At 44.8% G+C, this 70,198-nt stretch overlaps 8 protein-coding genes across 8 annotated transcripts in view; 4 read left to right on the plus strand and 4 right to left on the minus strand.

Moving 5' to 3' along the window:
• Window positions 1–330: 330 nt before the first annotated feature.
• slc25a4 (solute carrier family 25 member 4) lies at window positions 331–2,265 on the plus strand (the record flags this gene model as incomplete). Its single annotated transcript, XM_079759079.1, has 4 exons — window positions 331–462; window positions 1,224–1,710; window positions 1,850–1,990; window positions 2,108–2,265. The coding sequence occupies exons 1-4, from the start codon at window positions 352–354 to the stop codon at window positions 2,263–2,265; spliced, it is 897 nt and encodes a 298-aa protein (XP_079615205.1). The 5' UTR covers window positions 331–351.
• Window positions 2,266–2,930: 665 nt separating this feature from the next.
• cfap97 (cilia and flagella associated protein 97) lies at window positions 2,931–9,260 on the minus strand. Its single transcript, XM_079729973.1, has 5 exons — window positions 9,129–9,260; window positions 8,031–8,986; window positions 7,226–7,515; window positions 3,545–3,734; window positions 2,931–3,097 (listed from the first exon to the last, which is right to left on the minus strand). Exons 2-5 carry the CDS (start codon window positions 8,947–8,949, stop codon window positions 2,952–2,954), a joined length of 1,545 nt encoding a protein of 514 aa, XP_079586099.1. The 5' UTR covers window positions 8,950–8,986; window positions 9,129–9,260; the 3' UTR covers window positions 2,931–2,951.
• Window positions 9,261–9,819: 559 nt separating this feature from the next.
• Window positions 9,820–15,100, minus strand: ufsp2 (ufm1-specific peptidase 2). Its single transcript, XM_079730458.1, has 12 exons — window positions 15,014–15,100; window positions 14,582–14,672; window positions 14,038–14,215; window positions 13,891–13,954; window positions 13,496–13,650; window positions 12,975–13,167; window positions 12,658–12,804; window positions 12,084–12,248; window positions 11,532–11,656; window positions 11,308–11,384; window positions 10,737–10,861; window positions 9,820–10,247 (listed from the first exon to the last, which is right to left on the minus strand). The coding sequence occupies exons 1-12, from the start codon at window positions 15,014–15,016 to the stop codon at window positions 10,161–10,163; spliced, it is 1,410 nt and encodes a 469-aa protein (XP_079586584.1). The 5' UTR covers window positions 15,017–15,100; the 3' UTR covers window positions 9,820–10,160.
• Window positions 15,101–15,427: 327 nt separating this feature from the next.
• Window positions 15,428–20,118, minus strand: map9 (microtubule-associated protein 9). The gene is made up of 13 exons (XM_079730757.1): window positions 20,016–20,118; window positions 19,628–19,718; window positions 18,608–19,135; window positions 18,102–18,319; window positions 17,816–17,924; window positions 17,634–17,701; window positions 17,429–17,496; window positions 17,003–17,165; window positions 16,769–16,858; window positions 16,498–16,659; window positions 16,268–16,413; window positions 15,888–16,023; window positions 15,428–15,701 (listed from the first exon to the last, which is right to left on the minus strand). Exons 1-13 carry the CDS (start codon window positions 20,085–20,087, stop codon window positions 15,582–15,584), a joined length of 1,971 nt encoding a protein of 656 aa, XP_079586883.1. The 5' UTR covers window positions 20,088–20,118; the 3' UTR covers window positions 15,428–15,581.
• Window positions 20,119–24,140: 4,022 nt separating this feature from the next.
• Window positions 24,141–30,240, plus strand: gucy1a1 (guanylate cyclase 1 soluble subunit alpha 1; the record flags this gene model as incomplete). The annotated part of the gene is made up of 8 exons (XM_079730308.1): window positions 24,141–24,380; window positions 24,676–24,743; window positions 24,965–25,041; window positions 25,158–25,924; window positions 26,960–27,445; window positions 28,569–28,712; window positions 29,422–29,576; window positions 30,042–30,240. The coding sequence occupies 8 exons, from the start codon at window positions 24,141–24,143 to the stop codon at window positions 30,238–30,240; spliced, it is 2,136 nt and encodes a 711-aa protein (XP_079586434.1).
• Window positions 30,241–31,833: 1,593 nt separating this feature from the next.
• On the plus strand, window positions 31,834–49,795 carry gucy1b1 (guanylate cyclase 1 soluble subunit beta 1). The gene is made up of 13 exons (XM_079758700.1): window positions 31,834–31,958; window positions 32,287–32,360; window positions 33,060–33,160; window positions 33,509–33,627; window positions 33,828–34,025; window positions 35,799–36,029; window positions 37,474–37,590; window positions 37,952–38,085; window positions 42,497–42,694; window positions 44,691–44,928; window positions 46,444–46,584; window positions 48,576–48,730; window positions 49,205–49,795. Exons 1-13 carry the CDS (start codon window positions 31,956–31,958, stop codon window positions 49,341–49,343), a joined length of 1,848 nt encoding a protein of 615 aa, XP_079614826.1. The 5' UTR covers window positions 31,834–31,955; the 3' UTR covers window positions 49,344–49,795.
• A 3,741-nt stretch (window positions 49,796–53,536) lies between these two features.
• fabp2 (fatty acid binding protein 2, intestinal) lies at window positions 53,537–55,324 on the plus strand (the record flags this gene model as incomplete). The annotated part of the gene is made up of 4 exons (XM_079731014.1): window positions 53,537–53,603; window positions 54,296–54,468; window positions 54,708–54,815; window positions 55,274–55,324. The coding sequence occupies 4 exons, from the start codon at window positions 53,537–53,539 to the stop codon at window positions 55,322–55,324; spliced, it is 399 nt and encodes a 132-aa protein (XP_079587140.1).
• Window positions 55,325–59,234: 3,910 nt separating this feature from the next.
• Window positions 59,235–70,198, minus strand: part of usp53b (ubiquitin specific peptidase 53b) — a gene marked incomplete at its 3' end in the record, with an annotated part of 19,934 nt that continues 8,970 nt past the window's right edge. The window contains exons 10-16 of the mRNA XM_079759089.1: window positions 68,335–68,439; window positions 66,703–67,138; window positions 65,917–66,414; window positions 65,150–65,202; window positions 62,424–62,502; window positions 60,052–60,950; window positions 59,235–59,311 (exon numbers count right to left, since the gene is read on the minus strand). Coding sequence (XP_079615215.1) covers window positions 59,235–59,311; window positions 60,052–60,950; window positions 62,424–62,502; window positions 65,150–65,202; window positions 65,917–66,414; window positions 66,703–67,138; window positions 68,335–68,439 — 2,147 coding nt within the window. The remainder of the gene's footprint in view (window positions 59,312–60,051; window positions 60,951–62,423; window positions 62,503–65,149; window positions 65,203–65,916; window positions 66,415–66,702; window positions 67,139–68,334; window positions 68,440–70,198) is intronic.

Consider the following 70,198-nt stretch of genomic DNA (forward strand, 5'->3'; position numbering starts at 1 on the left):
CGCATTTCGACTTGGATTTATGCTCATGTGTTTATACTATGATGAATGAAATGCAATCGAGTGTGCCCTTTAAACGTCCTCGGACATTGATAACTCACATGTTAAATTAACATAACATGACGCGGGTCTCGAACTCTGACCTCGGATATTTATTCAGCCTCGTTCATCTGTTCGACGAACTGCCAATCCATCATGTTACATTCTCGCGATAGATGACCCCGATATATTAAGCGGCCTGAGGGGTGCCTCTTCCATTTGGGGGTGCGTCAGATTTCCTTGAGGGCCTTGGGAGGTACGCACCATTAACGGTTTCAACGGTTGCTTATCTCTGTACAACGAAGGAAAGGCACCATGTCGGACGCAGTGATTAGTTTCATGAAGGATTTCCTGGCTGGCGGGGTTGCAGCCGCGATCTCCAAGACGGCTGTGGCTCCCATTGAGCGAGTGAAGCTCCTGCTCCAGGTAAAATGACTAATAGAAATCAGACCATAAGGGCACCATGTTCTTGCGTCTTGCTCTTGCGTAAAGTAGGCCTTTGTGCATGGTCCAGTTTGGGTAGAGCGCGTGACAAGCCAGAGGCTTCACATGTGCAAATATAAATGCAATGTGTAAGAATGTCCGCGACAAAGCCATTAAGAATACAGACGTAAGCTCTTTAATATGAGCTTTTATGGACGTTATGCCCTTTTTTTTCTGGTTAATTCCATGCATATTGGAAGCCAAAGGCTGATTGACTTGAAACATGACTACTTTTAACCTACTATTATATAGTGTGCTACTACACCGCCCTATTGTCTGCTAATTTTTTGTAGGGATATGTTTGTATATATAATAACCTACCGTTCTGCCAAAACCAAACGTGACCGAATGAATATTCAGTGAAACCAAATTGCTAAATTTAACCCACGGCAAGACACCTAATAGGCCTACACTGTGCCATTCTCAAATGACTTGAGGAGTGGAAGGAGTGGAACATAAGCCTTTAACTATCTCACAAAATGGCTGGCTGGACTTCTGGAAGCAGTAGCCACACATCGAACACATGTGTTCAAACTTTTCAGAGAAAAAATTAATTACGTTTAATCTTTATTGTACTTCTCATTGTACATTGCCATTTAAATACCATTCTTTGCAGCCATCCTCTGCTCCGTCCCATCCCTTCACCTCATTCCCCTCCAGCTCCCTCATCTCATCATGCCTGTCTGTGTGTCCTCTGTCCGCAGGTCCAGCATGCCAGCAAGCAGATCACGGTGGACATGCAGTACAAGGGCATCATGGACTGCGTGCGGCGCATCCCCAAGGAGCAGGGCTTCGTCTCCTTCTGGAGGGGCAACCTGGCCAACGTCATCCGCTACTTCCCCACCCAGGCCCTCAACTTCGCCTTCAAGGACAAGTACAAGAAGGTCTTCCTGGGCGGCGTGGACCAGAAGACGCAGTTCTGGCGCTACTTCGCCGGCAACCTGGCGTCGGGCGGCGCGGCCGGCGCCACGTCCCTGTGCTTCGTGTACCCGCTGGACTTCGCCAGGACCCGGCTCGCCGCTGACATCGGCAAGAGCGGCGCCGAGCGCGAGTTCACGGGTCTGGGGAACTGCCTCACCAAGGTGTTCAAGACAGACGGCATCAAGGGGCTGTACCTGGGCTTCAACGTGTCCGTGCAGGGCATCATCATCTACAGAGCGGCCTACTTCGGCTGCTTTGACACAGCTAAAGGTGCGGCGTTTCGTCCCTCCGTGTTTTTTAATTCATTTGTTTAATCTATTCATTGATTGCCCGTTATCGTTAACCTGTTGCAACAGTAAGAGGTGGGTCATTTGTGTTTTGGTTTATTCCCCCCTTTCTCCCCAAACAGGTATGTTGCCTGACCCCAAGAACACACACATCTTCATCACCTGGATGATTGCCCAGACGGTCACCGCGGCCGCCGGTATCATCTCATACCCCTTTGACACTGTGCGACGTCGCATGATGATGCAGTCCGGTCGCAAAGGAGGTGAGTCACCCCGTTTCTCCCGTCACTAGAACCCACTAGCCCTCGGTCAGCCTGGTATGAACCTCGCCCTGTACCGTAGTCCGTCGCTAACCCGACTCTGTGTCCCCCCCCCCGCAGCTGACATCATGTACACGGGAACAATGGACTGCTGGAGGAAGATCATCAAGGACGAGGGCGGCAAGGCCTTCTTCAAGGGGGCGTGGTCCAACGTGATCAGGGGCATGGGCGGGGCCTTCGTGTTGGTGCTGTACGACGAGATCAAGAAGTACACTTAAAGACATTCGACCCCTGCTTAACCTCCCTCCCCCCACACCTCAAGGAATCCCCCCCAACCCACACCAAGTTGAAAATGTCTTAATCCACGTGGTGGTTTGAGAACATCCGATCACCCTCGTTCAGGTTCTCCTACCTGCTGAGTGGAGAGGGGTGTATCAGAATTCAGGTAAAAATCTTCGGAAACGTGGACACATCCGTCCAACGGTGTGCCGAAGGGAACACGCTTTCAGCCTTACAATGAGATCGAGACAGGCTGCAGTCGCACACTGAGGAGAGTTTGACATATATCTTGGTACAAAACAATTAGTCCTCATATTTTCACTGTGAAGTTAACATTGTTGCATATCATATCAGCCCTCGCAACATCTTTATCTTTTAATAAAAAATGTATTACTACTTTTGAGTTGATTTTTACTCATGTGTTAGCTTGTTTAGGAAAGCTTTGGTTATATTGGGTGGGGGGATAGGAATAGAGTATTTATTCAACCTTATTAGTTGGTTTAGTTTTATGACATTAAGGCCTATTTAAAGTAGTGCAATCAGCTGTTTATATGTATTAGGTATCACAATCTGGACACATGATGATACACAAGATGATAAATAGAAGCTTTCTTTATTGAACGAAGACGAATCGCATCAGCACTAAAAACGTTTTACTCTGAGAAATCAAACAATGGCAGTTGGTTTAGCACCAGTCTGGGCGAGGCGTGCCTTTCTTGGACCTGGGTGCGTGGGTGGAGGTGGGCGTGGTGCTGTTGGTGCTGGTGTGGTGATCTCTCTCTGGTGTTCTGGTACGTCTGTGACCGGCACTGGTGGTGAAGAGACCCTTCGCTGGAGGGAAACATCCATGAATCAGATGGTTGCATCACATTGTACGGTTCATGAATGCCTGAGTAGGACACATTACAACAAGCTTAGGAATCGTGTAGAAGCTAAGATTTCGTGGGGCAGAAGATAAAAGAAAAGAATACAATGAGATTTCACGTATCATTTTCAACTCTTTTTTTTCTCTCTTGCTCAACCTTAAGAAAGACATTACTTTTATGCATATTTTCTAAACGAATGCCTATAATATGATATATTGATCTTCTGAATTTATTTCGGTGTGAGAATAATTTTATAGCACGTACGGAACGATCCGCCATATAGGCCTGCTACTCCTGGGGAGTATTTGATACAGTCGTTGGGAGTCAGAGCACAAGTTCCCCACCGAGCCAAGCCTATGAAGACATCCCGTCCACGACCTGAAGAGATGCATCGCGGTTCGTGGGGACCCACCTGTCACCACCCTGCCGGGGGGCCGGGCGGTGCGGAAGGAGGGGCCGAGGAGCGGGGTGGAGGAGAGCGGGGTGGAGTGAGGGCAGCGGGAGGGTCCCAGGTAGGAGGCCTGTCTCTGGTGGTCTGCCAGCTGGTCTGTGCGCCGGAGTCCCGGCGTGGCCTTCACCCCCTCCAGGCGCTTCAGGAAGGCCTGTGAGGGAGGACCGGGTCAACGGACTACAAAAATAAAAGCGCTTGGGCATTCTTTGTTTTGTTGCAAATTAGAAGGCTTTTTCCACTTTTGGATCAAGCTAATATTTGATATCGAGAGTCACTATGCTGCCTAGTTTGTGCCAGGGATTCTGAAGGAAAAGCAGTACCCCCACAAACACACACACACACCCACAAACACACACATAACCCAACATAACATGCCAAAGTTGTGCAATCGTAAATACAGACTAAAGCCAAAAAGGATTTTTGTACCATATCCTGTTTACATTTATTGCCTCGCCATTACATATCTTATGAACACGCTGACTTTTACTTTGAAACGTTTTACTCCAAATATGTCATGCCTGAGGTCAACATAGTTCCATTAAGAGATCCAACACAGTCTTTCGGCTTAGAAGATAAATCCACAGCCAACCAGCCAACTGATGTGTGTACAGACGACGTATCCGCCTGGCTCGACTTAACGAAGGCTCGCTGTATTCTGTTACCTCACTCTAAGAATAGAGAGAGCGACAGAGAGAGAGACAGTAAGAGAGAAAAGAGAGACAGAGAGCGGGAAAGAGAGAGGGAGAGTGACAGAGAGAGAGACCCAAAGCGAGCGAGCGAGAGAGACAGAGAGACAGAGAGAGGGAGAGAGTGACAGAGAGAGCCAGAGAGAAGAGAGAGCCAGAGAGGGAGAGCCAGAGCGAGTGATAGAGAGAGCCAGAGCGCAAGCGTGAGAGACAGAGACAGAGACAGATAGGGAGAGTGAGAGCCAAAGAGGGAGAGAGAGACAGAGAGAGAGAGAGAGAGAGAGAGAGAGAGAGAGAGAGAGAAGAACAGGATGTTCTGGAGACCAAACCTGCCCACTTAACCAACAAAATAGACCATAAAGCAGTCATCTTCATCAAAAAACATAATGCATTTACTTGGAAGGTTGCAGGACGTTGTCCTATTTTAACTGAATTAAATTAATAATTAGGAAATAAACTGCCAACTGTGCCGACTGTTCCTCACCTCTGAACCACACTAAATCGTCAAGCACACCTCTTTAGTGTAGCTGTCTCCTAATTGAACACCTCAATCGATCTGAGATTGGTCGTGTCTCTGGACCCCATGCCTTCCACATGGGGGCGTTCAGTGTCTCCCTCTCTGAGGGGAGGTAGAGCTGGGGGTGAGGGGGGGTCCTGGGCCATGTTGAACTCTGTTCTAATGTCACTCTTTGGGCTGGAGGGCCACCTGCTGATTTCCGTCCCCCAGCCCCCACCCAGGCTCTGCTTTCACTCTCCCTCCCTCTACAGGGAGGGAGAGCCCATGTGCTTGCCCAGGGGGGAACACCGGTCTCTCGATACACTACCCGAGTGTACATTGGGAACACAAACACAACAAAACATGAATGTTCTCATCATAGCATAGATTTTCCCAGGGCTCCTAAGACACAGGGACACAATTATATTGAGATCACTGTACCATCATGGCTCCTTCTAATGGCTGCTACAGGTGAATAAGGCCCCATCATGTCTCCTTCTACAAGTAAATAAGGCCACATCATGGCTCCCTCTACAGGTGAATAAGCCCCCATCATGGCTCCTTCTACAGGTGAATAAGCCCCCATCATGGCTCCTTCTACAGGTGAATAAGGCACCATCATGGCTCCTTCTACAGGTGAATAAGGCCCCATCATGGCTCCTTCTACAGGTGAATAAGGCCCCTTCATGGCTCTGTCTACAGGTGAATAAGGCCCCTTCATGGCTCTGTCTACAGGTGTATAAGGCCCCATCATGGCTCCTTCTAGAGGTGAATAAGGCCCCATCATGGCTCCTTCTACAGGTGAATAAGGCCCCATCATGGCTCCTTCTACAGGTGAATAAGGCCCCTTCATGGCTCTGTCTACAGGTGAATAAGGCCCCTTCATGGCTCTGTCTACAGGTGAATAAGGCCCCATCATGGCTCCTTCTAGAGGTGAATAAGCCCCCATCATGGCTCCTTCTACAGGTGAATAAGGCACCATCATGGCTCCTTCTACAGGTGAATAAGGCCCCATCATGGCTCCTTCTACAGGTGAATAAGGCCCCTTCATGGCTCTGTCTACAGGTGAATAAGGCCCCTTCATGGCTCTGTCTACAGGTGAATAAGGCCCCATCATGGCTCCTTCTAGAGGTGAATAAGGCCCCATCATGGCTCCTTCTACAGGTGAATAAGGCCCCATCATGGCTCATTCTACAGGTGAATAAGGCCCCATCATGGCTCCTTCTACAGGTGAATGAGGCCCCATCATGGCTCCTTCTACAGGTGAATAAGGCCCCTTCATGGCTCCTTCTACAGGTGAATAAGCCCCCTTCATGGCTCCTTCTACAGGTGAATAAGGCCCCTTCATGGCTCCTTCTACAGGTGAATAAGGCCCCTTCATGGCTCCTTCTACAGAGGAATAAGGCCCCTTCATGGCTCTGTCTAAAGGTGAATAAGGCCCCATCATGTCTTCTTCTACAGGTGAATAAGGCCCCTTCATGACTCCTTCTACAGGTGAATAAGGCCCCATCATGGCTCCTTCTACAGGTGAATAAGGCCCCTTCATGACTCCTTCTACAGGTGAATAAGGCCCCTTCATGGCTCCTTCTACAGGTGAATAAGGCCCCTTCATGGCTCTGTCTACAGGTGAATAAGGCCCCATCATGGCTCCTTCTACAGGTGAATAATGCCCCATCATGGTTCCTTCTACAGGTGAATGAGGCCCCATCATGGCTCCTTCTACAGGTGAATAAGGCCCCTTCATGGCTCCTTCTACAGGTGAATAAGCCCCCTTCATGGCTCCTTCTACAGGTGAATAAGGCCCCTTCATGGCTCCTTCTACAGGTGAATAAGGCCCCTTCATGGCTCCTTCTACAGAGGAATAAGGCCCCTTCATGGCTCTGTCTACAGGTGAATAAGGCCCCATCATGTCTTCTTCTACAGGTGAATAAGGCCCCTTCATGACTCCTTCTACAGGTGAATAAGGCCCCATCATGGCTCCTTCTACAGGTGAATAAGGCCCCTTCATGGCTCCTTCTACAGGTGAATAAGGCCCCTTCATGGCTCTGTCTACAGGTGAATAAGGCCCCATCATGGCTCCTTCTACAGGGGAATAAGGCCCCTTCATGGCTCCTTCTACAGGTGAATAAGGCCCCTTCATGGCTCTGTCTACAGGTGAATAAGGCCCCTTCATGGCTCTGTCTACAGGTGAATAAGGCCCCATCGTGGCTCCTTCTACAGGTGAATAAGGCCCCATCATGGCTCCTTCTACAGGTGAATGAGGCCCCATCATGGCTCCTTCTACAGGTGAATAAGGCCCCATCATGGCTCTGTCTACAGGTGAATAAGGCCCCTTCATGGCTCTGTCTACAGGTGAATAAGGCCCCTTCATGGCTCTGTCTACAGGTGAATAAGGCCCCTTCATGGCTCTGTCTACAGGTGAATAAGGCCCCATCATGGCGCTGATTCAGGCTCACTCACCAGGTTCTCCCTCTCGATGCGCAGCTGCTGCCGCTGGCGGTTCAGGGCGGTGTGGTAGATGCGGGCGGGATGTACGGGGTCGCTGGTGTGGGTCCTCCCCGACGTGGTGCTGCTGGTTGGCCGGGGCGACGGGCGGGACAGCTCATGCAGCAAGCGCCGGTTCTCCCGGTCGATGCGGCGCACCTCGTCGTTGGTGAAGGAGAAGTTCTTCCTGCTGCCGGGCCTCCCGGGCCGCTGCTGCTGCTGGAGGAGCAGCTCCACCAGCAGCTGGCTGTCTACACCCAGAGAGGCTGAGGGACGGAGAGCGGCCACGGTGAATCATTCTGCAGTGTATTCAACAGTGGGATCTAGCGGAACCCATTTGGAGAAATGCAATAAAGTGTTTAAATAGGAATTGGGGGCAGGGGGTCTGCAACCTCAAAGCCAGAGACCACTAAATCCAACACACTGCACCTTTAAGCAGTGGCAATAATTAGACTGTCAATGTTGACAATGAAAGAAAGCTAACACGACTGTCGGTTGATGTAACGAGATCTAATTTGATATAAAAAATGTATTTCTGTTCATAAAATGTGTATGTCTTTTTTCTTTTACATTGCACCAAAAAAATAAAACATGATCCATACTTGGTTTTTAACATAAGACTGTAGTATTCTTGACCAAGACTGGTCATTTGGGATGGTGCCAATTGATAACATCTGTGCAAAGCAAATCAATCTAAAAACCTCAACCTCATTATGGGTACTCAATTCCTTCTGCATTCAAGCAGATAACAAGCAGCAACTACAAAACTGTTTTGACTCACGTTCATCCAAATTGGATCCAAAGCCTTGATCTTCCTGTGGTGCGTCACTGCTGGCAACACTAGTGGGGCCCCTGATTCGCTGTTCCTCCTCCAAGGTCACTTCCCCGACCCGAGCAGTGAGGTCGAACCCGGGGATCGGGCTAACCAGGCCAGGGGTTGACAGGGGCGTCACATCCGTTGCAGTGTCTTCAGACTCCCTCGAGGGAGTCGGGGGTCGATCGACACCTCTTGACGCTGACGAGCCCAGACCACCAGGCTCGCCCCCCTTGCGCCGGGAGGAGGAGGGGGGTATTGATGCCCTGGGCCTGTCCATGGTGGAAGAGGAGGGCTCCAGAGAGGAGCTCGCATCACTACTATCGCTCGAGGTATAAGTATCTGTGTCCGTGTCCGTGGAAGAAGGAGATGCGCTGCGAGTTGTACGCTTTCTCACCAGCTTCTTCGGAGAGGTTAGGTTCGCGCCTTTCACTCCGGATGATTTGCGGGAGAGTCGCGTCTGCGTTTCTTCATCTTCGCTCTCGTCTTGGCTTTGGTAGTAGCCGTCTTCGCCATCGCTCTGCTTCTCGTCTGATGACAGTGCGTAGGGGGCTGCTTCTGCGTTGCTCCCTGGTCTCATAGTATTGGCTCCATCACCGACCGCGTTATCTGACGTGTAGCCTATAGATGAACTTGACGCCCGGCTTATTTTCTCCAACTCTGCTCGGGGTCCGCGGTCGACTACTTGAATCCCACCCGGGGTGGGCCTACAACGGTCCACACGTCCCTCCTGTCTGGCATCGTGAGGCTGAGAACTCTTGCTTTCAGAAAGGACAGTGGTGACAGTCTCCTTCTCCGACTTAGTCCCATGCTTATTGGGGTACTCGGAGTCACTATCGAAGAAGGAGTGATCCACCTCACCATCTAGGTCCCTGGGGGTAAACATGACCGGCTAATGGCCCAGCTCTTCACCCGAGGAAAACCTACGGTAAATCAGTAGACACAACATGCTATTAGACCGATGTCTGGCCCTAATCTGCTGTTTACGCATAAAGTAAAGCTGTGTGTTGACTGCCCGTTATACGCTAGCCGTTAGCACAACAGTGTCTGGGATACAACGCTCACCTTGCTCTCTGGTCCACATCACGGAAAACGCCTCATGTTGCAGAAGTATTGACTTCAAGTTTAGTCGCTATGTTGACAAGACGAAAAACAAAAAGAAAACGGTCTTATTTGCTTGACGTGTTGAGCTTGTTTATCTGGTCGTCGTTAGCTAGTAACAGATGGGCGACGTTTGACAAGAAGCTGTGTGGTTACTAGGCGACGTCACTTCCTGACAACAGGCAGTCGAAAATATATATTTTTGACATAAAATGAAATATAGGCAAACACATAATTGTTTTAATATGTCAATTATTATATAGTATAAGATTATTAGTTAATTCAATTAATCATATTGTTAATAGTTTACAATAATTGTATTAACTAAATTCAAAACGAATTCAAATAGTCGAAGACATCATATGCATACATTTTTCCTACATCTATGAAGAAATTAAATATTTTATGTAATATTCCTCTAGCAAGCCAGCAATAATAGTAGATGACTAGACTATTTTATATTTTATTGATCTCAATTTCTCTTTTTTCTCTTTTTTGCATTTTTGACATAAAATGAAATATAGGCAAACACATAATTGTTTTAATATGTCAATTATTATATAGTATAAGATTATTAGTTAATTCAATTAATCATATTGTTAATAGTTTACAATAATTGTATTAACTAAATTCAAAACAAATTCAAATAGTCGAAGACATCATATGCATAAATTTATCCTACATCTATGAAGAAATTAAATATTTTATGCAATATTCCTCCTGCATGCCAGCAATAATAGTAGATGACCAGACTATTTTATATTTTATTGATCTCAATTTCTCTTTTTGAATCATGTTAATGGACATTTTAGACTCATTTAACAAAGCATTTTAAAAACAGATGAGCCATCTTCGCAATAATCTTTACAGATTAAAAAAATAAAAAATCATTATAAACACTACACTATTGATGCAAACATCATAGCCATAGTGCCAAGCTGTGTATTTGTTATTATTCTCATTCTGTATGTACATATTACAAATGCCAAAGCCCAATCAGAAGATCCGGGGCCTCTGAGGGAGACAGAGGTTGTAGTAGGCCGTTTGATCCCAGAAGTCTGGACCCTTCCAGCCACACCAGCCCTGTGGAGAAAATCAGTGACAACATAATTAGCACTGCTATTAAGACATTTAGTATAAACTTTTTTCCAATGGGACTGAATTTGAATTATTTTGATACATTATCATTAATGAGGGGTTAGGCCTTTTGCTCAAGGATGCAAACAGGTTAACTTCGGGGACATTGGACACCCTAACCACTTACCATCCTGCCTCTATCATTAAACCCGGTTAAGACTAATGTGTGTACCTGACAGGGATCTTCAGTACCATGTCCATCTAAAGAATCCATCTTCATTTCCTTCTCCATCTAAAGAATCTATATTCACTACCATGTCCATCTAAAGAATCCCTCTTCAGTTCATTGTCTATCTAAAGAATGTATCGTCAGTACCGTGTCCATCTAAAGAATGGAGCTTCAGTTCCTAGTCCACCTTAAGAATCTCTCTTCAGTTCCTAGTCAATCTAAAAGAATGGATCTTCAGTACCGTATGGATAAAGAGTCTCCGGTACCTTATCGCTGATGACCTGCAGGTCCTCTGCGCCTGTGTAATGTGGGTCCAGGATGAGGTATCGGATCTGGCCCGTGGTCTCGCTCCAGGCAACGCCGAGAATGGTATGGGCCAGGACGCCCCCTCCTGGAAGACACGTTTAAAAGTCCAGTTAACGTCATTATATATATTGGGATGGTGTAAAGGTCTTGAATGAAAGCGTTGGTTTTGTTTTTTTTGTGTTACAATACAACTTGTGAATCCATAATGAGTTGAGTCCTACACAAATATGAACTGTTACAATGAAAGAAGTGTTTCCAATATGACAGAAACCAAAGCTAAAACAGGGATTTAGTAATGATAATAATATTCATAATAATAACAGTACATTACATTTTCCATAGAGACTTTCGAGTCAGGGGCATCTGATGCCAGAGAAGGAGAACTTGATTATCCATTATGAATGTTAATAATATAGGGAATAGTAGTGATTAATAATCAATAGTAGTGAGTTCTAATGAATAGTAATGAGTAATATTCAAAAGTAATAAGTTCTAATCAACAGCAATGAGTAAATATCATATTCAACTCACCGATCATCACAGGAGTCCCTTCAGTTAGGAAATGGTTGGCCAGCTCTCGGCCTTTCGACGCCAACTCACAGCCCTGACTACAGATTACATACATTGTTTGTGGTGTTGCTTGTATATCGTTTAAAATTAGACATATTACGCATACAAACGCAAGCACACACACAGACACACACACACACACTTTCATCCACACACACTCAGAATAATGAGACTCTAGCACACACCTCACAAACATGATCTTGGACGTGATGCCCAGCAGCTGGTCCAGAACCGCTGCCACCTCGATGGAGCCGATCCACTGTCTGGAGCCTACGAAGGACGCCTGCTTGTCTCCCATGTCCACCAACGCCTTAGAGAGAGGGCCTCCACAGTCATGACTTCATCATATGATACAACATCATTTCACATCATATCATCTTGGCTAACAAATATTCATATTTTTGTCCTAGAACCTTCAGGTTTTATGTGGAATTTAGAAGACGTATCTGGAGACAAAACTATACTGCACGATAAATACAATCCTTTCAGATTCCTGTTTGCTACTTTGAGGTGGTTCTTCTTTATAAACTTGTTCTTTCTCCAAATTTTTTATGACAACTCCATTTGAGCTTTAAGGACTTGATTGTTCCCAGCCTCACTTGTTGGTCACCTTGGATCAAAGCATCTAGGGCTAAATTACAGTTTAGTAAGTTGGATCCATTTATTTATCCACCCACCTTCCTACCTGCCCACCCATCCCCCATCTCTCTTTATAGATGTGAGGAGCTCAGCAGCACCTGTTGGATCTCCCTGTGGGAGGGCACGGGCCGCTCGGCGTAGCCCTGCTGCTGGAACCAGGAGCAGATGGTCTGCAGGGAGCGGTAGGCACAGCCCCAGCCGTTGTCCTCCATGCGGTCTTGCATGTAGTGGTGGTAGCTGTAGACCCCCTGGACAAGGTACAGCTGGGGGAGGAGGAACACAATTATGAGACTAAGGTCTGCCTGGAGATGTGGCCGTAGACCGCCTGGACCAGGGACGATACAATACAGGAGGCCTGTACTATACTATATGATATCCATCTTGGACATATTAAATAATTGTATACAATTCAGATGGTTAGCTTTGATTTGAATATAATAAGGCACAATATAGTTATAATAATTGAATATACTACAATATACAATAATCATATTGTACACACTTAGGCGGGCCATCTGTGTTATAGTACATTCAGCATTATACAACCTAGAAATATGATGCATAGAAATCCTTTAGATGTATACATTATGCATGTATATGATTATAAACAGACATAATGCATTTCTTCTGTGTACCTACATTTCATAGTGAACATTTTATGTGTAGTCTCACCTTGCCATTGTCCAGGCTGGGGTGTGTGAGGACCTGGTGAGGGTTCCTAAGGTAGCCGTCTTTGTGCACTTGGTCGGGGAAGCGGAAGGCGTTGGGTTTCCTGAAGTAGGGTCTGTCCTCTGGCAGGTCAAACCGCCCATGCAGCTCCTGTTGACATGAGCTCTTTAGTGACCAGTTCAGAATATGCACGCCAGTAGAATCCAATATACCAAAATAACAAAACGACATGCCAAGACAATTATATTTGTTCACTTATTATAATACCGAATGGCATATTGGCCGTCAATAATTCAATGGGAATGTATTGATAAGGGGACCTTGCGATGGCTCTCCAGCTGACTGTCAGGCACTCCTGCTGGGTATACTATGGTCACCAGGCCCGTGGGCTCTGGGAGGAGGAAATGGTAAGGCTCAGGCACCAGAAGAGTAGTTCCCTTCATGTTCTGGAGGGCTGCTTTCTCCATCTCACTCAGCTGACTCGTCAGCGCCTCCAACAGGCGATTACAAGCACTGCAGGACATCAAATCACAAACAGCATCAGAAACTTAATCTGAATCCATTGCCAAGTAGGTTTTCACATTTAGAATGTGCCATGTGTTGGTAAAGAAAGTGCATGCAAGAAAAATAAAAAAAATAACTTAGAAAATACCCTAACCCAAAAAAATACACCTACAGATGTAAAATCTAAACCAGGTGTAAAAATGATCACGGCATTGATGTTGCAGCTGCAGCAACAATCCATTGTAGAAACATATTGGGAAGCAAAAGTTGAGCATTCAGTACAGTCAGTATTCCATATGTGTGCATTAAATATGAATGATGGTACACGCAGACGTACACTCCGATGGGTTGGTGGCCGGTGGAGCGGATGACACAGTCCATGGGGAGCGTGGTGTGGAGGACATGGCCGCTCTGCAGCGTCCTGGTGAGGGTGGGGACTGGCAGGGGGCCTGGCCTGGACACCTGCTTCATCAGGCAGAGGTTTATCACACTCTAGAGGAGGAAGGAGGCACACACAGGCACACACATGCATACACACATGAAGGTACATGCAAGCATACACACGTTTACGTACATGCACGCACACACACAAATACACGTATTCACACAAACACACACACACGCAGTGAATAAACAAACAAATAATGAAAACATCTATATAGTTATAGGCCTTCACGTCCCTGTAGCCCCAAAATCTTTACCAAGATGACACAGAAGAAACACTGCACTCACCTCTGTTACAATCTTTTTCATTTTCTTTTTAGAGGCCTTCTTGCCAGTGTCTTGGTCATCACCTCTAAAAAAAACGGGAAAATACATTGTGATGTGTGGAATGTGATGTGTGTGTGTGTGTAAAATACACATGACCGAAAAGCTTACTTTATCCATCGTTGCAGCTCCTCACAGAGTGTATTTGATGATACTTCTCCAGAAGGAGAGTATACGTCCTTGTTTGGCCATATAACAACGGAGCTGTCACACACTGTGAAGACCAGTGACTCCGACTTCACTTGGGAACGAAGGGTCTCAAAGGTTTGAGAGATGCTCTTTTTAATGGCTGATGATGAACAAAACAAAACAGGTACATGTTAGCCAAGACAAGACACAGCTGGGCACAGTTAAATAAGCTGACTCAAGGTTTCTTTATTAAATGTTTTTTTGTAAAAAAAATCGACTTAATTTAACACAGATCTTTTATCATTATATTACCGGATATGGAGTAGTTTATCTACTAAATGCATCTCAAATAAACTGTTACAGTCCACAATGATAGATTGTCACTACTTGTAGGATATTTGGAAGTATAACTTGGAATGCTCATGGATCAATAAAACATGTACGTACTGTAGTTATTGTTGTACAACAAACAGTTATCTCTTCTAAAATAAATGATGATGAAGAAAAAAAAAAGCAATGAACCTACCATCTGTGCTCTCAGGGTAACATCTCAATTCGAGTTGACCTTTGACACGCCAGATTATCCCATTCTCCGGTACAGCAGAGTCCGTATAAACCTGTAAGAAATCAACATAATCATCACACTAGAATACAGCTGTCATTCTACTTTGGCTTTTCTATCCTTAATACATCACACCAGTACCTTTTGACACAGAGACGAGAAAAACCAAATATGACTTCGCATTATATATGTATAAAAATCGTATAATGTAACTTTAGATAGTTAGTTATCACAATGATCTTGACTGTTGTGTAAACCAGCTGTCTGTAAGGTAACGTTACTAGCTCCGAGCTGTCTAGACAAATGCTATCATTGTCATGGCGTCTTAGTGGAATATTTCAAGATTACCCCATGACAAAATAAACACAAATGCGTTCATCTTTGAGACAGACTTACCATTGTCAGAATATACACTTGGGAGTGAGTATAGTATTCAAACTATTCTTTGCGATTTACTGAACAGCGGCTCATGTCTGACGCTTCTTCAACGTGTCATCCCTGCGGCTAACGTTATTGGGTGAAAATGGCCCCGCCTAGTCACGTGGGCATCTCTTTAAAATGAACAACACACTTCCGACGAACAAGGACAAAACATATAATAGTTGTATTTTATTACATGAATGCTTAATTGTGACAGTATACATCTTCTATAGAAACATTCACATCATGTGATAACAGAAGCAACATTCAAATTACTTAATGAACCTGAAAACACACACACACACACACACACACACACACACACACACACACACACACACACACACACACACACACACACACACACACACACACACACACAAATATATATAGAAAATCAGACCCGGTCTATGGTACACTGATTAAAAGAGGGCTCTCCTAATTCTCCGGATAAAAGGTTTGGAACACAGTATGTTTTTCCTCCTGTAAGGTGTGAAGTGTATTCATGATGGTGTTTTAACACCAGTGATTGGAGATGAGCGTATTATTTCCTATGAGGTATGGTTTTATTCGGGGGGCTCCAGGGCGGCGGGGGGTTGTCCTGGAGGATAGCCTGGATCCTCCTCTCCTCCTTCTGCCTCCTCAGGTCGCGCTCCTTCCTGGTCTGGAGAACATACATGAACCAGTCAACTCACGTACAGACCGCTCCCACAAAGCAACTATGAAACGACATACATTTACTCTTAGAACTTCTGGGAGACAGAGGTGAGAGTTGTGATGAGAGAGAGAGAGCAGAACGCGGTCAAAGGTTTAGGCTCAGAACACGTTCTGTGTGGGGTGGTGTACTCACCAGCCACTTCTCATACATCTCCAAAGCCATTTTATCTTTCTCTTCCTTCTCGCTCCTCTCCTCCTCTGCCTTCGTTTTGCTTTTTTTGCGCTCGATGGTCACTTTTTCACCGATGACGTTCTTCTTCCTCTCGCTCCTGGTGCAAAATAAGTCCAGACACAGGTTATTATCAGGATTTACCACATCATAAAATATTAAATAATGGAATATTATATATATAATACAATTAAAATAAATAATTTTATTTTCAAGAAGATTTAAATATAATTGCATCAATGAGAATGATATGGCCGTTTGAATAAAAATGAAAACTTTTCCGGACAGAAAGATTAATATATATATATATATATATATATATAAAGTTTTCTAAACAAACTTACCAATCTGAAATAGCATATTTGCTGTTTGTCTTACGCTCTTCCTCCTTTTCCATTTTCTTCTGCTTCAGTTTGTTTTCAGCTTCTTTTTGTATTCTGTACTTCTTTCTCAACAGCTCGTCATGCCCCTTCTTCCATTTCTCAAATACCTGTAATAGGAATATTGGGGACATCATTAGGAAACATTCCTATTTTAGACATTCATTAACCTTTATGAAATGACTCTGCCCTACCTCTATAGCCATCTGCTTCTTCTCTTCTGAATCTGCTGCTGCTTTCTGTTGTTTTCTTGCCATGGCCTCTTTTTCTCTGGCTTTTGCTTTCAGCGTTTCACTTTTCTTTTCCTTCCAAGCCTCAAAAGACGCCAGTGCATTTTCCTTCTTGTCGCTCTCATCCTGTTTGATGTGACGAAAGAAGTGAATCAGTCGTTAGCGGTGTGTATAAACATTGACGTCTCAGTCTCTGGCCCCAGAACAACGGGACCAAACTGTAAAACATGATCACCGTTTTATGTTTTTCTTCTTTAAGGGAATCCTCTCTCTTCTTCTGCTGTTCTCTTGCTTTCGATGTCTCCTGTTTCTTTCTGAGCCATTCCTATTATTGGATCAATCAAATGAAAACATGGTTGCACATGGAATAAAGTTTGACAACTGCCAAAGTATATAGTACCTTATAATAAAAATTAAAAACTCAATAACTCAATCGACCGATCCAAACATAAAGACATGATATGGGTACCTGGTAAACCGCAGCTCTGAGAGAGTCTCCTGCCTCAAGCTGGGGCTGACCCGGAGCAGAACTGTGGTCCAGCAGCTTCAGGCTTCCCAGGTAGCGGGACTCTACTCTGGAGGAACACGCACTCTTGGACCTGCCAGAGCTTCTGATGAGGGAACTTGGTGGCCTGAGCAGAAACACATACAGAGCAAGCCATGTTGGATCCCTGATCAATTTGGTGTTCTGTATTTTTCGTAATAAATTCAAAGTAAATTCTAATTCCAGAGTGAAATCATTTTTGGATTATTCAATTTAGATTTTGTAAATATTGAAATTCAAACTCAGTCCAACACCCATCCAACACAGGTTTGAAGATATGTAGGCCTATAACACCAACATTGTCGTTTGGGCCACTGGGTTTGTTTGACTAGGGATAAACAGCCAGCCTACCTGGGATCAGATATGTTTCCATTGCTATGGCGATGTCTGGCCGGGTCCAGCTGTTCTTCCAAATCTTTCTAGACGACAACAAAAAAATTACTTTCAATACTTATTTTGAAATGCGATGCTCCGTTTGGATTTTAAATACAGCCCCAGGTTGGTTTGAGAGTGCGGAATTCATAGGTTCTATTTTCTGCCTTGCTTGATGCCTTACTTGAAATTCTTCAAACGAGGTAGAGTATTTCCGCTCAGGCTCTTTGCTGTCGTCCGAATACAGACGGTCTAAAATGATGAGATGGTTATCCAAAGAAACCGAAGAGTAAAGATAATACATTACAAATAAATAGATGTGACAGATAATCTGTAAAATATACTGTAATAGACACATGAATTGACCTGGACTGGCAGAGTCCATCGTGGTCCTGGTGAGGGAGGTTAACGGCTCACTTCGGGGTAACGACAAAGACTGACTACTTGACGACGTGGTGCCATCCCCCTCTGACCCCTGTCATGTCAGAGAAACCACAGAAGAAGAAGAAGAAGAAGAAGAAGAAGAAGAAGAAGAAGAAGAAACGTTCCATTGAAATGTACATACAAACACTGAACAAACACCCATTTTTGAATCCTTTCCTACACACACATTATATTTAGTCTATAAATCCAACAAAAACCCTATACCCACAGGTGGACTATGGTCTCTGGGTCTGTCCCCCCCATCCATGGGGGGGACAGGTGTTGGGTGTGTGAGGGACCCGTCAGATGTGGAGTGGAGGCTCTGTGAAGACTGGGGTTCTGCAGAAGTGCTCTCTGCAACCCGGGGGCCCGGACCGTTGGGTCTCTGCCTGGCTCTGGGTCTGGGTCTGGGGGCAGGCCTACCAGCGGCGCCATCTACACCAGCATCTACACAACACAGAAAACTTTAATAAATGATCGCAAAAAGAAAAATTCCAGACACACGTCTCCAACTCAACTATGATCTTAGAGGGACAGGATGGTCTAGTGGCTAACAGGTTGTTTGACTCCCCGGACAAAAGGGTCTGGGTTTGATCCTTGAGTGAGATGCAATTATCCCCACCTGCTATTTCCCTGTTGCTTGGATGAAAGCGTCTGCTAATACAGTGAATGAATAGAAAACCTAAAACCTAAAATAACAAAATCGAATGTTGATGAACCCTCTTTCAGACCGACCGGTTGAGGGTGGATCCACTGGGCCGGGTCTCAGCTCGGGAGAGCCAGAGTTTGGTCTCTCCTGGTCTCCAACCCAGTGGCGTTCCTCTTGGCTGTTGCCAGGAGGAGACGTGCGACTCACTGCCTCGTCCCCGCCATCATCAAACGGTGAGGTCAAAGGCGACTTCGGTGCCGGGCTGTTAACATCAGACGTCTGGCGTGACAGCGAAGTCGACCAAAGGGACACGTGATCCCCGCCGCTTCTGTCGGCCGAGTCTCCTCTGTCGACGCTGGCGGCAGGAGACGGCGTGTGATCGGACGGACCCCCGGTGAGGGTGTCAGGGCGGTGCTTCTCGGGCGCATCCTCGAGGGATGTGCTCTCCGACGGGGAGCCGCCTCTCTGGGTCTTGAGGAAGGAAACTCTTTTCTTTGCAGTACCGTGTTTAGACTCATCGTCTGAAAGGTCAAAGTCGTTGAACTTGGCTTTGCTCCTCCCGGTCTTGAAGGCACTGGCTCGGTTTCTCCTCGACCCGAGCTGTTTCAGAAAGTCTGCGAGAAAATTGTATGACGCGGGATGGTTAGTACTAAAGTGCAAAACGTGATTGATCTTTACAGGTATGTATTACACATGTAATACATGAACTACAGTGTAATAATTGTATTCCTCTTTACCTCTAGGGGGAGATGTTGCACGTGGTATGTCTATTCGACTCTGATCCATGGACTATGATAAGAAAACTGATCTTAGACCATAATAAATGTTCTATGGCTGGTATGTGACATGTGCATTTAGCCTACCATTAAAATAATTCAGTTGGGTATGTCTACTGTTGCATGGGTTCATATGCAGTCGCAGTAAAAGTTAGATGATGGAGAAGAACTACCTCATTGGTCTAACGGTTAATAGAATAGATAGTTATGTAACTTCTGGAAATAGAAGAACACCATGATGGGTTATGAATAAATTAAATTGCCTGTAGCATCTTTTACAACACATTTGTACTATGATGAGGGTTTTCTTCGACCATCTTAGTGTCTCACCGTTTTCCTCATCATCTAGGTCATCCGAAAATGAATATCGGTCAGCATTTGTTCGGCTGGCCCTGGCGGAGACCACAGCCTGCAGTTCATCCTAGAAGCACACGAGTTGAGCAATGAAGCACCTACACACGAGTTGAGCAATGAAATACCTACACTCACACACGCAAACACACTCACACAAACACACACACGAACGCACACACGCAAACGCACACACACACGCACGCATACTCACGCACACAGAAACACACATATACTACCTCACACAGAAACACACACACGCACACACACACACACACACACACACGTACACGGCACACGGCATGGCATTGTTTACATTTATTTACTACAAAAAATGCCAAGCTACAGTAGGCTTGAGATACTTTACCTGGAAGGTGGTTCTTCTGGACACCTTTGGACTTTTAGAATAAGCCAGAGTAATAAAGTCCTTGTCGGTCATTCTGGAAATACAGACATACGTGCCTTATCCAGAAAGCTAAAGGACGGAAGCTATTTTGTGCGCATAGGATTTGAAATAAATATGATGTGACGCTATCCTCCTGACCGAAAAACTATAAATATATATTCGGATTATTTACAAAAGACTCAGTGTGACGATTACACATCAAAACCATTCAAACAAAGTCAACCAGCAAGCTAGCATTAGCCTGCTGATTTTGTTTTCTATGGTAACCTATGGTAACGAGGGGACGGCAGGAATTCCGGGTTGCAGTACGCATGCGCAATCTAATCTCAGTATTACGACTATATCCATCATCCATGGATTACGTCTACCTATGTACCTACCAATATATTTACATATGTATTTATCTCTCTCTCTCTCTCTCTCTCCCTCTCCCTCTCTCTCTCTCTCTCTCTCTCTCTCTCTCTCTCTCTCTCTCTCTCTCTCTCTCTCTCTCTCTCTCTCTCTCTCTCTCTCTGTGTATAACTATAAATATAAATAGCTATCTATCTATATATAGCTATCTATTCAAATACACAAATATGTAAATGTGTGGCTCTCAAGTCTGTTCTTGTATGTTACAATCCAGTGTATTTTCGGAAAAATTATGTATGACATTTCAAAGCACATCATAGCACATACAATTCCTTAAAATAATCATTTAGGTTAATTGGTCGTGGTAACATGGTTGCTGTATGTATTTCCAATGATCGTAAGTGATAGAATGTGCATGCATTTGTGCATGCATGACTTTGTGTGCATAAGTGTGTGTGAGTTTAAGTTTGTCTTAATACATGTGTAATAGCTGCATTTCGAGGTGGCATTGTGTTAGATCTGATATTGCCTCTGCTCTATATATTGACGTTTGATTCTTTTGTACTACTGGGTACTGAGTACTGCTGGGACCCAGCGAAGCAGGCTGTGTCTACAATCATTATGTCAGCATCACTAACCTCGACCCCCGCGTTACGCAATACTGCAACATTACGCCTTATGTCGGGCTATGCTAAATCGTTTCACTCATTCTCTCCTGTTTTACTATTTCTAGTATAAACTATACAAAATCACAGATGATGAAGAGGAGGAAGAGTGTTCGTGTGTGTTTGTGTGTGTGGCAAGGGAGGGGTGGGGGGGGGGGGGGAGAGAGAGACAACTGCACACAAAATGGATAAAGCACTAAACTGTGTGACATCAGTGTGGGAAGGGAACGCATCGCTGCTTTGCTTTAGGGCAGTGCAGTTCCATCATGCGTGATCGACCAAGGCATGATGACCTGGCACACTGCAGAACCCCCCCAGTACAGTAACCAATGTAGGTTAATAACACACCACTACACCCTATCAACTGTATCCATTGGACTCTATACGTGCTGATGTATTAAGGGTAATCGCTTTATTATTGACGCAACATGGGTAGTGCTCAGAATGAGAACTAATGTTGACTTTTATGTGCTTCAGCATAAAGGCCTCTAGATATATTTAGAGCCAACAGATGTTGCTGAAGGAGATCATATATGTATATATATATATATATATATATATATATATATATATATATATATATATATATATATATATATATAGGCCTATGTATAAATATATATATGCATATATGTGTGTGTCTGTTTGAATTAATTCCTGTTATAGGCATGGGCATTATTATGACCTGGAGAGAACTACTCTTCCAGACATAGTTTTGAGGTTTTCTGATAAATTATACATGTCTACTATTTTATCCATGGCCTCTTACCGGTATCCCCACAAGTGCATCCAGCTCAGCAGGGTTGACGCAGTGGGGACCCTCCTAACCCAGGCCGTATAAACCCATGATATTAGCAACACAGGACCACAGATTCATATTCAATTAAACTCGTCAGCATGTTCCACTCTACTCAAACATTCCCCAGGGGCCTATTGAGAGACCATTGTAAACGATCAAGAAAGAAAGCTAAACCTGTCCTGACTGAACCAGACACCTCCATGTTGTCCAGGCTGCCGTGAGCTTCATTCATCCAGCGGCCATTGTGGTTCCGTGTTGGTTCTAAACGTTAGTTTACGTAAATCTGAATTCAGTTCCCCCACCCAGCTAACAACTAGAAACAAGATGGCCACCCATAGGTGAACATATCGCATGGCTGCTAGTGCCTTGCCTCATTGGGTCTGCACCCCGCAGGGATGATGGCAGGAGAGCAGATGGAGAACGACTCTCTGCCATTTCTAAGATGTCTTTTAAAAGACTTGCTTTTATCTCTCTCTCACACGCGCACACGCAAACACACACACACACAAACACACACACACACACACACACACACACACACACACACACACACACACACACACACACACACACACACAAACAAACAGAAACTCACTCTAACACAAACAAACACACACACACACACACACACACACTCCCTCTCTCTCTCTCTCTCTCTCTCTCTCTCTCTCTCTCAAACTCTCTCTCACACACACACACACACACAAACACAGCTTACTCTCTAGTGGGAATAACTACACTTTAAAGTAAAATACAAATCCGGAAGCAGGAACAAAAGCAAAACAAGCTATATTCTGTGGATAGCCCCCTCGAATGCTTTTGTTTATTTACTCGATTTCACCATAAGGACCAATGTGTACATTCATAGGCCCATTGACCTCCACAGCAATATGCAATGTCTTTGTCACAATGCACTAGACGTAATGCATATAAGTTATTGCTTAGTCTGAGTAACACAATGGCTCTACTCATCTATAACTCCAAATATATTGGTCTAGGAGAGGAGAAAAAGCATAATGACCTCAACATTAGAACTATCAATCAAACATCGACGTAATGGAACATGTAATTACAAATGATTTCCAAATAATAATTACAAATGATTCCAATAACAGAAGGATGTGTTTTCATAACTTTGTGTTTGGACATTTTAATTTTGCGTTCTCATTCCATTTGTTTTCTTGTGGTTTCCATTGCTCATTTAAACTCATTAAGACTCATATAAATAAGTGTTATTTAAATATGTGCTGTATCACACATATCCATTTAAGAGCATATGCAGATCTGATCATGCAGTGTGGATAGGGGTTCTAAGCTTTCACGATTTGTTTATTTTATAACGTCAATGACGACAATACCTTTTTATTATTTTTTTACCAAATAGTGTTCGGCCCTCAATTAAGGAGTTACAAAACAGAGGTACAGAAGCAACCCTCAAACATATCTGCAAAGCACAATATCTGCATGTGTGTACAAAATCGACATTGCAGTGGTCATTCATTAATTAAATCTTCGTGTACATAACTGTTGTTAGACAGAGCAATGAATTATTTTAAAATAACATTTTTTTATGCATTATGAAACTCCAACTCCAAATTTCATTAAAATGTATATTGCTACGATTTTGATTATTATTAGGATAATAACATGATTAATACGAATAGTAATAATAATTATCATTATTATTGTTATTATTTAATTATTATTATTTAATTGAATATGTAACACATGCTGGAGAAATTATTTCCTTTTCATTGATTATACTAATATGATATGCTATTGTCAATTCTGATTAACTGATTTTTATTCCTTCCGTTGGGTATGTTCTTGGGGTAATGCTGACCAAGATTTGTAATCGCGCATGTAATCGTAGTTAAAGCTTTTACGCTGGCGGCCAATTTGTTACCAGACAGCGCAATACGCGCACAGTCCCCAGAAAAAAAAGCACTTCAGTCTGCAGCTGATAGGTTGTCAGCCTCTACCAACCTACTTGCGCATCGATTGGTCCACCCGGTTCTTCACCAGGATCTCATTGGCTTTTCATGATGGTAGTTCACTGTCGCCACATGCTCGTTTACTTTAGAATGAATACAGATTTGGGGATTTTTTCGTTGGTCATTTGAATCAGGAGTCAGAGCGCCAGGGACTCGGAGCATCGCTTGGCCACACCGCCGAAGAGAGAATGATGGAATTTCGCTTCGGCAGCACAGTGGCCTGAGGATAATTATCTGCCAGCTGAGATTAAAGAAAAAAGAGATACGTAGGGTAAAGATGTTTTGCACGAAGCTGAAAGATCTGAACATTTCTGGAGAGTGTCCATTCTCCAGCCTCGCCAAGAAGAGTGAGTCTGGAGACTTTGAGGATTGCTCCAGTGACGCCGCGGATATATTGCCTATTTCTAAGGATGTGCCAGAGAAAAGCGGCGAAGGTCTACCCCCACAGAGACTATCCAGATTGAAAGTTAACCTTCATTCACTTGGAGAGAGCATCCGAAAACTGGCTAATCCCGAGGTCAGTCTGAAATACAATGATCATCAATTAACCCTAATTAACATGGTACTGCAAGAACGTGTTATACAACGGCTGACAAAATATTAGATATTACAGATTTATTATGCAAGAATTTGGCAGGCAACGTTCTCGTGTTTCAGCCCTCAATTATAAATAAATGGGCTGTAGTCCCTGGTGGTGGGCTAAATTGATTAACGTTTCGTTTACAAATGCCTGTTTTTGTTTTTGATTAAAGGTTTTTTTTGTATTCAAATAAAAAGCTGCAGGCCTCTAACTTGCCTAATACTTTCAACAGTTTCAAAGACTGCACACTGCTCTCGATCGAATAGTGAATTCTAAAATACACACGAGAGACAACGAAAGGTAAGACAAGTGGAAAACTGATGTCTATCTTGGTAATGCTGAGCTTTTATTTATGCATGAGACCTGCTGCTCCGTAGGCCTAATAGCGTCACGGTGACTTACATATTGGGTAAACAACATTCATATAAAAAAAAAACTAAAATGTGGGCTTTGAGTGACTTGGACATGACAAGTCTTTTCCCTTCCAACACTACTTTCTACCAATGTCTTTTTCCCTTCAGCCTAGAAACATGCCCATGCTCTTGTGACAAACCAGAACATCTACTACACATAATGACGGAGTACTCCACCAAAACAGGTAAGAAGCATGCGTCTCCATGCACACATCCCCCATACTCGCACACTGCTTTACGCCCGTGACCTGGCCGTCCCTGACCTGTGCTCCGTGACCCCGGGGGGGCTCCGGTGGTACAGGGATCCCAATGGAGGCGGTGCAAGAGGCGTTGGGGGAGGAGCTCTTCCGGATGTGCTACGAGGAGGACGGCCACGTGCTGAGAGTGGTCGGCGGCGCCCTCCACGACTTCCTCAACAGCTTCAACGTCCTGCTGAGACAGAGCAGCGGCGGGTCCAAACGGTCGCGCTCCGACTCTGACGCCGCCGCCGCCGCCACCGGCCCGGGGGGCCCAGCCCGCCACGAACCCTCGGTGCTGTGCCTGGACAAGGACCCGGGCCTGCTCACCGTGTACTACTTCAACCCCCAACCCATCACGGAGCTCTTCTTCCCTGGCGTGATCCGCGCGGCCGCCAGGGTGCTGTACCACACCGTCGTGGAGGTGGTGCTCACGGACCCGGCGGGGGCCGGCAAGGACTGCATCCTGCAGGCCAGCCCCCAGCACAGCCTGCGCTACACAGTTGTGGTGAAGGACACCCGGAGCCTCAGCCCCAGCCCGCTGAGAGCCACCTCGGCCGGGACCTTCCCCAGCTCCCTGTTCTGCACCACCTTCCCCTTCCACCTGCTGCTGGACCAGGACCTGCTGCTGCTGCAGATTGGACACGGCCTCCGCAAGAGGCTCTCCCGCAAGGAGGGCCCGCTGAGGAGGGTCACCTCCTTCCACGAGCACTTCTGCATCGTGTCGCCCCAGATCCGGTGCTCCTTCCAGGGCATCCTGACCATGCTGAACACACAGTTCATCATCCGGATCAGGCACACGGACGGCTGCAGCGCGGACGGCAAAGGGAAGGTAGGCTGGCAGCGCTGACCAGGTGCCTCAGTCGGGCATCAGCAGCTGGATGAATAGCTAAGGCTGCTTAGGCAATTCATTAGCGTACATGCTAACCCCCACCCTCTCTTTCCCAACTCATAGCCCAGAGTGAAATATCAACACTACCCCTCCCTCTTCCCCCTTCCAGAGGAGTTCCCAGGGGCAAATGTCTACCCCTGTCTTCCATCAAAGGCATAGCGATGCTCATCTGTTTATATTGAGCTGTATATCAGCCCAGAGTTGTTGTACAGCACCATGGCTACCCTGCTGGCTTCTCTGGATGTTAAGCAGAGCTGGCCCCGGTCCATCCCTGGAGGGGAGACCAGTTGGTGCTGGTAGAGGTGTTGGAGGGCCAGTAGGAGCCGCTGATCCCTCTGCCCTGTTTCATGTCCCCAACACCCCAGGACAGAGATGGGGACATTCAGATGAGATGTTAAACTGAGGTCCGGACTCCCTGCTTTCACTAAGGGTATCATCACCAGTAGTGATAGTGGTGCTAACTCTGTTGTCCTAGCCAAAATCCCAACCTGGCTGTTATACCAACATGGTCACGTAATCGTACCCTGTTCTCTAAATGGATAGTTTCACTTTTCACCTATCCGCATTGACAGCAAGTATGTGGCGAGCATTCTGGCTGCTGTGCATCAAGCTAACAAAACCAACCATCGGATGGGGTTCTTTCGCCTGTCATACAAGCCCGAGAACACCATTCAGCATCCAAACAAGTGTTCAAATGCTAGCAAACTGTTTCTATTTTACTAGTGCTGTGGACAGCACTTCAAGGCAATGACTACTTGAATATGGATAGTAATCTAACAGCCAGCATTGTTCTGTATTTACCTTGGATGGTGAAAAAAAGTGTGTGTTTCTCTGTCTGCCTTGTGAGTTTCCCATCGCTGGTTCTACTGTGACAGAATAAGGTGGATGAGTAGAAACATTATTGATCCCTTGAAAACATTCTAAAAGGTTTAACAATTCGACCATCACCCTCCCTCCCCTTCCCTCTCCTGCCAGCCGATGGACCTGAAGGGCCAGATGATCTTTGTGTCCGAGTCCAACGCCGTCCTCTTCCTGGGCTCCCCGTGCGTGGACAAGCTGGAGGAGCTGACGGGCCGCGGCCTGTACCTCTCCGACATCCCAATCCACAACGCCCTGCGCGACGTGGTGCTGGTCGGGGAGCAGGCCAAGGCCCAGGATGGCCTGAAGAAGCGCCTGGGGAAGGCCAAGACGGCGCTGGAGCACGCCCACCAGGCCCTGGAGGAGGAGAAGAAGAGGACGGTGGACCTCCTGTTCACCATCTTCCCGGGCACCGTGGCCCAGGAGCTGTGGCAGGGCCACACGGTGCAGGCCAAGAAGTTTGACCGCGTCACCATGCTGTTCTCGGACATCGTGGGCTTCACGGCCGTGTGCTCGCGCTGCACGCCCATGCAGGTGGTGACCATGCTGAACGAGCTCTACACTCGCTTCGACCACCAGTGTGGGGAGCTGGACGTGTACAAGGTACGCTCCCGGGAACTGAATCAGGCCACCGCCTTGATGAGCTGAACGCCTATCAGATAACTTCTTAAACATTTTTTTATAATGTTGAAATGTATTGTTAAAAATTAATCCATTTCCACATGAATTTGTCGTTACCTACATGTAGGCTTATGTATTTGATGAATTGGTGAATATACCGTAGTAATTACTATATTCTTTAAATAATATTGATAGTGTAACATGTAGATTTATGGGAATCACATTATATAAATAGGTTTAGGCCTAGGTAATGTTTTACTAGTTTGATTGGTTTATAGTTTACATTTATTAGAGTTGTATTTCTTTAGAAGCTAACGCAATAATTGTCGAATACAATGGACGTCAGTTTGTGAACTAAAACCTCCTAAAACCTAAATCCTACTTTTGACGAGACAAGGATGAGATAATCACCTTCCGTCTCACCAAAGAACACATGACCTTAGTCCGGTTCTCACATCACATATTCGTAAACAGCGTAAACAGAATGGCAGACCGTTTCAATTTTCTTGAGGATGGAGCTAGCCTGTTGCTCATAACTAGCATGACTGGAGGCAACTGCTCTCAATCGGCGAGGAGTTTGGCTAGTGTAATCAGAGTGTCATGGACGCATTACACAGAGAGTAGCGTGTTTGACAAATGTCTCGCAAAACACCAGGAAGTTAGGGTCTCCTTTAGGACCCTGTTTCATGTCCATATGTAGCTAAAAATAGCTACCTTCTTCTTTTTCAACGTGGCACAGCACTTGAGTTATGTATATAGTGTCTTTTTCCATCTAGGATTTAGAAGTTAACCCTTCTTCATGGCCCAGGGAGGAAACGGCTATTACATCCTGTCCCTTTTGTTGTTAAGAGTTTTTGTCTGCTTCATTTCTACCGCAATGTAAAAGGTTGTAGTTTGATTCATAGTGGATTGTGTGTATATATAAACAGTATATAAATACTGTATGTATATATATATAGAGAGAGAGCAAATGGCCAAAACAGCATTGCTTTGATAAGCATTATGCCATTCCTATTTACAATCGTAGAAGTTACTGTTAAATAAACGTTGTACCCAATAGGATTCATGCCTGTTTCAAAGAGCCATTTTTCCTTGTACTGTTTAGGTAGAGACTATTGGCGATGCTTACTGTGTAGCAGGTGGCTTGCACAAGGAAAGCGAGATGCACGCGTTCCAAATAGCACACATGGCGTTGAAGATGATGGAGCTATCCAACGACGTTAGGACTCCCACGGGAGATACCATTCAGGTGAGGAACATGCAAAACAAATTCTACTACTCATTCGTAAACTCAGTCGCCTTATGCACGGACAACATAGTAGAGAATAAAGGTGTTTTTTTTCAAAGCAACATTTCCAGAAGCTGAATAGAAACAAAAGAACCATTATGTTGCACATTGTATTTGTAGTACTTAATTGTGTAACATCTGCAGTAGCTGCTAAAATTTGCTGTACACGGGGAATGGGTTAGCCTAGCGATTGTTAGCACTTGCACTTGGCTCTATGAACATCTTTACTGTTCTGACAGCGATATATTGTTTCACTTCTTATGACAAATATACTTATTGTAAGTCGCTTTGGATAAAAGCGTCTGCTGAATGCACTAAATGTAAATGTAAATGTATTTACTATTTACTACTGAATTACTGGTATGCAACTGAATGTTTAAAGTCATTGAACTATGGCAGGTGTGCCATTCGGAATGCATTGGGAAATTGATAGTGTAAACAAGCATTGCCCATTATGTATTTTAAGAAGTACATGTATCAAAAAAACATTCTCACCTCCAGAGTTCTGATTTGAACTGAGGGTTCTGATTTGAATTCAGAGTTTTGGTTTGAACTCTAGAGTTCTGCTTTGAACTCAGGGTTCTGATTTGAACTCAGGGTTCTGATTTGAAATTAGGGTTCTGATTTGTACTCAGGAGTTCTGATTGGTTGGTTGTTCTTTGTGTTCCAGATGCGTATCGGCCTCCACACGGGGTCGGTGCTGGCTGGCGTGGTCGGGGTCAAGATGCCGCGCTATTGCCTGTTCGGCAACAACGTAACATTGGCTAACAAGTTTGAATCTGGAAGCCAACCGAGTAAAATCAACGTCAGCCCCACTACTTACGGGTGAGTGCCCCGACCCCTCTGAATAACACAGGACCCGAGGTATCCAATAGATCGCTCTAACTGTAACGAGCTGTTCCGTTGACTTACTCATTAATACCGTGATTTAATAACACCAAACACATTATTAAACTCATTATAAACATAGGATGAAAAATGATTTCCTTAAGCAATAAAGCTTTTTCACGTTTGAAGTTAAACAATTACCATTGCATCCTCTCTTTGATTCTGTTCAGAGCATCGCTATTAAATTACAACATGAGAACATTTTATAAAATCGAACTTTATACAAACAAGAATGCCAACCTGCTTGAATTCATACGTCACATTCAAGTGCTCTCGTACATGCTCATGGTCTTTACCGTAAGTCCATCTCATTCCCATCGCATCTGTGAAGCAGAACCTCGCAGTGTTTCCTGGTTTCCTCCGCGGATGATAGATGCCTTATTTTCCTGTTCTCTGTCCTAGACTGCTGAAGGACTGCCAGGGGTTTGTCTTCATTCCAAGGAGCCGACAGGACCTTCCGGCCAATTTTCCAGACGATATCCCTGGTGTTTGTTACTTTCTGGAGCCCTCTGATAATATCCTCGGCGGTGATTCCATGAATGACTGTCTGCAGAAAAAGCTGGAGCAGAACACCACCACCACCACAACCACTACAAACTGAAACTGAAACTAAAACTAGAAAATTAACATTAATGAATTCCAAGTATGTGTTTTCAGTTTTTTGTTTTGGAGCTACCAATAAAACGAGGGTGTTTATATTTTAAAGCATCGGTATAGGTTTGTTGTTTTAATAACTTGTAGAACTGTATGTATAGTCGGTGTAGTAAGTGAGAGAGAGAGAGAGAGCGAGAGAGAGACAGAGAGACAGAGAGAGAGAATTTAAATGAAACACAACCTGATCAACTTTGTGATCATCATCATGGCTTCCATCAAGAAGAAGAATATCTTGAAGTTATTTTCATTCCTTAACGTAGTCAACCATGAATATGAAGTGCAAAAAAGCAGGTCAAGTGTCGTATTTTGTCATTTGACATGCATCTATTTAAAATGAACATCTCGTGTCAAATATTGTGTTGTCACAAAATCCCTAAAGAATCCAGAACTGATCTCTAAATATAGAGGACCAGGAAATATAATAACTACATTTCCTGTGAAAGTGAACATTTGGATAGATATAGGGGTTCACCTATGACCGTTACATTCCAGTATTCACGTCTCCTTCCCTCTGCAAGTTGAAACAGAACAGATAAACTCAAGGTGCCTTATGGGAAATGTCAGCTGTAGCATGGGACAAACACACCCCTTCCTCTTTGTATTACTGTATATGTGCATTTTCTATTCTTCATAGCTAGGGATAAGGCTAATGCATTGTGTACATTAACGCTTGTGATACATATGTATAAATGTCAAGTATATGTTTTACAACGTTTTTGTTGTTTTTACAGCACAGTATGCATTCTTAAACTCATGTTTAAAAGATCCAAATCATTCCAAAATACACACCCTAGGCACAATATATATATATATATATATATGTGTATGTGTCCTAGTGTGTTTTTCTAATTATGTAATTGCACATTTTCCTAAAACATACGACAACCACACAGAAGAAAACAATGAATGTTATAACACGTGTATGGAATTTAAAGTATTAATATTATTATAGTTTGTAATGTAATCAAAGCACAATAAATATTACAATGACAATACTTGCTTTACGAGTTAACTGGGATTTACTTACTTTCAATACGATAATTACAATTATAATTATGATAATAATAATTAATATGGTTATTATTATTATGTGCTTCTACTACCACTACTTGTAATAGTGGTAGTAGAAGCACCTAATAATAACTATGCATTGTATTATATAAATGTAATGGATATATATATATATATATATATATATATATATATATATATATATATATATATATATATATATATATATATATATATATATTATTTACAATTTTATAAATATATATATATATATATATACGTATAGTATAAACATAAAGATATAGACACATCACATTAATCACACTGGGATACTCATTTGTATATCTTTCTGAAGAAGATCCCTTCGCCTTGCCAGGGTCACACGCTCTCTAGACATCACTGGTCTAGTGAGGACCTCTGGATTATCAACATCAGTGGTTCAGCCCTCAACCCGCTTCCAGTGGTCTCTAGTATCATGCGTCACCGCCTCCTGACCTCCTATTGGACGACGTAAGAGTCGGAGCTGGCTCGGGAAAAAAGGAATGGACGCTCCGCGACGCAGCAGCATCCATAACAAGTGATGAGGGTTTTATAAAATACGACAGTCACATCCCAAAATATTAAACGAAAGAACGAAGAGCAGCCTATATAATGGTACGTGCATCGTTTTTTTACGTCGTCAACAAGCTATTATACTTCAAGTGTATTTGCGGGCGTCGGACGATGGGGATGCGGTCTATTTTCGTTTGACGTTTCCTGCTGCGACTGGGACCACTATTTGGTTATATATAATATGATATCATGTTATGGTATACTGTTTATGATATGAATGCATACATGTCTGTTGACAACTAATATTAGGGTCGCGGAAGTATATTGATGTCAGCGCATCATGCAACTCAGTAGCGAAGAGGATACAAGAGTAAATATTAATTTTAATTTTCAGTCTGCTCTGTGGTATTAAATGTTATTTACATTTCAGTATGGCTTTGTGAACCACGCGTTGGAGCTGCTCGTACTGAGGAACTATGGTCCGGGGATTTGGGAAGATATCAAGTGAGTTTCTGAGTCCATGTTGCTTTTCTGGGTACAACTCGAAACGATTGCTAAACTATGGGTCAAAGCCATCAAACTTTTTCCAGAAAATATGTTAAGCAAACAGGCTTACCCCAATCAAAAAATTAGAAATGTACTATGTTCAATAACCTTCAAGAAATAGGCTAAAATGGGTAGTAAAAGTGATTTTATTTAAGAATCCTCACCAAAAACGTTCAAAGGTTTTTCAGTGCAAACATAACTAGCCTGCAAGAGAATTGCCCAGCGATCATTCATCGTGTATTATTTCAGCAGACTCAAATTTCTGGCTTTGTGACCGTTTAAAGTTTAAATGTGGTCTGTTAGGCTCCTGGGAACTCACCCAGCCTTTAAAGAAAAGCTTTTTTCCCCCTCAAATCCTTTTTCTTTTCCATCACCTCTTCCCTAGTATATCCATAAACCATAACTAATAAATAGTGTGGCTACGTGTAGCCTATTTTGAGCTTTGCTAACAATTACAGAATGTGCAGATTTGACACGTAATCTTTTTCAAAAGGCCTTTTGGGTCGTTTGTTCAGCTGTTAACATTCAGGAGCACACATTCCTGGCTACACTGAAGAAGTATATCTATATTCCATTCCATCAGCTGTCATCTCTTCCAACAGTTGTTGTCAACAGACATCCATATGATTCAGATTGAAATATGTCTGTTTGTTGCAGGCGAGAGGCCCAGCTGGATGTCGAAGGCCAGTTCCTAGTGAGAATTATTTACGATGACGCAAAAACCTACGATCTAGTGGCAGCCGCCAGTAAAGTCCTCAGTAAGTGATGTGTTTAGTCTTTGTTGTTTTTTATTACTAGTATACACACTATCTTACTAAGAATCATTCCTATTGCATTACTATACACTAGGGGGGGGGGGAGGATGGGCTAGTGGTTAGGGTGTTGACTCCCAGCTGAAGGTTTCTGCGGTCTAACCCCAACACCTGAGTCTAAAGGCGTTTTGCGTCCGCGGAAATGTACTGGTCGTGCGGATGAGCATGTGGTTCCGTTCATTCGCGGACCGTATACGCAAGATGCTGCAAAATATTTTATTTTATTTTATTACTATTTAGAACAAATGTGTTCATATGGAAGTACAGCCAACTGTTTTATATCATGTGTTTCAGAAATTGACGCGGGGGACATTTTACAGATGTTTGGGAAGATGTTTTTCGAGTTTTGCCAGGAATCGGGATACGACACTATCCTGCGAGTGTTGGGGTCAAACGTCCGCGAATTCCTCCAAGTAAGTATGGCTCGATTTTGAGGATTTCAGGTTATAAGTCAATTCATGGAAATTCATCACCTCATAAATTCAAACGTCCAGACTCCCTGCAAGAGTTTCCAATCTGTAGGATCGGGAAAAAACACCCGCGCAAAATCGGTCATTTTCTAAAAGAATCGTCTTTTTACCTCTGTGTTCGTAATTGTAAATGTCTTTCTCAGAACCTGGACGCCCTTCACGACCACCTGGGGACCATCTACCCCGGGATGAGGGCCCCGTCGTTCCGCTGCACGGACGCGGAGCGAGGCAACAACCTGATTCTGCACTACTACTCCGAGAGGGAGGGACTGCAGGACATTGTGATCGGCATCATCAAGACCGTGGCCCAACAGATCCACGGCACCGAGATCGAGATGAAGGTGTGGGACGCACTGTTTCGGTGCTCTCTTTGAACTTTTATTGTGAAGAAAAGCTAAGGCCCCCCAGCCCCCCCCCACCCCGCGCTTTGCGGTGAATGCTTCATACTCTTTCCAAACCTTTTGTTGTAACCTTGTTATTCAGAATGTGCTCAACATCATCACTTTTTGTTTAAATGGGTGTAATATTTACATTTACATTTACATTTAGGGCATTTAGCAGACGCTTTTATCCAAAGCGACTTACAATAAGTGCATTTGTTACAATAAGTACATTTGTCATAAGAAGTGCAACAATATATCGCTGTCGGTACAGTAAAGACGTTCATAGAACCAAGTGCAAGTATTACAATCGCTAGGCTAACCCATTCCCCGTGTAAAGCAGCGATAGCAGCTACTGTAGATGCTACACAATTAAGTACCTTGAATAAGTGTAATGTACAAGTGCCAGGACGTACAACATTCAATGGTGGCTGTACATTGGTTTCTATGCAGAGTCGAGATGAACTTTGAACAGGTGAGTTTTGAGTCTTTTGCGGAAGCTGGTGAGCGACTCTGCGGTCCTGACATCGATAGGGAGCTCGTTCCACCACTGAGGTCCCAAAACAGAGAAAAGTTGTGACTTTGCTGATCGACCTTTGCTTGCTCTTAGCGATGGTGGTACCAGACGTCCAGCTGAGGTAGTTGAGCGGAGGTATCGAGCTGGGGTGTGTGGCTTTACTAATGCTTGGAGGTAGGCAGGGGCAGTTCCATCGACTGCCTTGTATGCCAGTAATACCGCCATCAAAGGTTGTGGTTTTATTCTGTGTGTGTGTGTGTGTGTGGGTGTGTGTGTGTGTGTGTGTGTCTGTGTGTGTGTATGTGCAAAGGTTAGAATGTGTGTGTGTGGAGTTTGTCTTGCTGCGATGAAGAAGAAAACATCCCTGTTTTCTCTTCACATTCCAAGTTCAATTTTGGACTATGGAGAATATTAGCAAGTTGGAGCTGAGCTACGTTTCCCTTGACCCTTGAGTGTGCGCGTGTGTGTGTGTGTGTGTGTGTGTGTGTGTGTGTGTGTGTGTGTGTGCGTGTGCGTGTGTGTGTGTGAAAGCTGGATAATTCTGGTATGTCCACGGGGGAATACCGCCTTCCCTCCGTTCACCAGGTAGCTATCCTTAGCTCCGCTCTGAACTAATCACTGGGCTGAGACGCTCGACAACGGCCTCCATGAGATGACTTGCGTAACACCCGAAAAAAAGAGAACAGGAAAAATAAGAACCGTCAGGTGTTCCGAATGTGACACCCAAGTCTCTGGTGCTGTTGCCCACCGTTGCTACGGCAACAGGGCGCAGACAGCCCGCTCCCCGCGACACTGCGCCTTATTGGGGTACTCCCATTGGACAGGATGACACAAATACACACACACACATGCACAAACACACACACACGCACACTTGTTACGTGACAGCACCTGTTTAACACTAGCTGCGCTATATTATGTCCATCGTGTTTTTCGGACTCTTAAGAAATGTCATGAAAGAAAGGTTCACTGTTCACTGTTTTTAGATACAATTTTGTGGAAATCTGCTCTTTAAACAAACAAAAGGTTCTATTAACCCCTTTTTCGAACTACAAACACTAGTTCCCCCACGATATAACCCGTCACAGTTTTAACAACAGGGTTTGAAAAGCGTTTCCGCATTCGGACAAAATAATTCCGTTATTCTGAAGTAAAAATCGCTGTTCCACGAAACAAGCCCTTGTTCAGTTCCTGAAAATGACCAAATGCCCCTCCAGGTGATCCAACAGAAGAGCGAGGAGTGCGACCACATCAAGTTCCTGATCGAGGAGAAGGACTCGGAGGAGGAGGCCTTCTACGAGGACCTGGACGGCTTCGAAGAGAACGGCACCCAGGAGACCCGCATCAGCCCCTACACCTTCTGCAAGGCCTTCCCCTTCCACCTCATGTTCGACAAGGACCTGGTGCTCACGCAGTGCGGGAACGCCATCTACCGCGTGCTGCCCCAGGTGACCCCCCTGCACACACACACACACGCACGCACACACGCACACACACACGCACACACACACACACACACACACACACACACACACACACACACACACACACACACACACACACACACACACACACACACAAACAGACACACACAGTGTGTTCTAAATAATATGGTTCTGCTGGTCTTAATGACCTGGTTCTGCTGGTCTTAATGACCTGGTTCTGCTCTTCTTAATGACCTGGTTCTGCTGGTCTTAATGACCTGGTTCTGCTCTTCTTAATGACCTGGTTCTGCTGGTCTTAATGACCTGGTTCTGCTCTTCTTAATGACCTGGTTCTGCTGGTCTTAATGACCTGGTTCTGCTCTTCTTAATGACTTTGTTCTGCTGGCCTTAATAACCTGGCTCTGCTCTTCTTACTGACCTGGTTCTAGTGTTCTTAATGACCTGGTTCTGCTGGTCTTAATGACCTGGTTCTAGTGTTCTTAATGACCTTGTTCTGCCCTTCTTAAAGGGACACTTCACTCATTCAGAACCGGTGTTCTATCATTATATAATCGCTATTGTAATTTAAAAAAAAAGGTTTTTCTAACCCAGTCTTCCCTTGGCTCAGCTTTCCTAATCAAATTTTCTCCCGAGATGACGCGTTTGACGAGAACTTTGCTTGCCTGCTAGAAGGGCCGAGGACTGGTTCCGCAAATTTGTGAGCCCACCAATAAGGAATGAGGGGGGGCGGGAGCTCGTGTACGAGACGTAAACACAATGTCCGCCATGTTTCTTCACCGCTTAGCTAGAGAACAAAATTTCAATGTCAAACAGCCGAAGTGGATCTTGAAAATCTATTGTTGTATTTGGACATTCAGGGCTATTAGTATGAGCCAGAATACAGCCAGGAAGAATTGACACAAATAGAGGGGGAGGCTGTTGCAGCTGAACAAGCCTTGCCTGTTGCCGAGGACGAGGAGCCGGAGTGCGCCTGTTTGCTCTGTTTGCCTATAGACACTAACACAGAGTCCCTGTGCTGCAGCGAATTTCAGCAATGCCAGATTTTTTTATGCAGTACAGTAATATACAAATGATGCGTTTGAAAAAACGAGGGCAGAAGTCTAAACTAGTCAACGTATCACGGAGATATGTTTACACAAAGTTTACTCGCGCTACCACTCACGCTAGGAACATGGGTCCTTTCCCCTCCAAACATACAGGCGGGCGATGCAGCGAGCGCAATGCACTGTGGAAGTTGGAGGATTTCTTTCTTTTGAGCCAGAGAGACACTTTCTGCCTTTTCTCAGGCTAGGATGAATCGATTTAATTTATGATACATAGAATTATTTACTCCATATAACCTTCATATCTCCACCTGTGAAGTATCCCTTTAATGACCTGGTTCTGCTCTTCTTACTGACCTGGCTCTTCTCTTCTTACTGAGCCGGTTCTGTGCTGTGCTCTCCAGCTCCAGCCAGGGACCTGTAACCTCCCGTCGGTCTTCTCCCTGGTGCGTCCGCACATCGACTTCAGCTTCCACGGCATCCTGTCCCACATCAACACCGTGTTCGTCTTGCGGAGCAAGGTATGCAGGGACAGGAGAAGATGAGCTAGGAAACCCTTCATTCATCCCCTGAACAGGACAGATATTCAGAGTTTACAGTGGGCAACAATGGAAGGACAGCACAAATCAAACAACAAAAATGACTTGAGCAGTGAAGCCAATGTACACGTGAACAAAGTGTATTCATTTTCTAATTCTTTAGATTATCGAGAAAAATCGTATGGTGTTTTATTTTGATACACGTTTGTTTTGATAATTATTGTTTTCATTTATAATAAATGTATTTGATGACAATGATGGTGATAATGGGGAGGGTGGTGATGAGGACTATGATGATGATGATGATGATGGTGAATATGAGTATGATCGTGGTCCCCCCCAGGAGGGCCTGCTGAACGTGGAGCCGGTGGAGAACGAGGACGAGCTGACGGGCGTGGAGATCAGTTGTCTGAGGCTGAAGGGCCAGATGATCTACCTGCCAGAGGCCGAGAACATCCTCTTCCTGTGCTCCCCCAGGTAGGCCCCGCCCACTCCTCAGGTACCGCCCACTCCTCAGGTAGGCCCTCGGCAACTCCCCTTAGCAGGCTCTGCCCACTCCTCAGGTAGGCCGCCGCAACTCCCCTGCAGGCCTCGCCCACTCCTCAGGTAGCCCCTGCCCCATATTGGCCCCACCCACTCCACACATAGGTCCCTCCCACTCACCTTGACAGGCCCCATCAAGACCTCAGGTAGGCCCCGCCCACTCCTCAGGTACGCCCCGGCAACTCCCAAAGGTATTTATTATCTTTCAATAGTTAACTAGTCATAACGGCTTTTTCTGTCAGTATTCAAGCTACATGCTACTTGCAGCAAAACACAAGAAAACAAAAGTACATGGACACGCAAAGGCACAGGCGTGTCAAATTCGGGCACACACACACACACACACACACACACACACACACACACACACACACACACATACACATACTGCCACTTGGTATATAAAACAACAAAATTCCCACCTACTCACACACTTGAATCCCAACTCCCACAGGAATACCAAGGGGCCCACCATGACGGTGCGGATCCTTTCAGCAGCACATTCGCGTCATGCTAACTAAACCGAGTATTATTACTGTAATTAAACCATGAATCACGTCCCCTGCTCTCATTATACAGAGGGGGTTTCATGTGCTCGTATTCTGCCCTCCATTAGGCAACCTTTTGCCTCACAATCGTTTTAACAGCCATTATATCTCTGCTCACATCCAGCGGCCCGGACGGCTGAAGCAGCTAAATAAATAGCCGATGAATTAAAGAGCAAATAAAACCTCCCGAGGGAAAATGACGGCAGTTGGTTACGGTAATTTTTTCTTCTGCGCGGAACCCGTAAAGCATTTCTGTTATAAACATTGAATTACTGTCGCGAGTTGACATTAAGACGATGAGAACCAAGGAGGGGTCAGTCCTAGAGGTTCAGGGAATTAACCGATGAGTACTTGTATGTGTTTAACTGTGTGTATACTCCTTTTGATTTGCGTTGAAGTCGATAGAAAGTCCCTCGTAACAGAATCATATTAGCTTAAGAAAGTCCCTCGTTACAGAATAGTATTAGCTTAACATTTAGCTCATCTGAAAAAAAATCCTTTCCCATGCAATACAAAAACACAGGAAATACATAGAACATCTCTACACAAGGTCAGGTTTTAGCATCGGAATGTTGTGATAAACTTGGTTATGAAAATGACACAAAGACTCAATTTCAAAGTGTACTGCGTCAAAAGGCAACACATATCTTGCTGCCTTTAAATGTATCATCATGTAAACTGCCAGATCCGTTAACGATCCGTTCCCTCCACAAGCCAATGTGACCTAAGCACAACCAATCACAGTTCTACAAAATCCATATCTATATATATATACATAAATATATCATCTCATTGTTTCTGTGCAAGGTTTCTCTGACCTTTTCCACCAGAGAGTTCAGTGCTAGCAAAAGAATGGTTGCCCAGGGGCCGGGAGAGACCGACAGATTCAAAATGTCACCAAGACGTAGCGCTCTCCTTTGTCCCACGCTGCAGTCCTGGTCAGGGGGAGCTGGTGACATCACTGACCTGTGTGTGTTTGTGTGTGTGCGCTTGAGTGTGAGTGTGGGTTTGTGTATGTGTCTGTGGTTTGTGTGTGTGTGTGTTTGTGTGTGTGTGTGTGTGAGTGTGTGTGTGTGCGTGTGAATGTGTGTTTTTGTGTGTGTGAGTGTGTTTGTGTAAGTCTGATTGTGTGTGTGTGTGTGTATGTTTCAGTTTGTTCTCTCCTCCCCTGTGTTGGTCATCCCAGCTGCTGCTACTGTAGTCGTCGTAGTAACGCCTGAAACATATTTATTTCACGCTTCGGCGAGCAACAGGGCCAATGAAAGGATTGCCTTGGCTCAGGGAGCTTTCAGTGTGTGTGGTTTCTGTGAGTTTCTGTGTGTGCGAGTGTTTGCGTGTGTGCATGTGTGTGTTTGCATGTGAGTGTGTGTGTGTTTGCGTGCGTGAGTGTGTGTGTGTGTGTGTGTATCTGTGTGTGCGTAAGTGTGTGTGTGTGTGTGTGTGTGTGTGTGTGTGTGTGTGTGTGTGTGTGTGTGTGTGTGCGTGTGTGTGTGTATGTGTGACTCAGAAGGTGCTTACGCGGCCTTAAGACTACTGTATGCGTACACTGGGAGGTGAGGGGAGGATGGTATGGGGTGGGGGGCTGTACTGCTGTTGTCTGGGTCTTGTGGGGGGGTGGTGTATTTCATTACAAATACATGAGATGGTAAACAGACTGTGGCCATCTCTGGCTTTTTAAACTAACACAAAACACATACAAGCATACACACACACACACACACACACAAAATAAAACAAACACACGCATGCACGCACATGAGCACACATATGCACACACACAAGCATACACACACAGAAATGCATGCATGCAGGCACAATAGCACAACCACACAAACATACACACAAACACAGGTCTATATTTGAATGCAGATGCAGCTCTCTGCTTGTCTTCCAGACAGCCTCTGCTCTCTCTCTAGAGGAGGGTGGAGGGTTATAGGATGCCATGTTCTTTACTGAAAATGTTTTATCGCTGTGATTTTTTGCATTGCCATGGTAACACTGTGAATCACAACAATAACACAAGGCGTTGTCTTTGTCACAAAGTAATTACGTGTGTGTGTGTGTGTGTGTGTGTGTATGTGTGAGATCGTGTGCACGTCCAATGAGATCATTACGTGTGCATTGTACACAGTGTATTATTATTAGATCCATCAGACATTAGCTGACACCCAGCGCTGAACTGAGCTCGGAGCTTACATCCAGGTCTGTAGCGGCCCAGCCAGTGGGCAGATGGCATGTCGAGTTATGTAACGTATGAAAATGGCTACATTACTTTACGACGACGTTGGCAGAGCCATCTGTACGCCAATGACCCTTATTTACAAATCCAAGGATTAGGGTTTCCGAGCGTCTTCAAGTGGGGTTGGAGCACTTAAGCCCCCTTAATGTCTGAGACTCAGCACTCCAAGAATTAACCAGAACATAAACAACAACTCTGCCAAGGAGAAAATTGTACTGTATCTGTGTATTTCCTTACAATGTGTACATGAGATGGTAAAAAGAGAAATCTATAGAGAAACATATTATATATAACATTATAGCAACTAACATAAATGTGGACATAAACAAGCAAAGAAAATGTGTAAATATTTGTATGCGCAAATGCAGTGTTTGTAATAACACTGTTTAAAAGAATGGCGTTGGGTAACGCCGTTATTTTTTCATTAACTGGGTATTCTATCTAATTACTGTTTCAGTCGTTATAACGCCGTTACTGTCCCTGAACGTTAAATGCGGTGCATTACTATGAATTGATTGAATAAAAATAAGCACACACACACACACACACAGATTCGATGAAGCAGCAGAAATGGTGAGTCTGGAGCAATCCGATGAAAAGTTGGCATTTTCAAGGTGGAGATATAAGCACTACTTCAAATTCATTGAGGTCAAAGGCAAGAACGTGCATGTAAACAACTCTCTTTTTAATGAAGCATCTCACAACGACGCACGCATCTACAAAGCTAACGGCCAAAAACACTGATACCTCCACCACCACAAATTCTTTAACATATAGCAACTTTTTTTTTACAGTAACGCAAATAGTTACTTTCCCTGGTAACTAGTTACTTTTATTATATAGTAATTTAGTTACTTACTCAGTTACTTTTTGGAACAAGTAGTGAGTAACTATAACTAATTACTTTTTTAAAGTAACGTTCCCAACACTGCAAAAATGTAATTCCAATGAATCATTTCTACCATTTTTTTTTAAATTATTGGTATCACCAATCAATGCACAAAAGCGAAAAAATACAACCGAAACAGAGAGACAGTCCAACATGTCCCAGAATCTTCTCAGACTACAGACCCAAAAGACCCCACCCGAGCTCCACCAGCAGTACCCCACCCACATCACACGTCTTTATCCTGGAAACCTTGATGGATTTCCCCAATGCCGACCTTCTCATCCTTTGTCTCCACCCTTTGAAATATTTTGTCTTAAAGGTGACCACCAGGTGTAAGTGTGATTAGCCGTTACAAGCCGTTTTGAAAATCTGCCTCTTCTGACATCACAAGTGGGCGCGTCCACCTAGATGTGTGCTGGATAGATCAACCTACCAGCCTACCCAGTGAACTGTAGCAAACGTTGCTCATCTATCCGTCATACATCTAGGTGGACACGCCCACTTATGATGTCACTAAAACACAGGAAGAGGCAGATTTTTGGCTTGTAACGGCTAATCACACTCACAACCGGTGGTATAATATGTCACCTTCAATATAAAAGAATGTAAACAACTAACCACATGTATCTACATTGGTGTTCCCGTCTCCTCCCCATGGCGTCCCCCCAGCGTGATGAACCTGGACGACCTGACGCGCCGCGGCCTGTACCTGAGCGACATCCCGCTGCACGACGCCACCCGGGACCTGGTGCTGCTGGGGGAGCAGTTCCGCGAGGAGTACAAGCTGACCCAGGAGCTGGAGATCCTCACGGACCGCCTGCAGCACACCCTGAGGGCCCTGGAGGACGAGAAGAAGAAGACGGACCGGTGAGGGGAGGGGACGAGGCCCAGCTCATTAGGCAGTCTGCGAGGAGGACGTGGGTCGCTCACGCGTAGGATAGCCTGGGGATTGGGGTTTGAGCCAGAAGGTTCTGGGTCCCCACCTCAGCGTCCGATCTGAGGTGCTCTGCATGAAGGGCCCGCCGACAGGGTCTGAGTCTTAAAGCTCAAGGTCTAGCTGTCGACGTTCTGAAGCAAGATGCTTGCTCGTGTTTGGTGTAAGCACATGGTTATTTATGTATTTCCAAGGTTTGACTAATTTCTAGAAATTGATGTTCGGTCAACAATCAATAGGGGAAACGTTTGAGTGTGCCACAAAGAAGGGTTTACAAACCCTCCCCTGCCTCCTCTGTCGTCATTTGAGTCCCGGTAATTCAGGGATTAATAGATCATACTAGTACAAGTGAGTGTCTTCGACCTCAAGTTTCTCCTTTAAAGTAAATAAATGTTACCGTCAAACCTTCAAAAAACGCTTTAAATATAATCTCATGGTTTATGTTATGCCGTGAACGATCATAATGATTGGATTAGAAAGGGAGGTTTTATGTGAACAATAATTGAGTCAGAAATAATTGACCGTAGACAATCACAGTTACAATAACAATTTCCCATCATTATACCAGCATTATGAACGATTATTGTGATGCTTGTCACAGACTTCTAACTGGAGTCCTGAGGACATGTTTCTCTATGTTGAGTTGATGATAATAGTTGAGTGGTGCATAAGGGGCGTAGCCGCGCCACAACGCCTCCTCCCAGGGAGAGACATGTTTGATTAGATGAAGATTCGTCGAGGAGGAGAAAGAGGAGGAGGAAGAGGAGGAGGAGGATTAGGAGGTAGAGGAAGTGGAGGAGGAAATGGTGGAGATAGAGGAGGTTGAGGTGGAGGCGAAGGAGGAGGAGGAGGTGGAAAAAGGGATGGAGGAGGTGGAAGAGGTTGAGGTAGAGGAGGAGGTGGAGGAAGAGAGGGTTGAGGTGGAGGCGTAGAAGGAGGAGGATGTGGAAGAGGAGAAGGAGGAAGGGGAGGAGGAGGAGGTGGAAGATGTCCAGGGAGATAGTGGGGAACAATGTTTAGAATTCACATCCACCAACCTCCTGTCTTTAAGGGTCCCTCCTTCTTCCCCTTCCACTGCTCTTAGATGTCTGACACAACGTCAGCACAACGACACAACAGCACACAACTCAATATGTGGATCATTCCCAAGACTCGACGTGGTTAACGAAATAAAAACGTAGAATGAGAGTGAACTATGTTTAAAGACAGTTATTTATTGGTTGTTCGCTGAGTGTGTTTTCATGCATGCATGTGTTACTCCCCCCCCACCCTCAGGCAGATCTTATCTTTACTGTTACCATAGAAACAACACCCTCCCCAACATGAGAACAGCTTGCTTAAGGAATTTGCCAAAAGATGGTGGTGGTTGTTTGAATGCTGACGGCGGTGGTGGTGGTGGTGGTAATAATTGTGGTGAAGGTGATGTTGATGGAGGCGGTGTTAATAAAGGTGTTGGTGGTGGTGATGTTAATGGAGGCGATGGTGGTGATGATAGTGGTGATGTTAATGGAGGCGGTGGTGGTGGTGATGGTGGTGATAATGAAGGTGGCACTGGTGATTTTGTTGGAGGCGGTGGTGGTCGTGTTAATAAAGGTGGTGGTGGTGGTGTTGATGGTGGCGGTGGTGTTAATAAAGCTGGTAGTGGTGGTGTTGATGGAGGCGGTGTTGGTGGTGGTGTTAATAAAGGTGGTGGTGGTGTTAATAAAGGTGGTAGTGGTGGTGGTGTTGATGGTGGTGGTGGTGGTGTTAATAAAGGTGGTGGTGGTGGGGATGTTGATGGAGCTGGTGGTATTAGGTGGTGTTGCGGTGGTATTGGCGGTTGTAAGCCCAGATAGAAAGCTCACGAACAAAGCGTTCCTTTGTTTTCCCTTCACGTTCCTCTGCTCTCTTCCTCTCTCCGGCGTTCATGACTTGCGTCTTTATCTCCAGATTGCTCTATTCCGTCCTGCCGCCGTCTGTTGCCAACGAGCTGCGCCACAAGCGGCCCGTGCCGGCCAAGCGCTACGACAACGTTACCATCCTGTTCAGCGGCATCGTGGGCTTCAACGTCTTCTGCAGCAAGCACGCCTCGGCCGAGGGGGCCATCAAGATCGTAAATCTGCTCAACGATGTTTACACCCGCTTTGACATCCTGACCGACACGCGGAAAAACCCTTATGTATACAAGGTTAGAACCCCCCCGCTGCCACCAACACGCACTCATTGTCCTGTTGTGCTTTCCGTCCCTGGCATTTCAGATGCCAAACACACCGTCTGGATACAGACCTTGGACGAAGTTGAGTTTATAGATGTATTTTTTGTACCTGATATCAGCTGTTTAGATGTGGTCAAACGACCGCACTCTGAGTCATTCTCTCTGACTTCCATAAGAACCGCTTAAAGAAAACGTAATAAGATCCAATAGCGGGCATCACGTCATGCCGTCAAAGACTTGTTTTACAGCGTTTGAAGGGCCATTTCATCCTAAAACAAACGCAGCCTCACCTCTCTGAGCTGCAGCGACCTCTCCAGCAGCACAAGAATGGCTTTTATAGTCTCTGCAGTGCGGCAGATTTACACTCGAGGCTTTCAGACAAGAATGCACTTTAAGAAGCTAAACAGACACCGGCACTTCCCTGTGACGGTCTTCAGGCAGTGGGTCACCAAAAGAAGTAATATTTACGCTAGGAGCCCCACAGACTAGGTGGTCCCACCCGTCCTCTCTGCGTACACAGAGCCCCCTGAATGCCTTCGCGCTGAGGCAAGTGTTTAACGCATTGTCCTACAAGGTTTCAACATAACTTCTGGCCAGGCTTCAAATCCAAACAACAAGGGCCATTGTGACACACCCACACACACACATATACACACGTACAAGTTCACGCATGCATGCAAGCACACACGCACACGCCAAAAGTGATCCTAAAAGACACTTGTGCACACAAAAAAAGTTTTGTTCTTTTGTTCATCCCTAAAACACACAAGTTAATGGCCTAATAGACCTTATTCACCTAGCTGCCATCTTGTTTAGTTGGGCAGGGAAACCTTTGAATCTTGGCCGTGAGAACTCAATGGAATACATTCTAAGAGCCTGTGTCCACATAGCAGGTTGTTTCTGGCAGAACAGCGCTGGCCGGGCGCTGGGGAGCCAGCGCCCGGCCAGCTTGTTTGGTGAGAGATTGTTTGGTGAGAGATTTTTTTATTTTTTTTTAAACTACAAGATATCACCAACCGGCGTTTTCATCCTCATCTTCAAACCACTTATCCGGGGGCGGGTCGCGGGGGCTGCAGCTCCAGGTTTTTGATGTAACTTTGTTTTTTTATCTTTATTTGACAAAATGTTCTGGATAGACGGACACGGCAAGAACAAGTTCCCGCCCCTTCTCATGTATGATTGGTTACCTGTAAAGCAACCACAGTGACTTCCCCAGCACCTTCTGAAAAGTTATTATAAGTAATAGATATTTTCAACTAGAAGCGCTTTGAGCCCTCGATAAAAAGGTGCTTGTTGCAGCGGTTTGTTTCAGCAGGGAACACGCTCTCTCCTCTTTGGGGACAATTTAAAAACGCTGCCACTCAGGGAAATAATGCAATGTGGACAAGGGCCCTAAAAGCTCCTAGAGCCACAGGACTAAAGACAATGCATTGAGTTGTCATGGTAGGTACATAAGCTGTAGGTTAATAAGCTCCCTGCCCCACCCAGGTGGAGACGGTGGGAGACAAGTACATGACTGTGAGCGGGCTCCCGGAGCCCTGTGCGCACCACGCCCAGTCCATCAGCCACCTGGCCCTGGACATGATGGAGATCGCCGGCCAGGTGAAGGTGGACGACAAGCCCGTCCAGGTAGGCTTTCTCCCGCCCAAGACAGTGTAGGGATTGGGAGGTGCATTGTCAAGGATACAGGGTCAACAGACGTCTTTGGATATCATCACTTTGTGTAAAGGAGAACTGAATACTTTTGGTGTTTTGTTATAATAAGGAGGAGAAGAAGAAGAAGAACAACAATATATATTATTTATGAAGCAACTTCATAAATACTCAAGACACTTAACAAAGTCACATTAGTATATCAAAGTCAAATACATTTTTTGGGGTAATTAGGTTAATATATCCTAATAATTATCATATTTTGTAATTATCACGACAATATAATGTCCTTTATCCTGTTTCCGTTGTATCAATACCAACATATGCTTTACTTTTGTCTAACTTTGCCAAATAGTTTTCACATTGAAGCAAAACAAAGCAGCCGTCTTGTTGATCCAACACAGCACCCTTTTGTTTAACTAGAGTAGTTGAGTCTGTTATTGTAATTACAAAATATAACGGTTGATAAACTATGGAATATCATGTCTGGTTAACAAAAGTGTGTTTATTAGTGTTCAACAAAAAAAAAAGAAAAAAAAGGTTTTGGCAACAGCAGCAAGCTACAAATCATTCGCTGGGCCTCTGTGGTTAAAAATAGCCCGGTGCTCTTGTATCGTGCCAAACAGATAGTTTGTTCATCGCTTGGAACACAACAAGCATTAAAGGGTCCTAGGCCTACTAACATAAACTCTACTCTAAACCCTCAGACGGTACATAAATATTCTTACATCCAGACTAAATATAAGTCCAAATTCATTTGCTGCGGGAAGAGAAAAAGTTAATCGTCTCAGGTTCTAATTTCGTCTGCTGGCGATCTTTCTGGACCTCGACCAGGAGATATTTTCAGGAGCTTCTCAGGAACAAGCTGTATGGATTCAGGCCAAGAGACAGCAGGCCTCTTTAGCTGTCACTGCTACTTAGGAGAACAAATCTTTCGCTGAGCTCTTGTTTAGCATTCATCTGCACACCTTGAAATATTCAAGTGGTAGAACCAAAATGTGTAGAACATCGACAAAATGGTTTCGCCATTTTTCGGAACTTTCCATTTGAAACCCGTTTAACCAACGATTCCTGGGAAGTGGAATGGCGATTGTTGACAGGGCTTATCTCTGGACAACAAGGAAACTTATAGGAATGTTGGTACTTCACATTTATATATATATATATGCATATATGTATATATATATATATATAGAGTACATATTTTGAGAAAGGTATTATGCCACACTCTTCCCAAACAGAAACTGGGTTTGATGCCCTGCGATCCATAAAGTGTGAAGAATGTATTCCCATGCGCTTTCTCCTTCCCCAAAAGGCCTACATGCAGAGGCCTCCACTGCTGCCACAGGTCCGCCAATCAGCAACCCTACCATTGTCTATTATAAAGCCATATCCAACCTCACCCCTTGTTTTTGTCATTTAGAAAAGAGTGAATACTACAATCACCATAGCCACCAAATGGGAACACAGCGTTGTGTCTATATTAGGGACTAGCAGTGTAGCAGACCTCACACAGACACAGACCCAGACCCTGACACCAGGACCTCAGCCTGACAAGCAAGTGTAGACAAGCATATTGACAAAGTGATGAACAGTGGAGACACAAATTGCTGCTCTGCTTTCTGATTGGCTCCTATCTCAGACTTCAGTGCAACAAGTCGAAGGGCTGGCCAGACAGATGGGGAGGGAAGGGGGAGCCAAAGGGGGATAAAAACTAAAATAAAATAAGTAAATATTTTCAATGACAATATTTTCAATCAACATCCCATTTTCCATTTTTGCACCACAACATATGTTTATTTGAGGCATATTCCACACATAAGAAAAATATGTGGTTCACCCCCTTTTATAAATAGTCAGTCAGTCATTTGCCTAGCAACAACTGACTTGACGGAAACTCTCACTTCCACATGCTGAGCTGTGTAAGATGCATGTTCTCCTGACCTTTGACCTGTCCTGCGGGCCAGATCACCATCGGGATCCACACAGGAGAGGTGGTGACGGGGGTCATAGGTCAGAGGATGCCACGCTACTGTCTCTTTGGCAACACGGTCAACCTCACGAGTCGCACGGAAACCACAGGAGAGAAGGGCAAGATAAACGTCTCAGAGTACACCTACAGGTAAGGTCACTCTCTCTCTCTCTCTCTCTCTCTCTCTCTCTCCAACTCACTCTAGCCCTCTTACTCTCGCTCTCGCTCTCTCTCTCTTTGTCTCTCTCTCAATCTTTTTCGGTCTCGCTCTTCTCTTACTTCCACTCTCTTACTTTCTCTCTCGCTCTCTCTTCATCCCTCTCTCACTATTTCTCTGGCACTCTCTACCTTCTCTCTCTGTCTCTGACTCTTTCGCTTGCTCTCTTTGTCTCCTTTTCCCTCACCAACTCTTTCTCTGGCTTACTCTCAGTCTTTCTCTCCCTCCCTCTTTTTCTTGGTCCTTCTCTTTGATAACGTATGTTTCAGGAAAAGCGAGACCAGAGACAAAGACATTTGTAGAGACAAAAGTCACAGATACTCAAGGGAGAATCCAAATTGTGACACTGCACTTGAATGTAAACTAATCTCCATCTTCATAACATCACTTCCGGCCACTTCCTGCAGGTGTTTGCAGTCGGCTGAGAACTCGGACCCTCAGTTCGATCTGCAGTTCCGGGGTCCCATCACCATGAAGGGGAAGAAGGATCCCATGAAGGTGTGGTTCCTGTCTAGAAGAACTCCCCTAGAAGGCACCGAGAACTGAACGGCCCGGTAGAAACGTACAACAAAAACTCCTTCTAAACGGCTTGGTAAACGTACAAGGTAAAAAAATCGAAACACCCGGTAAACGTAAAACGAAAAATCTTTCTAAATGTACAAAGAAAACTCCAAATTCTGAAGGCCCGGTTTCACTGAAAACAGATGGAGAATTGGCACATTTGCATAGGCTGTTGAACTGGAGATTTTCCTCAGTGTAGTTGCTGCGGTTTGTGGTTGGGTGCGGCAGAGATTTTACCGCAAACATGCCATTTAATTTGGGTGAACATAACAATTTCGATTTCATTTTGAGTGCACTGCCCACCCCCCGTGCCCCCCTTGGTAACCTTGGTTACATCTTGATTCCTAGCTAGGAAACATGACCAGCATTTCTTCATCTCACAGTGTGGTGATTTCCTTCTGCAAGCAATTTTAGGAATACATGTCAAATTAGCTCATTGGATGAATGAAACCAAATATGGTAAAGTATATTATAAAGATAACAATAATATATTATATATGGTAAAGAATTTATATAGTATAAGTACATATTTAGCTACATGGATTAGGTCAAAATAGTTTTAACTTCAATTCCCTTTTTTAATAGTTAAATTCATATTTTTAACTCATGCTTTGCTGTCATTCCAGAGAAGTAGTCAACCCTCTCTTAGTGTGTTCCCTAACTCTCTAGTGTGTATGAGTGTGTTCCTTAACTCTAGTGTGTTTGAGTGTGTTCCCTAACTCTCTAGTGTGTATGAGTGTGTTCCCTCACTCTCTAGTGTATATGAGTGTGTTCCCTAACTCTCTAGTGTGTATGAGTGTGTTCCCTAATTCTCTAGTGTGTATGAGTGTGTTCCCTAACCCTCTCTAGTGTGTATCAGTGTGTTCACTCACTCTCTAGAGTGTATGAGTGTGTTCTCTAACCCTCTCTAGTGTGTATGAGTGTGTTCACTCACTCTGTAGTGTGTATGAGTGTGTTCCCTAACTCTCTAGTGTGTATGAGTGTGTTCACTCACTCTCTAGTGTGTATGAGTGTGTTCCCTAACTCTCTAGTGTGTATGAGTGTGTTCCCTAACCCTCTCTAGTGTGTATGAGTGTGTTCACTTACTCTCTAGAGTGTATGAGTGTGTTCCCTAACTCTCTAGTGTGTATGAGTGTGTTCCCTAACCCTCTCTAGTGTGTATGAGTGTGTTCCCTAACCCTCTCTAGTGTGTATGAGTGTGTTCACTCACTCTCTAGAGTGTATGAGTGTGTTCACTCACTCCATAGAGTGTATGAGTGTGTTCCCTAACTCTCTCTAGTGTCAATGGGTGTGTTCCCTAACTCTCTAGTGTGGACGTCTATGATTGTGTACACGCAACATAATGGCTCCAACAACCGTGGAATTGGCTACGATTCTCCTGATATCAAACCGCAAAGTTTGATATCAGTTTTCAATATAACATAACAGGATAGCGTTTGTAGACTCGTTTGAACAAAGAGGGATCCCAAGTCCTGCTGGTTCCGCGCGGAGGGCTCTAACCAGTGACAGTTCTTTGGACACCCTGGCCTCCCTCGAGGTTCCCCTCTGACGGCCCTCGCTGGCGGCCACTGAACGGCCCTCGCTGACGACCGCTCCAGAGTTAAGATCAGTTGAGGCTTACGCAATCCTTGGAGTTGTTTCCATTCACCAGCTGGGCAGCTTTATACTGTAACTCCACCCCCCCCCGCCCTGAACACATGTGCGTACTGGAGTTAGGATTGTAAAATGTGTGAGTTTCTATACACTCAACAACACAAGGATCGTTGTGAAACACCATGGGGACGAACACGGCATTATGGATTATGGGTGTACATGTTTTGAATAGTGTCGTCCTGTGTTTCTTTGCTAGAAGGATGTTGTTTAGGCCTACTTGTTCACGCTCAAATCGTAGAGAATATGTTTCACAACATTCCTTCTTATTTGCTCTTAGATGAAAGATCGTAAAATGCTTCAAATGTATACAGATGACACACGAATAATAAGACAGAACATTTTCTACTGCTCTATGTACCATGTTTGAAACTCATCTTGATGATATAATATATTTTGTCTTGTTTAGTTCTGTTAATCTTTTAAGATTTTTTTGTATTAGTGAAATTCATACTTTCTTCTTTCATCTTTCAGGAAATGCAAAACTTTGAAAAAAATCAAAATATGCCAATTTTAGTAAGTTTACATGGTTTTTCGTATACCACAAACTATATGGATAAAATATAAATTACACGTTACGAGCAAGTACAAGTTAATATGAATCAACAAAAGTTAATTTGTAATGTATTAGTTTCACTATATATTAAAACACAGAAAAATGAAATATATATTTTGTTGAAAAAAAAGTGCCAAAATTATGTATTTTACTTATACCGCCATTTGCAATCACTGTCGTGTCAAATCGGTTATTGTTAAACTGAACTTAAGAAGGAGTGGGTCCTGATGACACAATGCGGCATCAACTCTCTCCTCACCACCTCCTTATCCTCACAACCTCTAAACTGTGCCAAATCCCTTACTGGATTTAATGGATATTTGTGTAAGAAATGACCACTGTTTATATTAGGGTTTGTGTTTGGGTGAGAGGAAAATAAAAACAGATCATGCTCAACTGTTGAATGCCTGCATTCATTCCTGTCTCTCTCCTTCAATGCCATCATGTGTTCAATACGTGTTGTTAAGAAGTTGGAGATGTTGGAGGCCCGAACTTATTATGCAGGCAGTCAATACTCCTGTATAGTGCAGGATTACAAGGCTGATTTGATGTAACAGTTTTGATTTTATTAGAGCAGCCCATCTAGTGGCTAGTTTAAGACTCACACTTGGTTAGGATACGGTTCCATTTCCCAGGAGAATCCATCATTTATACAGTCTACCGCCAACATACAATGTAGGCCTACTTGTCCAAAGTGCATGAACTACCGTTCTTGCGCCTGGCAAACTTGCCATTTTTCTGCATCAAATGTTGTAATAAAATATGAGTTGATTACATTACTGCAGTAACTGCAGAACTGTATCTGATGCTGGGCAACAACTGGCTGATAAGCTAGATCTGTGTGAATATAGATGACTAACTATTAATCCCACACATCTCTTCATCATTCCCCTCTCACATTAATAGTATCAAAGTAGAAAGGTCTCCTGTGATAAGAGGACTGAGAAAGGACAGTTCAGATACTGGGATTGTCCCTTCTGACCAAAGGACTGGAGTCTCAGGTCCTTGCAATCAATGTCTTATCAGACTGATGCCGAGCCAAACATCATTCAGCATCACAATGTGTACACGGCCTATATTTACTTAATAACTTAAAGAGGTTATGGGAGGATTCAGATCAAAGTTCCACCTGGAGGAGACACAACACCAGAGATAGATTACGTCATGTTATAAAAGGGTTGTTTAGTGCTCTGAAGTTTGACGTTTAATAAATTAGATTGGGTTTGTACTACTCCATTACAAATCATTGCTTTTATAGTGAGTTAGATAAAATATTGTGTGCCAACATCAGCAGAGTGTTCAATCAGTGCTTACAGGCCTTTATAAAACAGGGCTGCAAATCATTACAGCACCCAAATATGATAGACCTAGGCCGGCCTTTAATGACGTGGATCTGCTTTCTAATTCTCGTGTCTAATGTATTTTAGCATCGATACACATTGACATTAATACAAAAGAGAGCTCTTGAAAAGAACAAACAAAACAAAAGGAATATGTCCACTGTAGCTGGATTTGCCAGTTCAAGTACACCTTGGGAAAGAGGTGTTGTGGGATAGTTTCTCTACCCGGGTAGGTTAGTGTGTATGTATCTTATCTGTGTCTGATAACACAGATTATTGTTGCCACAGGGTACAGCCACACCTTTTGTAAACAATTGACAATTTACCAAACCGGATTACCTTTGTGTTATTTCAATAAAATCAGAAATGCCCTGAATCAATCATCACACTCACAGATATGTTTCACATCACTTTACTGATATAAGAGAGATAGGGGTGAACAGATATGAGATAAGATAAAAAAAAACATCCGTGAGCTTTCAACGGCCACATCAGCACTGATGGGCGTTAGGAAGATAAAGGTGAGGCCTACAGCAACCAGGGCTCTATAAAGAGCTGTGGCTATCTCACTCACATCACTAAGTAGCCCTCACTCATTCACACACTCACACTCTCACACTCTCACATCCACCATGACCTTCAACGGCACCTGGAAAGTGGCTCGCAACGATAATTATGAGAAATTCATGGAGCAAATGGGTGAGTGGTGTTGTTTTGGCCCGAGCGTTTTCTTTGTTTGTTTGTTCGCCTGCCGTTGAAAGCGTTGAAACATGCAGGGCATGCTGGGAGCATCGGTGGTGACAGGGTGGAAGAGGGTGTCCGTGTGTGTGGTGCGTTGGAGTAGGCCTACTTAGCTGGAGGGAAAAAAAGCAATGGAGGATGAATGGCGTGGGGGGGGGGGGGGGGGGGGGGGGGGGAGCATAAGCCTAAATAATGTCAAGCACAGCATTGGAAAAGAATTGCCCTCTGGGCAGCAGATCAGAACCACACCAGTAGTTTGGTATTTGTAGAATAAAATTAAAATGAATCAGAATTGGAATGTAACAAACTATTCTCATTTTGGGCCACCGATATACACACTCTTTGCTGGTAAACTTTCCTCAAATTGTTTATTGAAAAGTCCGACTTCATACAGTCTCTGGATAAGTCTGTTTACCATATTAATCCTGTGTGTATTTGTCTGTGCTTATTTGTGTGCATGCATTCACGTGCGGATGTGTTTGTTTTTCTGTGTGTGTGTCGTCTGTGTGTGGTTGTTTTTGTACGTGCATGTGGATGCGCCTATATGTGTGTGCATGTGCGCTTGTGTGCATTTGTGTGTCTGTATGTGTGTGTGGCTGGTGTGTGTGCGTGTCCTTGTGGTCATGGGTGTGCACGTTTGCCGTTGTCAGGGGTCAACATTGTGAAGCGGAAGCTGGCTGCTCACGACAACCTGCAGATCACAGTGCAGCAGACGGGCGACTCGTTCCACGTGAAGGAGACCAGCGCCTTCAGGACCCTGGAGGTCGACTTCACCTCCGGGGTCACCTTCGAGTACAGCCTGGCCGATGGGACCGAGCTGCAGGTGAGCAGCACGCTGTCCTCACACTCGCCCATCCATGATGCCAACGCACACACGACCACTTAACTACATTGTTGAAGAAAAGAAATTCAATGCAACGCACATTAGTAACTCAGAGATTTACATTCATTCATTTCTCCAAGGATTAAATTGATGTTGACTAAATGCTGCAGAAATGCAGGGTTGACTGAAGCATGAAAAATGTTCTTCTCTGAGATGTAAAATGGCCGCTCTCACCACAGGGCTCCTGGACACTAGAGGGAGAGACCTTGAAGGGCTCCTTCACCAGGAAGGACAACGGAAAGGTGCTGACCACCACCAGAGTGGTCCAGGGAGACGAACTCATCCAGGTCAGTCAGCCACATCTGTCCTGTTGGGTGTTTTACAAAACCATGCTCCAAAATGTGCATTTTATTAAAACATGTAAAGTCGCTTACCACCCATGTGATCAAGACTTTATCACATAAATCATCAATTCAAACAAGAGCAAGTGCTTGTGTGAGCGCATGTATGTGGGAGTGAGTGCATGCGCGTGTGTCAACACTGAACCAACATTGTTAATCAATAACATATAACTAATTGTTGTAGGTGAACGCATTCCTATGTAGGTGAAGGTCTGACCCCGATATCGGTTAGAGAGCAATATACCTTATTGTCCTAGCGACCATTTTGGTTCTTAACGCTTATAGAGGGAAGATTCTGTGAAGATACCCCACCCGGCCAGTTTTTAGATCCAAGATGGCCACTAGTGTCATAATGCCTATGGGCAGACTGTACTGTAATAAATCCATGTTACCTATTTCAACAGAGCTACAACTATGAGGGCGTGGACGCCAAGAGGTTTTACAAGAGATGTTAGAGCAACTGCGATCGCCTGACCAACAGATCGTCATGACTACAGCTTTACAGCTATACATTCATCGCAATAAACCAATGTGCACATTTCATTGGCAAAACATTTATGTATATTAAAAATATTCACTATTTGTACAAGTTGTGTTTGGTTTTAATAATAAAACCTAATTTGATACGTGCTCGCTGTGTGGTGTACATATACTCGGTGGTGGTGTTATGGGTCATTGTGATATAATAAATATATACAGTTAAGGAGCAAACAAAAACAAACAAACAAATAGGCTATGATCATTTTAAACCAAGAGAGTCATTTAAAGTTTATTTAACAATAAATAAAAATAAATATTGATTGACATCTACAAAAATATAGTGTTGACAGTTCATATGGTTCTACTCTTAGTAGCAGACAATTCAGGAAGCATTCGGTGGAGACTCAATCTAGCCTTAACAAAGGGGAATCGTCAACTCTGTTTCCGTCAAATAAATCCTTGACGGATTGGAACATTAGCGGGATTTATCCAAATCCTGGACCAATGACGTCAATGATCTGACTTTTCTGCAATTCTGCACGAGAATGGAGGGAATCGGACAAATAACAGAGTGCGACGGTTCCCTCTTGAGGCCAAATCTCAGCTCAAGTACACATAAGTAACACAACCGCCAACAGATTCGGAAAATCATCGCACTACTCAGTGTTTTTTAAAACTCTTTGTGTCAACCAGTAAATCAAAGGTCGTGCATCATGCCATGTCCCTTCCAATAACCCTCTTTATTTTCAACTCAATAACCTCTTCAGATAATAATCTGCTCCAATCAGTCATTTAAAGCTCTGCCCCCTCCACACCAACAAAACGGCAAACCGCTTTAACGGATAAACCTTTGGCCGACATCATGAATACAACTTTCCGCCCTTGAGATGTCATGACCAGTGTAAAAATGTCTGCTGCAAATACTTTCGCTCAGCTCAAACGTTATAGATCCCCCATTTTACCACCAGGTGTGATGTTGTTTGGCCATTGAAACCGTTTCAAAATCAACGCTACATTGAGACCACACTGGTGGGAGTGTCCAACAAGATGCATGAGGGGGGGAGGATCACCCAGGTTGGTACAGTCCTCTGAGTAGGCTGGTCTATCCATGATGCAACACCTATCACCCTATCAGTTGGTACAGTCCTCACATCACCACACCTGGAGGTAGAACTTTGGCCCTTGAGCAGAGTGGCCATACCTACTAAACCCTCATTTGTCTCACATCCTAAAGTGTAATAAATAAACAAAGTGTCTTTGACTGTCATCAGGTATGTTTCGCTGTCAGCGTTGCATATTCCAAAAGGTTTAAAATGACATCCTCTATTTGAGCAGGGTTACAAAGGGGAGCTCCCGCTGAAACTGTGAAGGCACTCTCGGTGAACACTCATAACATAGAAGATACAGAGTGAGTTAATACAGCCTAGTGGTACTGTACATTAAACATTTACAGCATTGCATTCAGTAAAAAAGATTAAAACATGGCATGAACCAACAGCCAATGGGGAAGCACAAGACACACATCATGGTTCGTAGTTACAGCTCATGAGCAACCAGAGATATATTGACTGTTCAAATGGATCGCTTTCGTCACTATGATCAATGCATACCGTGTTGGATTTCCCAGTCCAGTTAAATTTGGGATGTCATACAAGGGCAATATGAGCCAATCCTTTATGGACTTAATTTCATCAACTCTCTGTGACCTGTTTGCATCATATCCCTAATGCTAAGATACATGTATCATTGTAAATAAAATGCACTTGAATATAGAAGTGTAACTTTGAATTTTTTTTTTAGGATGGCTGCAAAAGTCCCACAGCTAGTGTACACGACAGTGACTAAATTAATATAATTGTTCATCGTTAATATTAAAAAGCAGTGAAATCAGGACCAGCATCTTATTGACCTTGTTCCAGCAGGCCCACTGGGCCAGACGCTCAGTGAGGTTAAAAGAGAAGGTGACTCCGTATTTTTAGAACAAGCTATCAGGAATGTTAAATCTACAGATACAAAGTTTCAAAAAGTATTTCACACCAACTTTACGTCATGCATAGCAACGCCTACGTTCTTTAAACAAATGTGACAGTTAGACAGGAAAGAGTGGAGTCCAAATCCTAAGTAGAAATCCTTCTTTATGGGTGTCGTCATCAAAAATATTATTATTTGTGAAATTCTTGAAAATATAAAAAAAGCGGCTTTGAATTGAACTTTCTGATTCAGGAGAATTGTGGTTTCCGAGACTCAAAGTGACTTATATTTCAGGCTGGGGGCACCACAGTACACCAGAACGTTAAGACTTCTAAAAAGACATGCAGGGCTTATACCACTTTGTAAGACAATAATATTGTCTAATACACAAATGATATGTGAGCCCTAATTTTATTACTTTACAGGTCTTTGTAAATGTGAGAACAACGGAGGACAGGGTTTCTAGAGAATGACAAGAAGCATAATATTTGTGGATTTAACACCCAGGTTGTAGAAGTAGTACTAGTCTGAGTATTGTGGTATTGTGTATACAGTGTGAAAATCTATACAAATCTCAAGGAAGACCAAATACATTTCCCAATAAATATGTACCCCTTTAAATAACGATAGTTATTAAATAAATAAAGCAATAAATAACCAAACACATGTAGAAGTCATGATGTTTTCAGACATACAGATGCAAGAACTTATGTGCACCCGTAAATAAATAAACTATTAAAACAAATCAATCAAATCGACAGAAAGGTCTAATCAAAGATATTTATAACTATTGTATTATTTGGACTGGTTGATGGGGAGGGGGAAGAGCCCTGAGTTAAAGTGTGCGCAGAACATTTCCAATGTATATAGGCCTACTCTCTGCTATTTTTTATGCAGTCTGTGTTTAGGTATTGCATAACAACTTTCTCCCAACCTCCACAAGTTATTTGGAGACCGAAAAACAGCGTGATCGTATGTGTATTATGTGGTTTTATATTATAGAATACAAGTTAAGTTTGGAAAGGTTGGCATGTGTCTGCATCCATGGTGAAAAGCAGTGAGGAACTCATGCTGAGGCCGGACACACAAATGGAAAAATACGAGTTGAGTTGAATGACAACAAGAAACAAAGTGTCCATTTGAAACGCCTTAACACAATCCCTTATCACGGGTGATAAGGGATGAGTGTACCGTTGGTGCTGGGGAGAGTCCTTAAGACAGAAATAATAATTATAATCCAAAAGAGGGCTGAACGGACGTTTCAATGCAAATGGGCGGGGCTTATTCTACCTGAGCACAGGTGCGCACAGGTGGGCAGACCGTTAATGATGCAGCTGTCACTGTGGTTCACATGATTGCTGACATCATATATTTGTCTCACGAGAGACATATTTCCTGGTTCACAAAACGGGAACTCCTTTCAATAAATGTATATTTGCAATTTCTGCTAATAAAATAAAGAAACACAAAAAAATCTATATTTAAAATGGAAATGGCTCAGATTTGGCAAAATAAATCGTGGGGATTCCTGTTGAAGCCCCACTCCCAGACTAAAGGAGGCGATATTTCTTAAACAGAATATTCACCCAGGGATCCATGGCAACTGTTGCCAGAAGAAAAATGAATAAAAATAGATTTGATTTCACATAATCCTTCAAACATGACATTATCAATTCTGTAAACTCTTTGGCGTCCAGCTCAAACTTAAAGTAACAACTATAACATTATCAGAAAACAACGAACAACACGTGCAGATTCGTTTTTTTAAAGCATCTTTGCGATGACCTTGCATGGCCAAGACGAAATCCCGATCCCACCCAAACGAAGTGGCACCGGACAGAGGAAGATGGCCGTCATGCAGTTCTCTTCCAGTCTCTTCAAGCAAACAACACGTTATAAAAACAAATTATAGCGTCACAAATAGCCTCGCTCGTCCAGGCCTTTGGCAGCCACTGGGTTCCACTTTGCGGAGGGCTTATTGCTCGTATGGCCTGTGGAGAGAGGGGACAGTCAAACACATCACCTCAAACAGCCCAGAGCAGGAAGGCTGCTCCTCTGATCACAACGGGATCACAATGGCTCCGATGCCTGCTAAGATTAGACATTTTCCCCTAAAATATTGGTGCGGTTAAATAGAAAATACAAACAAAAACATATTTTGTGTAAAATCTTCTTTGTTGAAGTTTCCTATGTGTCCTATGTTTCTTATGTGTTCATGTTTCCTATGTTTCTTATGTGTTCATGTTTCCTATGTTGTGTTCATGTTTCCTATGTTTCTTATGTGTTCATGTTTCCTATGTTGTGTTCATGTTTCCTATGTTTCTTATGTGTTCATGTTTCCTATGTTTCCTATGTGTTCATGTTTCCTATGTTTCTTATGTGTTCATGTTTCCTATGTTTCTCATGTGTTCATGTTTCCTATGTTGTGTTCATGTTTCCTATGTTTCTTATGTGTTCATGTTTCCTATGTTGTGTTCATGTTTCCTATGTTTCTTATGTGTTCATGTTTCCTATGTTTCCTATGTGTTCATGTTTCCTATGTTTCTTATGTGTTCATGTTTCCTATGTTTCCTATGTGTTCATGTTTCCTATGTTTCTTATGTGTTCATGTTTCCTATGTTTCATATTTCAACAGCGGCTATCTTTAGACATGTGCACAAATCCCAATGAACCAAATGAAGGCAGTTATCCTCCAACATGTCCCAGAAGACATATCGTTGGCGTCACTCACTTGGGTCCGGTCTGTGTTTGGGCGGGTCCTGCGGGCGCGCCTCGTGGGGGCCGGGGTCTCCGCCGGCCCCCCGCAGGGCCTGCGGGGGGCCGGTGGGCGTCAGCACCAGGGGCCTCTGGTTGTGGTACTTGAGGCGGTACGTCTCCGTCATGCAGTGGTCCACGTTGAAGTACGTCGTCAGGGCGACCTCCGGCCCAGACGCCGCCGCCACCGCCGCCGTCGCCGCCGTCGCCTGCTGCTGCTCCGCCCCTCCCCCACCCGTCGTCGTCGCCGTCGACGACGATGACCTACTTCCGGAGGCCCGCTCCCGCTCCTCGCCGTCCCAAGACGACGCCGTGCTCCGCTCTGGGTCAGAGCCGGACCTGGAACTGGCCTCCGAGCAGGACTTCCTGCCGGTTGTCTCTGACTTCCTGTTGGGGCTGGCGTACGGTGTGGCGTTGGAGGCGGACCTCGGGGGGAGGGGCTCCTGGAGGAGGCGGGGTCTAAAGGTGGGATGGTTCTGGGACGGGGTCCTCAGAGAGGCGGTCCCAGCCAGTCCCTGCTGCTGCTGCAGGGGTGGTTGGGCACTGGGGGTCTCGCCTGGGGAGAGGATGTGGGGGTGCGGGGGGAGTCTGGGGGACTGGCCGGAGGTCTCGCCGGCGCCGGAGCGGTAGGCGCGGTCCCGGTCCTCAGGCTCCGACAGCGCCAGGTCGTCTGAGCTGTTCCACTCCGAGCTGCTGGTCTTGGTCACGTGCCGGTGGGCGGGGCTTCCGTCGCTGTAGCCTCGGGAGGACCTGCTCTCCGATTGGTCGCTGGGCGGTCCGGTCCGGCTCTCAGAGCTGGTGGAGTCCTTCTCCGAGGGGCCCGCCCTGCGCACGCCGCCGCTGACGCCGCCGCTCATCGCGTGCTTGGACTTTCGTCTGGAGAAATAAATCAGTAGATATATTTAAATATTTATACATAAGGAGAGAGAAAGCGCTGTCTGGAGTCTATCTGTAGGCATCTGAGACGTAGATATACAATATGGCACCAGTCCCACAGGCCTTTCACAGATGAACTCTGGATGAGCTCCGGAGATTCCGGTCAGATGATCAGGAGTGGCCCGTTCACACACACAACACGCACTAGAGATAAGCCTCGTTAGACGTGTTCTATGGGATCAGAACAGTCTCATTAATAATGAATGCACAGAGAAGGATTCACAAATGTATTTTGTGATTTATATATAAATGACTCTCTTCTCACAAATACATTTCAATGCACACACAAATGGATATCGGTATGTATAAATGTAAAATAAATCCATAAACAAAAATAAGTTTCACAAACACATTTCTGATCCACACACAAATGTGTCTTGTTTTAAATAAATGCAATATAAATCCAGAAAATATATTAAAACAAATATTTGCAATTTTCATAAAAAATGTGATTGGATGAAAACGAGGGAGGCATCTGATTGGCTACAGATAGTTCATTGTTGAAAAAATGCATTTGTGAATCCAACCACGTCAGGAGAGTCTCAAAAATCAACATATAAATACAGACCAGTTCACACACAAATGAAAACAAGTTCACAAATGAAAAGCGGCATGTAAATTCAAGTAAATTCAACAGTTTGTATATAAATGTAACAACATCCAAATACATTTTGATGAAAATTGCAAATATTTTTTGATTCATATATTTATGGATTTATATTACATTTATTTAAAACAAGACACATTTGTGTGTGGATCAGAAATGTGTTTGTGAAACTTATTTTTGTTTATGGATTTATTTTACATTTATACATACCGATATCTATGTGTGTGTGCATTGAAATGTATTTGTGAGAAGAGAGTCATTTATATATAAATCACAAAATACATTTGTGAATCCTTCTCTGTGCATTCATTATTAATGAGACTGTTCTGACCCCACACGTATTGGAGACACTCCGTGTGCTGTAAGCAAGGGCTTTTGTCGCAATGTTGACAAAACATGGAAGATGGGTGATGTTCCAAACTCTGTTATTCTGACTATTTTTGAGGTGATAACAACACTGCATTTATATTGACGTATATTAGGCGCAATATCAACGGAAGAGCGGTAAGTAGAAATAAGCTGGAACGCAGAATACAGGCAAGAAGAGAGACGTATGAAGCAGCTTAACTCTTTGATAGAAACATACTCAACACGTCAGCATCACCGGCACTCGCTCAGTCTGAATCCTCTGGCTCTCCAATTCTCCAGACATCACACTGAGGGCCCGGTAGATTGAACTCCGGCGGTGCCGATTCAGACATTGCCGTTCACACTTACAGCCCTACCGGGGATTACCTGGAGAATGCCTGAGTTATGGTGCACGTGTGAAAGGCCTACTGGTTTTGTTGGAGAGAGACAGTGGGTACCTTGTATTTGGACTGGTCTTCAGGTGGGAGTGTAGTCCAGGATCACAGTTCTTCCCCTGGGTCCTGGACTGTTGTTTACCTGAAGCCACCAGAGGGACAGAGTCGGTGCTTGTACTTTACCTGGACTGGGCAGCAACATGTAGTTTGTAGTCAGGTAGTTTTCGAAAAAATAGTGATGACAGCTAAACAGCTAAACAGACACATACACACAGAAACAGACTGTGGGGGTGTGTGTGGAAGATGGCTGGTTCACACAGCCTCATCTGGCCGATTCTGATGTGCACACGTGTTGCACATTGAGTAATCATTGTGCACAGGTTAAACCAGCCAAAACCACACACACTCAGGGAGGGATCTGCTACATGGAAACATGGTGCACCACGCCATGTATCAAGATATGCAAAAATTTCAATAACCAATCAATCACCACCCTGTGTTCTTTGTCTGGAGGAGCTCAATAAAAGAAATTCACACAAACACACACACACACACACACACACACACACACACACACACACACACACACACACACACACACACACACACACACACACACACACACACACACACAACCAGTACAGGGAATATGCTCCCGGCTCAAAACTCAAAAAAATCCCCAAATGGAGAACCAGCCGTTCTGGCCCTGAACCATTTCACAGCGGCCGACTGTACTAACTCCACGTCAGGTCAACTTGTTGTGGCCTACATTCAGCCTTCTCTTCAATCTGTTTTCTGGAGCGGGGCCCTGTCTCACCGCCTGCCTGCGTTGCAGTTCTGCCCCGCAGCAACAAGATGGCAGCAGAGTGAAAGTCACAGCAAGGTGAACGGACCAGAGCATGCTCAGTAGAGGGCACTGGGTTTAAAAATAGACGTGTTATGTTTGTTTTTGTTTTTTTCTTCTTCTGTGCCGTTGCCCTGGAGAGACGCGCGCAAGAGGCAGCCAAGAGTTGAACTGTTGAGAGTGCTTGTGCTTGGCTTTGGACTCCTGCTGTACGCCAACGGAAATAAATGAACAAAAGCATCCCATATAGGGGGAGTAGCGGGCCGCAGCGCCAGCAGTCCTGCCCAGCTGTGCTCCCTGGCCAGGCTTTTTTGGGATTATCCTGGGATTAATGCGTGTGCCGGGGTTTATTTGGTGAATAGGTTAAAGCAAGCTAAGAAGGCAAGCAAATACACCAACTGCTGTACCCGTGTCCATGCTTCACCCTCGGTGCAGTTTGGTGAAGCCCCTTTGAGGGTGCTGTGACTGACTTTTTTTGAATGTTTTATTTTTTTAACTAGTCAGTGATGTAAACTAATTGTTTGAATGAAGTCTGAAAATGTTTCTTGATTTTTTTTGGTAAAAATGTGTAACCGTAACATGGAAGATGTTCCTACTTTTATCACTAAAGCGAGAAGTCTGTTTTCACAAAACATGATGTTCATGACCTTTTATTTGTTAATTGAAAAACAAAAAAAATTGCTTGAACTTTTTTGCAGATAGATAATAAATAAGATTGTATCTGCACTTTACTGTGTGTCGGTGTGTGTGTGTGTGTGTGTGTGTGTGTGTGTGTGTGTGTACAGCTTAGAGAAGCACAGATGTAGATCATAGGCCTTTTAAGCTTTTTAACATCGTGTCTATTTCTCAGAACGTTCCTCCTCATAAATCCTATACGCAGAAACAATGTTGGAAATAGGAAAACCGGCTCGAGTCCAGCGACAGAGAGAAGTTGCTCAGGACCATATTCACCGTCATAGAATGACGGGATGCTGGGCTGGCCTCTAGAAGGATAAAGGAGACATCTAGTCGACGTACAAGTCCTTCCATGCAGCTCAGTATCTACTCATCCATCATCACATTGTTTCAGGGATTACGTGTGTTTTTTTCTACGTTTTCATTTGCTGTAAGCCCAAAGATGCTAGTATTAGGTTATTAGGGTCATGGCTGTGTTTGACTACTTAAAAACACATAATGGACAGGAATTAAATTATGATTTAACCACAACAAATAGTACCTTGGAGCGTATCCAGAACGCTGCGGCGCACCTCGTGTTCAACCTACCTAAATTCTCCCATGTGACCCCCCTTTTCCGGGAACACCACATGCTCCCTGTAGTAGCTCGTATCAGATTCAAGATGATGGTACTGGCCTACAAGGCGGTCAATGGAACTGCCCCTGCCTACCTCCAAGCATTGGTCAAACCAAACACCACAGCTCGAGCGCTCCGCTCAACTACCTCAGCTGGACGTCTGGTACCGACTTCGCTTGGAATAACCAAAGGTTGATCATCAGAGTCACAACTCTTCTCTCTTTTGGCCCCGCAGTTGCGGAACGAGCTCCCTGCCGATGTCAGGACCGCAGAGTCGCTCATCAGCTTCCGCAAAAGACTCACTTGTTCAGAGTTCACCTAGACTCTGCATAGCCAACCCTCCCTCCCTGTTGTACTTCCTGGCACTTGTGCAATATACGCACTTATTGTATGTCGTACTTAGTATAGTACTTAGTTGTGTAGTAACTTATCCTAGCTATCTTTGTTGTATACACTGGGAATGGGTTAACCTAGCGATTGTTATTGCTTGCACTTGATTCTATGAACATCCTTACTGTACCGATATATTGTTTATACTTCTTATGAAAAATGTACTTACGCAAGTCGCTTTGGATAAAAGCGTCTAAATGCAATGTAAATGTAGTACTTGAGTTAGTTTTAAGGCAAGACATTATAGATATAGACATAACTTACCATTGTGTGGAGGAGAACGCATTGCACTTTGTTTTTGATGTGGCTGGCTCTTGCTAAATAAAAGCAAAAAACACAAACAAGGGTTGTGGATTAAACCTCTCATGAAAGGGTGAGGACATGTTGAACCCACTCAGAAAATCAAACCCATTATAATCGAAGATTTTTATCTGGTAAACCTGCTTGTTTCGAACAAAATGGAAACCATTTTTCTTAGACCCTGGCAACTTATGCAGACTGGACCGGATCAGCTCGAGGAACTGTCCCTTGGTGAGGTCTCCTAATCACTAGAGGAGCTGTCCCTTGGTGAGGTCTCCTAAACACTAGAGGAGCTGTCCCTTGGTGAGGTCTCCTAAACACTAGAGGAGCTGTCCCTTGGTGAGGTCTCCTAAACACTAGAGGAGCTGTCCCTTGGTGAGGTCTCCTAAACACTAGAGGAGCTGTACCTTGGTGAGGTCTCCTAAACACTAGAGGAGCTGTCCCTTGGTGAGGTCTCCTAAACACTAGAGGAGCTGTCCCTTGGTGAGGTCTCCTAAACACTAGAGGAGCTGTCCCTTGGTAAGGTCTCCTAAACACTAGAGGAACTGTCCCTTGGTGAGGTCTCCTAAACACTAGAGGAGCTGTCCCTTGGTAAGGTCTCCTAATCACTAGAGGAGCTGTCCCTTGGTGAGGTCTCCTAAACACTAGAGGAGCTGTCCCTTGGTGAGGTCTCCTAAACACTAGAGGAGCTGTCCCTTGGTGAGGTCTCCTAAACACTAGAGGAGCTGTACCTTGGTGAGAAGGTCTCTGGCGGCAGCCTCCTGTCCTTGCTGGTGGAGCCGTCCACTCCGGGGGAGTCCGGGTTGGTGGAGCCGCTGCTCAGGCGGTCGCTGCTCTCGTAGCCCGACTCGGTCCTCTGGATGGTCCAGGTGTCGCTGCGCAGCAGGGTGCGCGGGCCTCCTCCTCCCCCGCCGCCACCCCCTCCTTTGAGCCGACCCGGCCGGCTCTCCGACTCCACGGAGCTGTGGCTCTCCGTCTCCAGACGCTGCTCGTCCTCGTAGATGGTCATCAGACACTTCTGCTGCTGCTGCTGCAGCTGGCGCCGATCACCGTCCCCCCCGCGGGTCTGGGCCGGGTCGCGGTTCTCCCCCCGGGTGTGGAGCGGCTCCCGCTCCCCGCCTCGGGTGTGGACCGGATCGCCCTCTCCCCCTCGGGTCTGGAGCGGCTCGCGCGTCTCCCGCTGGACGTGCGCCGCCCGGCTGCTCTGGGGGGACGGCTGGGCCGGTCGGCTGCAGAGGCAAGGAGAGGGTTACTCAGGCAGCGCCCTTCCAGCGCAAGGCCGCCCGGAGAGCTGTACGAAGGCAGGACTCACTTTTAAAAAAACAATACAACCATAAAAGTCTGAAAAAAAAGACTAGGGTCAGCACGGGTCTCCCAAAGATAGGAAATGAGCAGACAGAGAGACCTCGAGTGGCAGAAGTTACGTTTTATACTTTCAACAAGATTAGTGTTAGTGTATAAGTGTTGACTGTGTTCCGCCCTCCCGTGATGTCGGTGTGAGCTGCAAGCGGCCTCACCATGCCTGGGTGGAGCCCTGGGACCCCAGGAGGTGGTGCTGCAGGGTCGGGTGGCGTCGCAGCTCCATGTCGCTGAGCACGCTGTCCACGTTCAGCGCCTCCCTCACGGGCCGCCACGTGGCCTTGGGCCGGCTCCCCCGGGCCTTCTCTGAGGGCTCCTGGGGGCCGCTGTCCGGGTCGGGCCGCCCGGGGGAAGAGGAGGAGGAGGAGGAGCTGGTGATGGTGCTGTTGGTGGACCTCCGGCTGCTGGAGGCTGGGGCTCCACGGGGCTCCTGAATGGCCCTGCTGGTAGAGGTGGAGGTGGCGGTGGGGGCAGGGTGACCAGAGGCCTTGTCCGGACGAGGACCGGAGCCGGAGCCCCCACCTCGAGTCTTAGGCTCAGCCGGCGTCTTCAGGCCGTTCTCCAGAGGAGGGGACAGTCTGCAGTACGGCACCCCTTGAACAGAATGCCACTGGTTCACAACCACGATCACCCCCTGGATGGACCTCCAGTAGATTCTGATCCTACAGGACCAATACCCCCTGATCCTACAGGACCATACCCCCTGATCCTACAGGACCATACCCCCTGATCCTACAGGACCATACCCCCTGATCCTACAGGACCATACCCCCTGATCCTACAGGACCCTGATCCTACAGGACCATACCCCCTGATCCTACAGGACCATACCCCCTGATCCTACAGCACCATACCCCCTGATCCTACAGGACCATACCCCCTGATCCTACAGGACCATACCCCCTGATCCTACAGGACCATACCCCCTGATCCTACAGGACCATACTGTATACCCTGATCCTACAGGACCATACCCCCTGATCCTACAGGACCATACCCCCTGATCCTACAGGATCCTGTACACTGATCATACAGGACCATACTGTATACCCTGATCCTACAGGACCATACACCCTGATCCTACAGGACCCTGATCCTACAGGACCATACCCCCTGATCCTACAGGACCATACACCCTGATCCTACAGGACCATACCCCCTGATCCTACAGGACCATACCCCCTGATCCTACAGGACCATACCCCCTGATCCTACAGGACCATACCCCCTGATCCTACAGGACCATACCCCCTGATCCTACAGGACCATACCCCCTGATCCTACAGGACCCTGATCCTACAGGACCATACCCCCTGATCCTACAGGACCCTGATCCTACAGGACCATACCCCCTGATCCTACAGGACCCTGATCCTACAGGACTGTGTCATAGAGACCCCTTCACTGACACGCTGGACAAATACCATGAACCAGAGACCAGGGTCGATGGCAAAGAAAAAAGTTGTATTTCTCTGGAGGGATCCTTTCTATAATGTTAGCATAAAGTCTGAGGCGATCAGCAACGAAAACAAGCACTTTTAGAGGACATACACTGACGGGCACTATTGAGCCAAAGGATTGCATTGCAGTGCAGCGCATTTTTCAAGGATTACGGCTGCAGCAATCTGGCTAAATACTGGGCCAATTCACAAATTAATTGACCCATTGGTCAATTAGACCCAAATTATCAGCAAATGGGTCCAAGATCTCCTCTGAGCACCGTCAAGTTAATTGTATTTGTTTAGCCCTTAATCAGACAGTTCCAGTCTCTAACACACACACACACAGACCTTTTTGCTGCGCGTGGTCAGTTCTGTGATGCCCTCGGTCCTTCTTGGCGGTCGCACAGCCTCGGGGGAAGCCCTCCATCTTGGGACTGCTGAGAGGAAGCCTCACTGCGGAGATCGGTCAGAGTTGACCAAAGGACAATAACAGATCATCCACCAACCATGACGCCTGTCTAAATTTTCTCATGCAGGTTAGCATCTCCGATAAATGTGTGTGACAGGTCTGCAGACCAAAACCTGAGAAGCTTGAAAGCGTGGGTAACCTTAGGTGAGACAAACACAAGGGCCACCGTGGAAGACAAGCAAACCACCCGGGCCTCCAGACTGACAGACACACAATCATTCGTTATCTCCGTGGCACACTCAGTGGTCTATAGTTTGCAGTCCCTGAGATGTAGAATATCCTAACAAAGTGATAAGGCTGTAGCCAAGGGTTCCACAGACCATGTCGGGCCTCCTTAGTATCATGGCTCCAAGCTCTCCACATTATGATTCAACCTGCCATCCACTCTTTCACCCGTCCAACCACAAGTTGGGTCACGTTCAAAGTTAGTTTTACGCTCAGCACATTGCAGAAAAAATGGCTGTGGTTCTAAGAAAAAGACAATTGTTTGAAAACCGATTGGCTATGAGTACACGCGCTCCCACACATGAATGCTACTGGGGAGGCCCAGGGGCCCCCAGGGGCCCTCTGGGGCCTGAACGGACCTCCACTGTAGCCTGCAGTAGATTGAGGGGCCAGTAGTGGGCTGTGAAGGACCTGGCTGTCTCTGCGGGGCCCTGCATTCTGCCTGCCTGCCTCAGGCTTCCTGGGCCCACTCACTGTGGACACAAAAGGACACAATTGGTCTAAAGGGTTGTTAGGCGGGACTTATAGTCGCCATAATGCCAAGTGCGTGGAGAGCTTACGCACGGCCATGGCGCGTATAATCGCTGTTCGCCGTAACGTTGTTGTGGACGGGCAGTTTGAGTTGGCAACACGCAACAAAAGGGGCCAAACTATAAGCTAAGTTTGATTCTAATGGAGATTACTTTTCACAAATGAATGGTGTATAAATAATTAAATAAAATAATGTTTTAAAACAAATGACAAAATATTACTTCAAAAATATACTTCACCATCAAATCGTTTTGAAGCCATGAGGAAAAAGGTTTGGGAATGGGATGAGAAGAACTACATGCTAAATGCGGCAGCCAGGCTGTGCTGTCATTATTGCTCTTGTAGATTCAGTCAATCTCATATGCATACGCAGGGGAGGCGATTCTCCTTCAAAACAAACACTGTTTAACCCCAGTTTATGGCAAGACAGACACATGTCGCCGAGAGAGCAACACGAATGTTGCTAAAACATTAGAAATGTGGGGTAGAAGCTGCAGAATATAAGAGGAAACTGTAGAGGGTAGAAACTAAATGAGCTGTAAAAGACATCGCATTTGCTGCATTGTTTCTCCATGTTATAACTGACACGCTCTTCAACTGAAATGTATGTAACAAAAAAAACACAACTCCAACACAATCATGTAGACATGGAAGCACAAGTAAGTAACATAAGCTATGAAGTGCTTTTACTGCCTCCTGTCTCCCGGGTCGTGGTGGATTACAACTCTATAAGGACTTGTTTAACATTAAATAGCAGAAACTCAGAGTGGCGTGAACTTGCCTGATCTGAAGGTTAACTGTAGATCAACAATCAGCAGAAATGTCATGTTATTGCAACCACGATGGGAACAAAAAAATGTAGATGAAAGCTGGAACGACATACAAATACACATCCCTCCTAGAAGGCAAAGATGACAAATCGACATGGAATCATGACCTACAGGAAGGAACGACCAAAGCGTTCTGTATCTAAGCTTCAGCTCCAAC

This window comes from Pollachius pollachius (genome assembly GCF_949987615.1).
Source record: "Pollachius pollachius genome assembly, chromosome: 2".
Lineage (NCBI taxonomy): Eukaryota > Metazoa > Chordata > Actinopteri > Gadiformes > Gadidae > Pollachius > Pollachius pollachius.

Bases quoted from the DNA above. Each gene is read 5' to 3' on its own strand.
- ufsp2 (XM_079730458.1), bottom strand. The intron at 13,955-14,037 runs GTAAGCTTTTCG...CGTTTTTTTTAG, and splicing joins GAGCTGCAACGATGGATAAA to AGGTGATGACCAAGACACTG. The intron at 13,651-13,890 runs GTGAGTGCAGTG...TTCCTCCTCTAG, and splicing joins TGAAAAAGATTGTAACAGAG to AGTGTGATAAACCTCTGCCT.
- cfap97 (XM_079729973.1), bottom strand. From the start codon at position 8,949: ATGTTTACCCCCAGGGACCTAGATGGTGAGGTGGATCACTCCTTCTTC. The intron at 3,735-7,225 runs GTGAGTGAGCCT...CCTCCCTCACAG, and splicing joins GCATCGAGAGGGAGAACCTG to GCCTTCCTGAAGCGCCTGGA. The intron at 3,098-3,544 runs GTGGGTCCCCAC...GTTTCCCTCCAG, and splicing joins CCCCGGCAGGGTGGTGACAG to CGAAGGGTCTCTTCACCACC.
- gucy1b1 (XM_079758700.1), top strand. The intron at 32,361-33,059 runs GTGAGTTTCTGA...TGTTTGTTGCAG, and splicing joins GGGATTTGGGAAGATATCAA to GCGAGAGGCCCAGCTGGATG. The intron at 33,628-33,827 runs GTAAGTATGGCT...TGTCTTTCTCAG, and splicing joins ACGTCCGCGAATTCCTCCAA to AACCTGGACGCCCTTCACGA.
- map9 (XM_079730757.1), bottom strand. From the start codon at position 20,087: ATGACCGACAAGGACTTTATTACTCTGGCTTATTCTAAAAGTCCAAAG. The intron at 17,925-18,101 runs GTGGGTATAGGG...CTGACATGACAG, and splicing joins CCAGAGACCATAGTCCACCT to GGGTCAGAGGGGGATGGCAC. The intron at 17,702-17,815 runs GTCAATTCATGT...TCATCATTTTAG, and splicing joins GATGGACTCTGCCAGTCCAG to ACCGTCTGTATTCGGACGAC.